The 61,262-nt window shown below is 35.1% G+C and overlaps 2 protein-coding genes across 3 annotated transcripts in view; one reads left to right on the forward strand and one right to left on the reverse strand.

The window, feature by feature from the left end:
• LOC113283307 (DNA polymerase delta catalytic subunit-like) overlaps positions 1-10,591 on the forward strand; it is an 11,624-nt gene extending 1,033 nt beyond the window's left edge. The window contains exons 4-30 of the mRNA XM_026532521.1: positions 1-34; positions 156-351; positions 458-593; positions 711-848; positions 1,965-2,042; positions 2,192-2,283; positions 2,664-2,730; positions 2,847-2,918; positions 3,165-3,251; positions 3,926-4,045; positions 4,153-4,251; positions 4,695-4,802; positions 4,900-4,995; positions 5,087-5,152; positions 5,266-5,322; positions 5,527-5,614; positions 5,702-5,781; positions 5,916-6,029; positions 6,889-7,003; positions 7,096-7,268; positions 7,398-7,469; positions 8,308-8,382; positions 8,466-8,555; positions 9,293-9,453; positions 9,883-9,956; positions 10,110-10,197; positions 10,356-10,591. The exon at positions 1-34 is cut by the window's left edge and continues 129 nt beyond it. Coding sequence (XP_026388306.1) covers positions 1-34; positions 156-351; positions 458-593; positions 711-848; positions 1,965-2,042; positions 2,192-2,283; positions 2,664-2,730; positions 2,847-2,918; positions 3,165-3,251; positions 3,926-4,045; positions 4,153-4,251; positions 4,695-4,802; positions 4,900-4,995; positions 5,087-5,152; positions 5,266-5,322; positions 5,527-5,614; positions 5,702-5,781; positions 5,916-6,029; positions 6,889-7,003; positions 7,096-7,268; positions 7,398-7,469; positions 8,308-8,382; positions 8,466-8,555; positions 9,293-9,453; positions 9,883-9,956; positions 10,110-10,197; positions 10,356-10,437 — 2,658 coding nt within the window. The 3' untranslated portion in view covers positions 10,438-10,591. The remainder of the gene's footprint in view (positions 35-155; positions 352-457; positions 594-710; positions 849-1,964; positions 2,043-2,191; positions 2,284-2,663; positions 2,731-2,846; positions 2,919-3,164; positions 3,252-3,925; positions 4,046-4,152; positions 4,252-4,694; positions 4,803-4,899; positions 4,996-5,086; positions 5,153-5,265; positions 5,323-5,526; positions 5,615-5,701; positions 5,782-5,915; positions 6,030-6,888; positions 7,004-7,095; positions 7,269-7,397; positions 7,470-8,307; positions 8,383-8,465; positions 8,556-9,292; positions 9,454-9,882; positions 9,957-10,109; positions 10,198-10,355) is intronic.
• Positions 10,592-48,161: 37,570 nt separating this feature from the next.
• On the reverse strand, positions 48,162-56,242 carry LOC113283308 (transcriptional corepressor SEUSS-like). Of its 2 annotated transcripts, XM_026532522.1 has the most exons (10): positions 55,918-56,242; positions 54,052-55,695; positions 53,839-53,958; positions 53,478-53,526; positions 53,015-53,229; positions 52,861-52,929; positions 52,427-52,524; positions 51,368-51,461; positions 50,869-50,938; positions 48,595-49,739 (listed from the first exon to the last, which is right to left on the reverse strand). In XM_026532522.1, exons 2-10 carry the CDS (start codon positions 55,243-55,245, stop codon positions 48,595-48,597), a joined length of 3,054 nt encoding a protein of 1,017 aa, XP_026388307.1. In that variant the 5' UTR covers positions 55,246-55,695; positions 55,918-56,242. The 2 variants fall into 2 exon arrangements, with proteins under 2 accessions (XP_026388308.1, XP_026388307.1); XM_026532523.1 differs by lacking the exon at positions 55,918-56,242 and having other exon boundaries at positions 48,162-49,739; positions 54,052-55,245.
• Positions 56,243-61,262: the final 5,020 nt, after the last annotated feature.

Raw genomic sequence — 61,262 nt, forward strand, 5'->3', positions numbered from 1 at the left:
CTCGCATTACCAACGATGGTTGCTGGTTGTCGAAGTAAGTTAAATTAAATGAGAAAAAAAAGTGTCTCTCCAGTTATCAATCTGTCCTTGTTGTACAATCACTAACTTGGGAATGTTACACAATAATGGTCTTCTGTTTGCTTGGTAATTGACAGGTATCCTTGAGAAGGGGATACATATAGATGGACTTGGTTCAAAAAACTTTATTACTTACGAGAGTAATGTTCTTTTTGCTCTACGTTTCATGATTGATTGCGATATCGTTGGTGGAAATTGGATTGAATTACCTGCTGGTAAATACAAGAAGACAATACGAACGATCTCTTCTTGCCAGTTGGAAATTGATTGCCTGTATCCTAAGAATCGTTAAGTTTTGAGGGTTGTCCTATCCTACAAACAAACTTCTGCAGAATCCAGATTATGTGTGCAGCTTTATTTCCTTAAATATTACTTATAGATACTCAGAATTAATCAGCCATCCCCCAGAAGGAGAATTCTCAAAAATGGCTCCATTCCGCATATTGAGTTTTGACATTGAGTGTGCTGGTCGCAAAGGGCATTTTCCCGAGGCTATCCATGATCCTGTTATTCAGGTTAGAGTTTTTGTTCCCTCTGAGGAATAACAAGTTTTAGGTTTGATGTTTTATTATTCAAGTTCAATTTTTTGCAATCATTTGATTTTGTGATGCTAAGCATAATAATATTTGCAGGTGGCAAATCTTGTTACTCTACAAGGAGAAGACCAGCCATTTGTGCGCAACATCATGGCCCTTAAGTCGTGTTCTCCAATTGTTGGTGTTGACGTGATGTCGTTTGAGACAGAACGAGAAGTACTGCTAGCTTGGAGGGTAATTGTTCTTTTATATTATGTTAATGAAAATAGTGCATGTCTGTCGATAAAGATATTTACAGTATCATAAGGTCACTCTTGAATATTTGGTGGAGCCGCAGAAGTTTCAGAACTTGCTATGATTTATTACATTTTATCTTCATCATTCCTGTTCCATCAAAGATGATGGGATTGATTTCACTCGTTAATCATTTCAGAAACACACAATGCGATATCCCTTTTCTGTTCTTCAAGTTATATTTTCTTCACATATACTCAAAGAGCCTCGTCTCTTTCTAAGCACTTCTACAGAAGTTGATTTCTCTACCATGGAAGACCACATTAGCTACTAAACAAAAGGTGCAAAAAATTATCCTTAACCCGACCCTTTCATACACATTCACATGATTATTTCTTGATTAATTAAATTTGCGACGGGATAGTATGGAAACAACTTCTGAAGTCTAGTGTGTTTATCATTGAAGGACTCATGTGGTAAGGTTTATGTTGCATTCCTGGAGAATTCAATATATTCGAAACATTTATTTGAAATTGGTCATGCTTAACATGTAAGAGCTAGGTTGTCGGGAAGGAATCTTTGACCCATCTGTATGATCTTATTCAGTTTTTTAGATCCTTGTTTTTGATTCAAAGGAATCTGGTCAATCAGTTTGTAGGTCATGTTCATTTTGGATCTTCTTTGGAGTATGGCTAGAAAATAGTTGGAAAATTGACTTCATGTGTATTTGTCTCGGTTTATCAATTGGGTCATAATAGTCTGTGAAGAAATTCATCTCCTATTTTGCTGTTGGGTTGTTTGATCATGCTGTCTCGGTATCTGGATTCGATTTTGGCTCAAGTCAAATGTCAGGCTGTTTTTAAATTTACGGCCAGTCTGATTTATTTCAAGTACAAAGCTCATCGAGTTTAAGCATATCTGACTTGTCTGACATTTTCCACTCGGTGACATCCATATAATTAGTATTATGTGCTTTAGTGGGACAAGTCAGATAATTCAGATTCAGTTGAGTCAGACTCAGATGAGTTAGATTCAGACGAGTCAGCAATTTTCAAACGCCACCTTACAAAAGCTTTTTTTCCCCTTAACGTAACAGTGGTTAATGCAATACTGCAGGATTTTATCCGTGATGTGGACCCTGACATTATAATTGGATACAACATCTGCAAATTTGATTTGCCATATCTTATTGAGGTGATTGTTACTTTCTTTTCTGTGAAAAGGCTACACGATGTTGTTTTTCATTGCTTGTCAAAATTTTCTGTCATAGAATATTGATGAGTGTTTGGGTTATTCGACTCCTATTTTGCTTGAGCTCATTTAAATAATTTTCTGATTCATAGAGGGCTGCGGCACTAAAAATAACAGAATTTCCAATATTGGGGCGCATCAGGAACAGCAGAACTCGTGTGAAGGATGCAACTTTTTCATCAAGGTCAGTTTAAATGAATTTCCTGCTTATTGCTTGTACATACTGATGCAGTTCTAATCTCAGGGTTTTTATCGATGCGTTTTCACTTCAGCTAACATAGTTGTGTATTTGCTTGTTTATCAACTTCATTGTCAAATATATCCAGCAAGTCATTGAAATTTCAGTTTGTAGACTATTTTAGCTTGTGAAAACTTCTACTATAGATATCAAAGGAGTGCAAGGCCTGAAGCCTTTCTTCCACCTTGTAATGTAGATGAGATTCTTGTTACTGATTATGGTTCTTTGTTAAGTAAATAATTATTCTGTAGTTTGAATTCCATTATTGTCAATACGAATTTGTAGTATTTTTCCTTTCTGAATGTTGATTTTTGCAATGACTATAGGCAGTATGGTATTCGGGAGAGTAAAGAAGTTACAATCGAAGGGAGAGTTCAATTTGATTTATTTCAGGTTCAATTTTCAGAAATTTTCTGCTGAGACCTTTTTAATACTAAGGCTGAATTTCATATGCACATCATCTTCGTTTTAACCATTACTAAACTCATTTTGGTACTACTTTTTTTCAGGTTATGCAAAGGGATTACAAGCTGAGTTCTTATTCATTGAACTCTGTTTCAGCGCACTTCTTGGGAGAGCAGGTGATGCTCTTTATTTTCGTTCTCATGTAGTATATCATCTCAAAAGTTTGTTTATGCGCACTAGGAAACATATATTTTTGTTCATTGATTGGTTATCTCCTTTTACAATTCTTAATTCTCAAAAGCTTGTTGTTCTGAGAAAAAAGAGAAATCTGTTATGTTGTTATTCGCATTAAAATCTCCCCCTATTTCCTTTTATCATCTCATTTTTTTCTATGCATTTTTATTTTGCTCGACGGAGTGCAGAAAGAGGATGTACATCACTCAATTATATCTGATCTTCAAAATGGCAACTCAGAGACTAGGAGGCGACTTGCTGTCTATTGCCTGAAGGTGCGTCGATCAACACTTTCTTTCACTACTTGAAATGACCAAGAAAATTTTCAGCTGTTAACTCCAGGAAGAGTTAGCTTGTTTAGCTAATAAGTTTCCATCCAGAGGAAAACAAGAAAATATTTTACTTAGTTTCAATTTGCATCGGGTTTGCTGAACGTGTGGAATTGTAATTTGCTGCTTATGGAATAGTGAGGACGAGGAAAAATTACATGGAATATGAGCATTTTATGGTGTTTAGGGTATGGTATTCATTTCTTAAAACGGTCCAGAATGTAATTGCTCCTAACTATCGAAACAACAACCAATGGATATCTAAAACATGGATATCAAATGCTAATACTTGATTGCCTTACAAATAATCCATAGTGCTGCTCAAAAGTTAATCTACTACGAGTCGATAAAAGCATGCCATAATCTATGGATGCATAAGATGCCAATCAATGCCTAAGTTGCAATCAAGTTTACCATAGTTACAGTTCTGCTATATTATTCATGTAAGCAGCTGATGAATTTCAATTGTTCCTCATCTTATTCTCCAATAAATGAGGGATTCCCTGAAATATCTTGCTCGATATGAAGATATTCTTATGTTCCAGGCTTTTAGCTGCAATGGTGCATTTTTAATTGCATGAAATGTATCAAACTTTTACCCTGTCCTATTTGATTGTCAGGATGCATATCTTCCTCAACGTCTATTAGACAAACTGATGCTTGTTTACAATTATGTGGAAATGGGTCGTGTAACGGGTGTTCCCATCTCTTTTCTTCTTTCAAGAGGGCAAAGCATTAAGGTGAACTATGTTATGATTATTAGATGAATTTTACTCTATTAAATACATTTGATGGAGAAATGAACTCACTGAGAGTTTAGAAGGCTAATTAGTGATTCTTGTTTCAGGTTCTTTCTCAACTTCTCAGGAAGTCAAGGCAGAAGGACCTTGTCCTCCCTAATGTCAGAAAGCAGGGGTCTGGAGAAGGAACATTTGAGGGTGCAACAGTAAGTCTGTGGAAAGATACACCTGCAATTCCTATGATTAATAAAGATTGGTCTTGTAAATCTATAGCCTCCATGCACATGTTAAAGAGGCATTAACTGCACATCTTATGCTTTAGAACTCTGAAATGCAATTTAGGTCACACTTCTGCGTTGGAAATATTCCATATTGGTTGTGATGATGATTGCTCTATGGGGTGATTGCTCAACAATGCCAATAAAGATAAGTACATCAGTAGTTTACCAAAAGGCTAGACGTGCAGTGTTCACCACAGCACGCCAGTAGTGTAGCTTTCTTGGTCGACAGCACTCAGCAAGACTAAGAACATTAAGAAATATTTTCTCAATAAAATTTGCTGATAACATGATAACAAACTTTTCTCTGGCAAGATGTAACTAAAACAGTTCTGTAATTTCCTGTACATATTGAATTCTTCACGATTCAGGTTCTGGAAGCAAGGACAGGGTTTTATGAAAAGCCAATTGCAACACTGGATTTCGCCTCTTTGTATCCATCAATCATGATGGCTTATAACCTATGTTACTGCACCCTGGTAATTCATTCTTCTACTTACCATCTCAAGGTAACTCCTGAAGATGTTGAGTCGATTTTCAGTATAGTATTGAATGTTTATTTGTGCCTTTGTCAAGGTAACTCCTGAAGATGTTCGCAACCTGAACCTGCCACTTGAGTGTGTCAACAAAACTCCGTCCGGGGAAACATTTGTAAAATCAAATCTACAGAAGGTTAAATTCTGTTCCGTAGTTTTAAAGATTTTAGCACAAGTCAGCTACCAAATTTTCTTTTAATATTTGTGTTAACATTGGGAATTTGCAGGGAATTCTTCCTGAAATTCTTGAAGAACTGTTGGCTGCTCGTAAAAGGGCCAAAGCAGATTTGAAGGTTGGTTTCCTATTATTGTGAATCGTGATTGTAATGTCTGTATCTTGACTCTTGTTTGCTGTCATTGGTTACAAGGTTTGGCTAATGATAAGTTTGGCTATGTTCTGCTCTAGGAAGCCAAGGATCCTCTGGAGAAGGCGGTGCTGGACGGTCGTCAGCTGGCTCTAAAGGTATAACTCAATGAGGGTATAACTGCTGTTTTAAAAACGCGACAGCTTAGTCTTATATCTTGATAATGTATCTATATTTGTCTTTAAGAAATTCAAATCCAAAATGCTAACTACTATTGAACTTTAGCATATTACATATAATATTTTCTGTGTCATTCTGTCCATATGGCTAAAAGCTGAAAACTGTCCATTCTCCGTTTTCAGATAAGTGCAAATTCTGTCTATGGGTTTACAGGAGCTACCGTTGGCCAATTACCTTGTTTAGAGATATCTTCTAGTGTGACCAGCTATGGTAATAAATTGCTGGAAACTTTTTGCTAGCACTTTATGATCTATTGAGTACCTGTTTGATCTTAAAGCTGGGTGTTTACTTGTCAAGGTCGGCAGATGATTGAGCACACAAAGAAGCGCGTGGAAGACAGATTCACTACTCTTAATGGCTATGAACACAATGCTGAGGTATATTAGCAGTTGCTTAAACTAGTATTTTTTGTTTGCATCTTCTCGTAATAGATGCTTGGTTTCTGTGGAGTCTATCGTGTGGTTTGGAGTTATTTATTAATTGATGAGATCTAATAACCCTTATGTATCAGGTTATTTATGGGGACACTGATTCGGTAATGGTACAGTTTGGTGTGTCAACTGTAGAAGCAGCAATGAACTTGGGAAGAGAAGCCGCTGGATTAATTAGTGACACTTTTACCAAGGTATGTGAAAGAATTTAGAATACAAATAAATTAGTGGATATTTTTTGCTCAGTGAAAAAGAATTATATTAAGAAACCAACAGTTACTGCTGAAAACAAATGAGGAAGCAAACAAACTTCCAACCTCCCTAGAAACAAAAAACACAAGCATATGCATCTTGTAAGAACATAGCATACCTAAAACACATTGTCGGGTTGACAGTATATGAACAGGGCACATCCAAGACACACTATCAGGTTGATAACTACATTGTCAGGTTATATACCCGAGAAACTTGAATGTTTGGAAGCTCAATAAAACACTTGGAGCTTAATGTTAGTGATAGAGAAAGTTCTCGCCTTACGCTCAAGCCATAGCCCACAATATAGCCACTAGAAATCTTTTCCAGATTTAACGTAGATAAACCTACACTTTTCCAGCCAAAAATCAATGATAGAACCGAAAGTGATAGAACTTCTACCTGCACAAGAAGTAAATATCAACCAAATTTCTTTCCATACCAAATTTGTGTCTTCGACAGGTTACATGAAGAATCTTCCCACCTGCAATGCTCTTTTGCCAAATAAATTAGTGGAATAAATAGTTATAAATCAATGTGTTGATCCTTCGATCTGTCATCCAAAACTTCATACTAGTCAACAGTTCAACATTTTATTTTTATTATCTGTATCATGTGAGTTGAAATCTTGCTTCTTGCTCTTATCTTCAGTTTTTATTTCATCTTCATACTAGTCAACAGTTAACATTTTATTTTTATTTTCCTTATCATGTGAGTGGAAATCTTGCTTCTTACTCTTATCTTCAGTTTTTATTTCATTATGTGACGGAAGAACACTTTTCATTTTTTTTCCTTGTTCAGCCCATCAAATTAGAGTTTGAGAAGGTTTATTATCCATATCTATTGATTAACAAGAAGAGATATGCTGGACTGTATTGGACAAATCCCGACAAGTTTGACAAAATGGACACCAAAGGTGAACTGCCATTTCAGATGTTCATTTGAAACGGTCCTCATTTTTAAGATTGCAAAACATGTTATTCACTTTTACTCGCCATCTGTAAATAGGCATTGAAACAGTTCGAAGAGACAACTGTTTGCTGGTGAAAAACCTTATAACAGAGTGCCTTCACAAAATACTAATTGACAGAGACATTCCTGCTGCTGTCCAATATGTCAAGAATACAATCTCGGATCTCCTTATGAACAGAATGGATTTGTCACTGTTGGTAATTACTAAGGTGAGGTAAGCAGCATTTAACCATGTCACTGTTGGCATGGTTATGTGATGCTTAACATATCACTGTCTATCGATTCAATGAATGTGGAAGCGGGTTTTGAATATTTTTATGAACTCTTAATTCGTTCAGGGTCTAACAAAAACAGGAGATGATTACGCGGTGAAGACAGCACATGTCGAACTTGCCGACCGCATGCGCAAGGTTAGCTCTGTAACTATTTGTAAAATACTATTGATTTATTTTTATCTTTTTATATGTACATCTGGCTCACTAAAAAAGAAATTAGCGTTTATGTGCCTGATTTGTTTTGTTATAGATTAGTAAGAGTTCCCAGGAGTTGACATTTTCTAGTTTTTAGGCAGTTTTTTTGTTAATAAATGATAAAGGAAAAACAAAAACCTGACCTCTCTAAGATACCACAAAGTACATCGCTCAAATCTATATGCTGGTATCCGACTTGTCATGGCCAATAAAACCACACAAAAAATATTGAACCTTAGACCACCATGTGAGTTCATCAGTAGATGCACCAAATTTTTGAGTAAATGCCAAGCAATTTTTCAATGTAACTCTTGCTGTCAAGGAACCGGAGAAGAAGATTTCATATGTACATCGATGTTTGAATCACTCTCGCTCTATATCCTTCACCAACCCACTAAGTGATACCATTCGTTCGAATCACAGCATACAATACAGCAATTATCGAAGTCTGTGTCCCTGATGGCTCATCAAAACTACCAGCAGAAGTCCCACAATAATATCAGCATCTCCAGGGTTACCAAATGAACGACCATCTGTATTAGCTTTGATTCATTCCATTAGAGGAGGAAACCAAGTAGCTCGAGTAGCCTAAAGCTCCACAAGCTCCAGGTTTCAATAAAAAAAACCGACGAGTTGACCCTGGGACTTGTTTTTTGTTGCTTGTTAAGTACATGTTTAGACTAATAAATATTATTCACCTTACTTGCCTTTTGCTCTTTATTTGGCACACTGTTTGACTATTATATACCAATTGTCTTTGTGGCTTTGTGATGAATAGAGGGATGCTGCTACTGCGCCTAATGTTGGAGATCGTGTACCATATGTAATCATTAAAGCTGCTAAAGGTGCTAAGGTAATGTCGCTGGCTTGATTATATATTTCAGTAGACGTTTGAATCTTTTTTGCAAGTGAATTTTGACACTTAGTTACTCACAGGCTTATGAAAGGTCGGAGGATCCCATTTACGTGCTGGAAAATAATATACCAATAGATTCCCAATACTACCTCGAGAATCAGATTAGCAAGGTTTGTTTCATTATTTTTCTGTTTTCCAAACTCGCCATGCTATACATACACTTCCATGTTGTTGTCCAAAGGGGCCCTCATTGTTACAGAAGCACTGCCTACTCATGTGAGAAATCCATTGTACATTTCTCGTAGGTGGTACAATACAATCTCAATCGAAACACTGGGAACCCATGCCTTTCTCGAACAATAGAATCAACAACCCATATTCACAAATACACTTAAGTACAAAACACGTTTCCAAGGTATTAAAAAAATCATTGCTTCAAATATTATTACAATAAAAACTCTATAATTCACAGGCTTAATGAAGGATGTATAAGAACTTATCCTATTGCCATTTGTTGAAGTCATGTCCTTGGGAGCAGAACTTATTTGTAGTTCTTAAACTTCTATTTTAAATTATGATGTTATTTAGAAGAGGCTTACTCAACGCTCTAAGTCAAAGGACATTGACCATTTGAGCAGATTTACATTATGAAAACATCGAAGAACAGAACTTCTTTATGTATGAAATCTCTCCTGGACCTTACAGATAGTCCCATTGACTCCACATACCAGAACCGGCACCACAAAGTCACCAGTTAGCAATAAAGCATCCCCTGATTTTACATTGTAAAATGAATTTGCGGGAGTTCGTATGACATACTTTATCTGAGGCAACTACTACTAGTTAGCCTTTTTTCGTGCTACTATTATTGTACTTGATTGTTCACCTTAATGAAGTCCCTTTGCAGCCACTTTTGAGAATATTCGAGCCCATTTTAAAGAACGCAAGCAAGGAACTTCTCCAGGGAAGTCACACAAGAGCTGTTTCCATATCAACACCTTCAAATAGTGGAATCATGAGGTTTGCTAAGAAGCAGCTCAGCTGTCTTGGCTGCAAAGCCCTCATAAGGTTTGTTTTCTTTACTCTAGGAAGATGTCTCCCACTCTATTCTACTGGTGCTAGAATGCGTCTAGTTGCAGCTCTTCAGCTAAGAAATTCCTTTAAGAAAGCTCTTATCTTGAAGTCAACTAGTTGCATAGTTTCCATGTTCATTCAAGGGATTCTCAAAACTAATTAGATTTTTCGTTTTACATGGCAAATAAATAAAATTAGTCACAGATATGTTTCATTGTTAGGGGTCACAGAAATTTATAGATCTTTCTAAAATCTCACATGATCAAATTAGTAATGTAAAATCAAAAAGATATCTTTATCTCTTGTTATGAACTGGCTGAGAGAAAATGAATAAACATTAGAGAGATGTAATGCACGCATGTGAGATGATAAGGTTTTGTTAATTGCTTACACAAGCTCTGACGTTTTGTATATGAAACCCAGTAATACAGAACAAACTCTGTGCTTGCATTGCAAGGGAAGAGAAGCTGAATTATACTGCAAAACCATAGCCAATGGTGAGTAATACAATAGACAGAACCACCATTGCATTTCTTTAATATTAGTTGATGTTAGCATTATATTAGTTCAGTAACCGTAATGGCTTAGAAACAAGGAAACACATGTACACTTGAAGAATAATTTGGTGGTATTGTTTGCAACATTATCAGTGGCAGAGTTGGAGATTCTTTTCGGAAAGTTATGGACGCAGTGCCAGGAGTGCCAGGGCTCTCTTCACCAAGACGTGCTCTGTACAAGGTTACTCTAGTGCTTATATGCGTGAATACTTGGTTGTTTTTTACTAATTTTGGTTCATGTGGTTGCTGAATCTCGTTTAGATTGGGCACTAAGTGGTTGTTTTGTTATCATGGTTCACTAAATGCACCATTGTTGTTGGGTTTTTATTTTTTTGGCAGCCGAGATTGCCCAATATTCTATCGGAGGAAGAAAGCACAAAAAGACATGGCTGAAGCTAAGGTTCAGTTGGATCGGTGGTAATATTGAAACCAATGTAGTGAATATCGGTTTATCTCGGTCGAGACCGATACACTGGTACAACTTTGTATCTGGGAGATTTCGGTTCCAAATATCGGTGATATATTGGTTTCAAATTTCATATCTATGATTATGTTTCTAGTAATTAGATGTTAGATCTAAAGTTTCAATTGCACCTGTCAATTTATATACCTATTTCTTCCCCACTCTCTCTAATCTGTTTCCCCCGTTTCCAAGTTAGATACACTCAACTATCGCCCTTGTCAAAACAAACCCTTTTGGCACCCTGCAATCATAGAGCTTCATACTAATCAATAGAACAAAGCACGACTTCTGAAAAATATGAGGGGAAAAGCTTTAGCTACTGCAAGTCTAGTGCTGCTATAAATAACAAGTTTCAATCTTTCTTTTTTCATCTCACTTAATTTTCAAGGGAAAAATATCGTTTGTTCCTTTTTTAGGTGGGTCCATGTCTGTTTAGTCCTTTGGTTCTGTGTTAAATTTTTTTTTTTTGTAGCAGTTCATTCTTCAAAATGAACTCCTGTTAATTTCTAATTACTTTTTCAGAAATCACCTAAAAAAAACAGAGTTCATTCCAGAAATGAACTCCATATAAAAACCTAAAAAAACAGAGTTCATTCCAGAAATGAACTCCATATAGAAACCTAAAAAAAAGCAGAGTTCATTGCAGAAATGAACTCCATATAGAAACCTAAAAAAAGCAGAGTTCATTTATAGAATGAACTGCAACATCATCATCTTCGTCGTCTTCAACAACAAAGCACGAGTTCATCTTCACCAACAACATCTTCATCACAAATCTTCGTCGTCTTCATTATCTTCATCGTCTCCACCATCCTCAACAACACTAGTAGCAAGAAAATCAAGAAAAAAAACTCGTTTTCATCATCGTCTTTATCAAACAGATGCAGCAACAGATTAAAATCAAGAAAAAAAAAACTCGTTTTCATCATCGTCGTCTTCATCAACTCGTGTTGTTTCTTTATTAAACAGATCTGTTTCATCGTCGTCTTCATCAACTCGTGTTGTTTCTTTATCAAACAGATCTATTTCATCGTCGTCTTTATCAAAACGGATGCAACAACTGATTAAAATCAAGAAAAAACTAGTTTACATCTTCAGCAGCAGCAGCGACGAAGAAGAACTTCAACAGTAGCAGCATCACAAACCAGAGTTCATTCCTGAAAATGAACTCCGTCATCTTCATCTTCTTCATCAGCAGCAACAACTCATCTTCATCCTCTCCATCATCAGCAGCAACAATAGACAAAAAAACATCAAAATCTTCATCACAAACCAGAGTTCATTCCAGCAATGAACTCCGTCATATTCATCTTCTTTTATAGATTCGAAACTTACCCAAGCATGTGAATATGATAAAGGTTCATCATCATCATAAATAGCAGCAGAATCTTCAACCTCACCGTCTTCATCATCAAAACAGATCAAAACAACAAAAAGAAAAAAAACGCAAAACCTTCATCGTATTCATCATCATCATCATCATCTTCATATTCATCACTAGCAGAGAAAAAAATAGAGAGAATAAAGAATCGTTCATCATCATCTTCATCTTCTTCATCACTAGCAGGAAGCAAATAAAAAAAGAAAAAAAGAAAAAAAGAGAGAGAAATTCTAGATCTGAAAATATAGGAGAGAGAAAGTAAATCTGAGAATGATTTCTTCTCTCTTACTTTTTGACTATATATACGGTCCTTATCCAAAAGGGTATTTCTGCCACTACAAGATGACATTTACATCATCCATGACATCACCCTAGGACCAAACTATAATTTTTAGGACCAAACTATAATTTATATTACCAAATAGGACCAAACAGACAATTGACTAGGTCAATTGGACTAGACTCTCTCTAATATATTATTTGTAGGACCAATTGGTATTTCCTTGAATTTTCAATTCCTGTTTTCGGGGTTCTTAGATTTTTCTGTTCCTTCTTTAATCAAAGGTTGTAGTGGCTAATGATTTTTCTGTTCTTTAAAAGCGAGCTCAATCAAGAAAGATATCAAAGAGCTTTATCTCTATTTCTCAATATAATCAGCAAATCGAACATATAAAAACCTATAAGCCTGATTGATATAATAAATAACTTGGACGGTACCAAAGACCAATGCCCAAGTGTCAATCAAGTTATATCCAACAAGGTCGGAGTTATCAACTGTGATTGAACAATGTACAAGCTGTGATATTTCAATTATATAAACAAATATAATGCGAAAAAATAATAACACAAACACCATAAATATTGTTAACGAGGAAACCACAAATGCAGAAAAACCCCAGGACCCTGTCCAGATTGAACACCACATTGTATTAAGCCGCTACAGACACCAGCCTACTAAAAGATAACTTCGGACTGGAATGTAGTTGAGCCCTAACCAAGTCTCACACCGATTAAGGTACAATCGTGTTGCTTACGCCTCCATAACCACGCCGGATTCTGCGCACTTGATTCCCTTAGCTGATCTCACCCACAACTAAGAGTTGCTACTACCCAAAGTTGAAGACTTGTAAACAAATCTGTCTCCCACAAATATGTCTATTCTTGGTTTTGTTTATTCTGTCTTTTGATATGCGAAGAACTGTTGTGATTACTTTTTATATCTTACCCATCGGAGATAAATCTCGAGTAAATCTTAGAGAGGATAAAACTCAATGCGATAGAAAAAGTAAGATCAGAATACGCAACTACAAAGAAAATAGTTGGATCTGACTTCACGAATCCCAATTGAAGTCTTCAAGTCGTTAACATATAATGGTTTTGGAAAAACCTATGTTAAAGGAGAATCGACTCTAGTTTGCAACTAGGACACATAGAAGTGCCGGGATTAGGTTTCCCATATGCTAGAGTTCTCCCTTATATAGCCTTTCAAATCAGGGTTGCTTACAATCAAAGTTAGGTTTAGCTTAATAACAAAGCAATTAATATTCACCGTTAGATGAACTCCTGATTTAAGATTCAAGCTAAGTCTGCTTAGAAACTAAGCAATAAACTTCCACTGTTAGATGATATTATCTTGATACACACAAATGAAATATACCTATATTTAGATATGGGTAACCGTACCTGAACGTGTATACTTTGTTGGTTCAACAATAATCAACCAAAGTTAGCCATATGAACACTTATAGGTTAGCCACATTCATCTAACCCTGTAGACCAAATATGATGATCAATCAATCAGGATAGATAATCAAATGAATCTAAATGTGTTTCATAAGAGTTGTTCAAATGTTCACCATCTCATAGAAATATATATGAACCATTTGAAACTATATCGTTTTGATTAATGATTGTACAAAGTACTACAAGAACCGATTCATGAATATTCAGCCATGGTTTGCAAAGTTAATTTGCATTCCTTGTTTCATAAATGTTTTGGTTCATGAGTATGAGAATCATACATTACCGATTTTAGAACTTCACCACTGTGTTCGCAAACTGGGTAAGCGAACATCATATCCGGACCTTGGTCTTGTCCAGCCGTTCGCAAACCAGGTTCGCAAACAATTTCCCCTGGCCCAACTCGGGTAAACCCGTCCGCATACTAGGTACACAAACAAGAGTTCCGGACCTTCTCAAGTAAATCTGTTCGCATACTAGGTACGCAAACAAGAGTTCCGGACCTGAATTATTACAATACAGTTAGCATATTGAGTACGCGTACCATGTTGTATCCAGACACAGGTAATTGTTCTAAACTCTTGTTTTGATCATTGAAACATCCTTAGAAGACGAAAATGCTAATATTACACATACCACTAGATTCAAGTAACTCTCATGTGATTAAATGATCAATATGAAACTTTCCGAGTTAACATAAAATGACTGTCTCACACAAACCATATAAGATGTTCAAGGCAATTTTCACAATATCATCGTTTGACTTAATATTTAGTTTCCAACAAGTAAATTGTTTCCAACTAAACTCGTCAAGAATGCGATGAACTTAGCAAAAGCTAGAAGCTTACAACAAGTATTCAGAGAAATAAATATACGAGATAAACTCGGGTCGAAATATCAAATGTGTATAATGTAAAAGTCTATATAGCTATACGACTTATCTCATTAGAAGATAAAATTGAATAGACTTCTGAGTGATGGATAAGTTTTAGTCTCCACATACCTTTTGTTGATGAAGTTCCTCCAAGATCTTCAGTAGATCTTCTTCCTCAATTAATGAACGCCGTGAAGTCTAAAGCTCAACTACACATTCTATCCTAATCCGAGACATAGCTATAAGTAGACAGAAATCAAGAATATAGTTTTTATCAACTAAACTTGACAAACAAGCTTGAGATAGCAACAATTACGAGTTCGACCGAGCAATGCTCTAACATTAACATTTACATTGATTTCTAGCATTACACATTGAAGAGGGGAGGTTACCAAGTATACCATCAACTTTTTCGTTATAAAACTTATAGACAATTCCTCGCGTGAACTTTAGTCAGGAGTAAAACAAATAAGAAACTCAGATAATCTTAGTGAAATATTTTTGAATCATGAGGATTGATTAACGTACAACTTGTTTGTACTTTTTATTATAAAGGTAAAATTAATATAATATGAAAGGTAAAAATAATGCAAAGCCCACACCAAAGATTTTTGTAACCAGAAAAATGACAAAGCAAAAAAAAAAAAAAAAAAAAATACGGGACCTCATCCAGTTTGAAGATATAATGTATTATAAGATCTTCATTCTAGAATGTTGTTGAGAAAAAATAAACCATCCAATCTACTTTGTTGTAGTTATGCCGAAGTATCTCTTGATTCTCGCAAGAACCTGCGCACTTGATTCCCCTAACTGATTTCCTTTACATACCTAAGAATTTCTCCATAGTTCTTCCTGAAGACCAGCGCTTCCCTTCTTCCAACATGATGCCTGATTATTTCCTTTATGATGCTAGATCAAACAGACATAAATCTATTCCCTGATTTGGACGAATCTAATCACCATAACCAGGGTTATTCTCTTCAAAAGTTATAAGGATACTAATGAACTATTTACACAAGAATATAAATCTTGATCAAAGTCCAAGATGAATTATTGTGGAAAACTTATAGAAATGATTTCAATATATAAATTTATACTCAATCGTCTTTTAATTTATCTATCAAATATGATTTTGATCAGTAATTCTTGAAAGGCCATATATTATAAGAGAAGGGCATTAGAATAAAGAAGAATCACAAACAAAATGAATACAAATACACGTTAAACTACCTATCTTTTGAAGATAGGTTGTATACCTGTATCTTCCAAAGTCGAACCTTAGATGACGAACATACTAGGTATTTCAAGGAAAAAAATTTCAACAAGATATGCAAGCGTGCATGGATTGTTCAAATGACGAGGGTACCCAAGTATACCATAGTATTTTCGTTTAAACCTATAAGTCTGATACCAAATGTGATAATCTATGGAAAAAGTCGAGACAATACGACAACAAAGTATACACTTGATAATAGTTACGGTTCGAAACTGATTTAATACAGGATTACAATCAATTGTATTGCGTTTAACGTAGTGTTATTTACTTTATGATAATAAAATAATTATAATGCGGAAGTAAAGTAAATGACACAACAATATTTTATTAACAAGGAAACCGTAAATGCAGACAAACCCTAGGACCTAGTTCAATTTCGAATACTCTCAGAATTAAGCCGATATACAAAGAACAAAGCCAATTTCGTATAGTTGAGACCAACTAATCTACCTCTATTTACTTAGGTCCATTAGTATTCCTACGCCTACAACCGCTGTCCAATGCACATGAATCCCAAGACAGATATCACTATCTTGAGTTGCTTTACCGATGTAAAGCCTTAAGCACTCAACTCTTTTTGATCGTCTTCCAAACAGTAAAGGAACAAAGCTGTTTGCTAATTACTCCAATAATATTTTAAGAAAAGATATGTTGAGTTTTGATAAAGTCTCTTCCATTTAAGAAGTAAACTCCTTTGTCGGGTAAGATCAATCCAAATCTGAAATAATCATATCTATACTCATAATTATCAGATTCGGATACTGTAGAATACCACCAAATGATAGTTGCTGATCTATACAACTACTATATCAAATCTACCAGAGATAAATTAGATCCTATTCGGATCCCAACCGATCAAGATGTGTGCACAAATATGACGAGATGCGAAAACCAATCAGAAAAATCTTCTTGTCTTCATAAATTTAATTTCCTTCATTTGTACCTGCACAACACAAACTTGATTCCACTTATGATCGATCAGACATAAAACAAAGTCTGTTAACAATGGAAGATCACAAGTTGTCTTCAGACAGTTCTGAAGATCCTGCCAATACTTTGATCTAGTTTGAGTGACCATATGTCAGAAGAGAAGGCTCTCAAGAATAATCATACTAGGTGCAATCAAAGTTGCAACAACCGTTAGTCAATCAAATCAATAATCAAAAACTAAAACAAAAATTCAAATATCTAGTTTCCCACCAACGGTACTCATAGAGCTTCTTGATCCCACAGAATTCTTTAAACGAGCGGACGTAAGAGATTTCACATAATTAGGGTACTTTCCTCTCGGATAGTCGGCTTCACCAGAAACAACACGAATGAAGTTTGCATGGGTCTTTGGATGGTTTTCATGAAATGCAAACTCAACTATTTATAGATCAAGTTTGTTTGGACAACAAGGAAATTCCAAAACCGAAAGATTCTCAAGATATGCAATATGTACCTAATTTCAGTTTTCATATTTCCAACTAATATCCAACCTGTAATTCCGAAATATCTTTTTATGAATATCTAATATTAGTTTAGCACTTGACTAATATAATTTTTCAAGATATATGTTTTGATTGCTGCAAATCAAAAACATATAATTCAAAAATATTAATTAAAAGATTATCAATCAGAAATATGACGAGATGCGAAAACCAATTAGAAAAATCTTCTTGTCTTCATATATTTAATTTTCTTCATTTGTACCTGCACAACACAAACTTGATTCCACTTATGATCGATCAGACACATAACAGAGTCTGTTAATAATGGATGATCACAAGTGGTCTTCAGATCTAAAAACAGTTCTGAAGATCCCGCCAATACTTTGATCTAGTTTGAGTGATCTTATGTCAGAAGAGAAGGCTCTCAATAATAATCAAACTAGGTGCAATCAAAGTTGCAACAACCGTTATTCAATCAAATCAATAATCAAAAACTAAAATAATAATGCAATTATCTATTTTGCCACCAACGGTACTCGTAGAGATTCTTGATCTCACAGAAGTCTTTAAACGAGGGGACGTAAGAGATTTCGCATAATTAGGGTACTTTCTTCTCCGGATAGTCGGCTTCACCAGAAACAATACGAATGAAGTTTTCCCGGGTCTTTGGATAGTTTTCATGAAATGCAAACTCAACTATTTATAGATCAAGGTTGTTTGGACAACAAGGAAATTCCAAAACCGAAAGATTCTCAAGATATGCAATATGTACCTAATTTCAGTTTTCATATTTCCAACTAATATCCAACCTGTATTTCCGAAATCTCTTTTTATGAGTATTTAATATTAGTTTAACACTTAAGTAATATAATTTTTCAAGAGATATGTTTTGATTGCTGCAAATCAAAAACATATAATTCGAAAATATCAATTAAAATATTATCAATATTTCGGTTTGGGATCACCTTGAGTATCAAGGAATATCTTTGTACAATTAGAGATAAGAATTATGCACATGTTCAAATTATGTCGACATCTAGAACTTTCCTATTTGGCAAACCCAAATTCCAAAGTCACACAATACCGTAAAGTAATATTTGAATATTGAAAATCGGTTTTGCTCTTGGGATCGGTTCTACCATGACTCCCAACATAGGTAGGGATCGGTTATACCAAGTCTTCCAATATAGGTATGGACCGGTTCTACCAGGTCCCCCAATAATAGCTAGGATTGTTTCTATCAAGACTCCCAATATAGGTAAGGATCGGTTCTACCAAGTCTCCCACCAATAGCTAGGATCGGTTCTACCATGTATCATAAAGTTGGTAGGGACCGTTTCTACCTTGAATCTCAATATAAAGTAAGATCGATTCTACCTGAATTTCCATCTTAGGTTCAATTGGTCATCCAATAGATCTTCATAGAAAACCAGACCAACACCCCTATTTATTGTTTTCTATTACGAAACAAGTTCGTATATATACTTTCTTTAAACATATGTAATGAAACATAGTTTCCTAAGATGAAATTACACCTATATCCAATACATAATCAAGTAAAAAGTTATATAGATTATGTCGATGTCGCATTTACGAAGTTCAAAATATAAACGTTATACTTCGTAATTCAATATTCTTCCTTGACACTTTGATCATAATAAAATGACCAAGTCTAATACTAGAGTATTAAATATAACCTCGCATGTTATGTTTTCAATTTTAGATGACTTGAAACTAACGATAGGAATGGAAACAAGTCATGTCAGTATCACTAACCTCAAGTGGAAGGATGACGTCTTCGTTATAGCCGTTTTCATATTCTTCAGGTCTTCAAGGTAATACTTGTATGTCTCAACATTCCTAGACTTTCTAGTCAAACCTAAATGAAGTTGACTTTAGTAATCTTAATCAAGCGACTCTAATTGAGTTTGGATACTAAAATATGACAACAAAACTTGACATACCAACGCTTGGTGAGTTCAACCGAGCAATGCTCTGAAAGTTATGTTTTTAGTATTGTATAATAATTAATCAAGGATGGGTTGATTAAGGTGTAAACAATAAATTTCTGACAACCAGAGTTAACTCTCGATTGCTGAACCTAAGTTGTTTCCTTGGATATAAAAATTTATTACTTTGGTAAGAGTTAGACTTTCAATGAGGTTCTTTCCATAGTTTGAAGCTGTAGAAAATTGTTAGCTCAAGTAAATTATATGAAAAAACTACTACCGAAGATAGCTCCGAACTACTAAGAATAGATAATGTGTACAAAGCGTCAACAATGTAAAAATATCTAAAAGTTTGAATCTCGAGCTAGATAGATTCTTATATTAAAACTTTCCGTAGAAAAAATTAGCTAAGAAAAAGCAATTCGTAAGCGTGTACAAAAGTTCTCCTATTAAAGTAAAGAAGAATGAATGAGTCCAAATCCAATAGTGTATTAGGTTCACACATTAATATTTTAGGTCTGTGAACTCAAGCAATGAGTTACTGAACTCATAAGAAAGTAAATACAATTCAAAATCTTTGTAGGTTCTTGAACTCAAATGTAAACAAAGTTACAGGAAATACTCAAGCCTTTAAGTTTGCAAACTCAAATATTCAAGAAGCCACAAGAGAATTTTCTTGTACTAGGTTCAAGAACTCGCTCTTTTAGGTTTGCAAACTCAAATAAAATTAAGTCTCAGGAGAAACTTTATTCATTAGGTTCACAAACTCAACCTTTTAGGCTCCCAAATTCAAATGTCAAAAAGTTATCAGAAGAAATTCTCTACAATAGGTTCGCGAACTCACCTATTTAGGTTTGCGAACACACCTATTTATGTTTAAGAACACAACTGACTTATTGACTTTATTTTTTTGAATTCTACAAGCAATAGATTCACAAACTCAAACTTTTGAGTTTGTGAACTTAGGTGAGTGAATAACATTAGTTGTAAACTACGAAAACAAAACTTTAAAAACTCAAGAATGAATTTGCAAGTCATGATATTTTCATGTGCTTTCTATCTTAATCTTAGTTTCGAGTTCTCGACAACAAAGAGCTAGAAAAGTTGAAACATCACTAGACTTAACAAAAGCTAATCCGTGATATGATATTCTTCGAATATGATCATTTACTAGAGTCCTCAACTTTTGCTACGACAGATAGATAAAAAAAAATAGAAAAGAGTCGGAAAGAAAAGACCAATCTTAATTACTTACCTCGACAAAGTTTCTTCAAATTGATGTATTCGTGTGATCTTCAATTTTTTCATTCTTCCTGAGGAAAATCCTAAGACTTTGTTACCTAATCTATTCCAAGCCGAAGCTAACTATAGTAGGCAAAACTAAGAAATAATTTTGGAATCTAAATTTGAAAATATACTTGACATACCAAGGTTTATAGGTCCAGTTGAGCATTCACTCTAAGACACCTTCTTGAGCGAGATTATAAATATATGTTAATATTTACGCTCGAGTCGATAAATTTAGATATTATTTTATCACCTATTACCAGATGTGTTTGTCTTACGCGTACACTTAAAAAAATGGAGGTAATGTTTACTCATACTACATAATGTAAATTCATTTTTACACGTTATTTTTTTTATTAACATTTACCAACACTGTCATAAACCTAAAGAGATTTCCAATTTGGGATTTGCAAAAGAAAATTTAGTTAATATACATGTTTATATATATAGATTACGCCAATTTTAAATTGTTGAAGAAAAGTATATTTTTAAATTGTTTATATATAAGACGGCCCTGGGGAGTTGCTCTGCTGGGGTGTTCGTTTCTAGCTTGGGTGTGGAAAATCGTCGGCTGACCCTGGTCACGAAAAACACTCTTAATAGCTCTTTTATGATATGTAATCTGTAGAATTATTGACCATTCAAATAGTATGGACGCAATAGAGTGTTGTCCTTTTGAATCTAGGATTAGTTAGGTGATCAAGTGATTGTACTAGTAGTCGTAGATAATGAATGGTAGGCAGAAGTAGAGTCGTCTTATGGACCAGGCCTGCTAGGCTATTGCTTACAGCCTCGAATCGTTGGGTTCCAAAATTTTATGTTAGTGGTCTTATATAGTGGTTGATAGTTATACACTTATACTATCTGCTTGTAATTGAAGAACGATTTTTCGGGGACCATAATTTTTGGGGAACCATGATGTACTTAGTCCACCTTCCCCATATTTACAAGGGTTGTCCAAAAGTTAGGAAATTACTATCTTATTCTTTACTTTAGTTTAAATTATGACTAACTAAATAAACTCTCTCATAATCCTACTAACTTAATCAAAATTCTAATCAATAAACATAATATTTTTTTACTAACCAAATTTCATTTTAAACTTTTATCTTATCCTCTTGTTTTATTTTCTATTTCATAATCGTTTTAAATCCGTATTTTATAAATTTGTATATTAGAGGTACTTCCCGACTAACCCATGTCTTCTTTATATATTTGTAATTGATAAATTGAGTGAGTACTAATCATAAAAATTGAAGTTGTAGAGAGAAGTTCGGTTAGGAATTTTGTGAAAAGACTTTGTCGAACTAGCTGAACTTGAAGGAAATGAAGAACAGTTCGACTGTTTAGCAAAAAACAAAAATGCTAGCCGAACTTTCTGATTTCCTTGCCGAATTTTTTAGATAAAAGTTCGGTCATGTCGTAATTTTTTTCCTCCCAACTGAACTTTTTTCTAAAAGCAAAAACTCCATTAAAACTAAGTTCATCTACTTGTGCATTCATAAAAATTAGCCGAACTACATTTGCAGATAAGTTCGGCTACATGTTCTTTAGATCTTGTAGCCAAATATGTTTGACTTAGCCCAAATCAAGCTATAAAAATTTATCATTTTCAGAAATTTTTGGCCAATTCAAGCAACAAAAAACTAAATTTGAAGTATGTCTGGGTAGTTTGATGGTTCAGATTTAATTTTTTTTTTGAGTTTTTCCAGAACTCGTATATTCTCCTTCTCATCCTCTCTCAATAACTTACTTTATAAAGAAACAAATAATTTATTGATTTAATCTTACATTGGTTATTGATTAGCTTAACATAATCATTGCACAAACATAATTAGGAAGGTTAATTTTGGTATTAACATAAATATTTGGATAAGAGGTAGCTCCAATTTAAATCTATGAAGTATGTCGTTCGTTATGCAAGTATAGCGTGCAACTTTCATTCTCATTTAGTCATATACTTTTATACACTTTATAGCATTAGAATTCACTGTGTTAAACGATTCTAAGTATCCCCTCTTCTAGTAAGTTCATCAAAATTAGATGAATATTACTATGTCACTAGAAGATCTTTGTTGACTTCTGCCTGCCGCCTGATTTGCTAGTGTATTCGTCGACTGGTTGGCCTCTCCATAAATATGGTGGTTTGTATGATGTATAATAGATCGTAGTAGGGATATGATTTTGTTGATCATATCTAACAAGTATGATGGTGTCTTGATCCGAATTGTGGTTACAAGAATGAGTTTTTGTGAATTTGACTCTAAGCAAACTTTTGTCCATTGTCGTTTGTTGTTGTTTTGATCGCCATAAACATGGCCCATGTTTCCGCCACTAAAACTTTGGTTATTCCTAGTGGTCGTGCCATTGATACGATCGTGATAATTGAGGAATTCTTGCAGAAAATCCCATTAAAAGTTTGATGTTACAACTAATGAAAAAGTATACTACAACAAAATCATCAAACTGGAAAAGACCAAAATACCAAGAATTAACTCCTTCAAATCAAGGTACATGTCAGAGCATCGCTTGGTTGAACCACTAGTATTGGTATGTCAAGCTTATCGTCAATGTTTGATGACTAAAACTGTATCTTGATTTATAGCTTACTAAAGTCAGTCTCAGATTAGGATTAGAGCATGGTAGTTAAGTATTAGAAATCACCGAATACCCTCGAAGATTGAAGACTAAAGAATAAGGACATAAGCTATAAATTCTTCGACAATGATATGTGAAGACTGACTATTTTATTTACTCACTAATTCCACCATTTTATCTTCTAAGACAGTGTAATATGGCTTTAGTATACGGTGAATCATAAAGAAGAAGTTTTGAGTTCAAGCTTGTACTTGGAAAATCTTGAGACATGAACTCAAGCATTGTATGTTCATAGGTCCTGTTGAGAATATTTTTTATCGCCAAAAAATTTATGTCTATGAACTATAAGCCTAAAATCGTCAAATTGTATTTTTGTTCTAGTTTGCAAACTACGCAATTTATTGATGATGCTGAACTCCAAGGTGCACAGTTTGTGAACTATGGAATTTCAAGGTGTTCCTCGATACTTTTTGAAATTTGCATATTCACGAATTATGCACTTTGACTATGTTTTTGGACACTTCAAACGTACGAATCACTTTTCTTAGTTCACGAACTGGTCTGTTTTTAGGTGTTACTGAACTCCAACTTTGCTTAATGGTTCACGAACAATACTTAGTTATTCGCAAGCTAAATTTTATGCACGGTTCCGTAATCAACTAACACACAAGTGGACATTCTTTTTTGTATTACAAGGCAAACTTATCACGTGCTTACATGGTTTTCATTCTTACGAATTAATCTATGTTGAGGACTTTAGTTTTCTTGGGGTCAAAGTAATTCTTTAGTTTTCTTGGGGTCAAAGTAATTCTTAAACATAGAAACTTGTTACAAACATGCTTTGGTCACAAGTAAATTTGCTTGAACCTTAAGCAATCTAGCATGTTTCATCATTATAAATGGAGGATTCTCTGCAACGTTGAATCTCGATCCCTACATGATGTATACTAGCAGCGGCTAGAGTCATCCTCTAAATATCTAGGTTTCTTCGTGAAACATAACTAGTTACGACTTTGATGACATCACTAGGCCTTTGTAATAACCAATCAGACTATCTTTTACATGATAGATCTTTAATATCTGAAATCTTACAAGGTTTTGAGATATTAATATGATAAACTAGATGATTGTTTCCGTGGTGGTGGTGGTGGTGGTGGTGTGGGGAACCAGAAGCATTAGGACATTGATGTAACTATCTTACAGATAAATATTCTATTATTATAACAAGTTAAGATACTATGAATGCGCTTTTTTAACTTTTGATAAGTAACACTAAAAAATTCATATGGATTTTTCCAAATTCTCGTCTATGTTCATTTCTCATCAGATCATCCCATGTGTTTGTAATTCTCATATATACTTATTGCCGAATTCTGAATACCTTGACAAACTTTTAAGTCTAGATAACTTCTCCCCTTCTGTTGACATTATGCCCGACAATCCTAGTATACTGTCAAAAAACTCCAAACTATAAACACAATTTTTTTTTGAAAGTCAAACAACTACATAATGTCACTGAAGTAATCCATCAACATTCATAAATAAATTTAGTGTATCCTTGGTTTCATTATAACTACTAATGTTGTGTTAATGTTTACATTAATTGCTAGCATTATACATTGAAAAGGGGAGCTTACCAAGTATACCATTAACTTTTTCGTTATAGAACTTATAGACAATTCCTTGTGTGAACTTTAGTCAGGAGTTAATCAAACAAGAAACTCGGATAATCTTAACGAAATATTCTTGAATCATTGGGATTGATTAACAAACAACTTGGTTATACTTATTATTATAAAGATAAAATCAATATAATATGAAATCTAAAAGTAACGCAAAGCACACACCAAAAAATTTTGTAACGAGGAAAACGACAAAGCGAAAAAAAAAACGGGACCTCATCCAGTTTGAACCATCCAATCTACTTTGTTATAGTTATACCCCATACTTCTCTTGATTCTCGCAAGAACCTGTGCATTTGATTCCTCTAACTGATGTCCTTTACATACCTAAGAATTTCTCCGTAGTTCATCGTGAAGACCAGCGCTTCCCTTCTTCCAGCATGATGCCTGATTATTTCCTTTATGATGCTAGATCAAACGGACATAAATCTATTCCCTGATTTGGATGAATCTAAATCTCCAAGACCAGGGTTGTTCTCTTCAAAAGTTATAAAGATACCTAATCAACTATTTACACAAGAATATAAATCTTGATCAAAGTCCAAGATGAATTATTGTGGAAAACTTACAAAAATGATTTCAATAGATAAATTTATACTCAATCATGTTTTATTTTATCTATCAAATATGGTTTTGATCAGTAATTCTTGAAAGGCCATATATCATAAGAAGGACCTTAAAATAAAGAAGAATTACAAAAAAAAATGAATACAAATACACGTTAAACTAACTATCTTTTGAAGATAGGTTGTACCTGTATCTTCCAAAGTAGAACCTTAGATGACGAACATCCTGGGTATTTCGAGTACAAAATTTTCAACAAGATATGCAATCGTGCAAGGATTGTTGAAATGACGAGGGTACCCAAGTACACCACAATCTTTTCGTCTCAACCTATAAGTCCGAAACCAAGTGTGATCGTCTATGGACAAAGTCGAGACAGTACGAAAACAAGGTATACACTTGATAATAGTTATGGTTCGAAACCGATTTACTATATAGGATCACAATCAATTGTGTTGGGTTTAAAGTAGAAGCGTTATTTACTTTATTATAATAAAACAATTATAATGTGGAAATAAAGGTAATGACACCTCAAGATTTTGTTAACGAGGAAACCGCAAATGCACAAAAACCTCGGGACCTGGTTTAACTTTGAATACTCTCGGAATTAAGCCGCTATACAAAGAACAAAGCCAACTTTGTATAGTTGAGACCAAGTAATCTACCCCTATTTTACTTAGTTCCCTCAGTATTCCGGCGCCTACAACCATCTGGCCAACACATGTGAATCCCAAGACAGGAGTCACTATCTTGAGTTGATTTACCGATGTAAAGTCTTAAGCACCCAACTTCTTTTGATCGTCTTCCAAACAGTAAAGGAACAAAGCTATTTGCTAACTACTCTAATAATCTTTTAAGAAAAAATATGTTGATTTTTGATAAAGGCTCTTCCGTTCAATCAAGTAAACTCCTTTGTCAGGTAAGATCAATCCAAATCCGAAATAATCAGATCTAGATTCACAACTATCAGATTCGGATACTGAAGAATACCACCAAATGATAGTTGCCGATCTATACAACTAGTTGATCAAATCTACAGAAGATAAATCAGATCTTAGTCGGACCCCGGTCGATCAAGAGGTGTACAAAAATATGACGAGATGTGAAAACCAATCAGAAAAATCTTCTTGTCTTCAGATATTCAATTTCCTTCAATTGTACCTACACAACACAAACTTGATTCCACTTATGATCGATTAGACACAGAACGAAATCTGTTAACACTAGATGATGTATTTAGATCTAAAAATAGTTCTGAAGATCCCACCAATACCTTGATCTAGTCTGAGTGACCTTATATCAGAGGAGAAAGTTCTCAAGAATAAACAAACTAGGTGCAGTCATAGTTTCAACAATCATTAGTCAATCAAATAAATAATAGAAAACTAAAATAACAGTGCAATTATCTAGTTTCCCAACAACGGTACTCGTAGAACTTCTTGATCCCACGGAAGTCTTTAAACGAGCAGAAGTAAGAGATTTTGCCTAATTAGGGTACTTTCCTCTCCGGATAGACAGCTCCACCAGAAATAACACGAATGAAGTTTGCCTGGGTCTTTGGATAGTTTGCAATAAAAATAAACTCAAGTGTTTATAGACCAAAGTTGTTTGGACAGCAAGGAAATTCCAAAACCGAAAGATTATCAAGATATGCATTAAAGTACCTAAATTCGGTTTTCCTACTCCCAATTAATATTAACCAATATTTCCGAAATCTCTCATAGAAAAAATTATATTATTAGTCTAGCAGATTAACTAATAATATTTTCCAAAGGATATGATGAAAATCATATTTAAATGCTTTGCACTTTTTCGGACCAGGGATCAACTTGAGTATCAAGGAATATCTTTGAACAAAAATTTATAGGAGTTATGTACATGTACAAATATGTCAACATCTTGGAAACTTCTCAATTTGACAAACCCAAAACCCTAATTCATACACACCATGAAGAAATATGTGAACCATGGTTATTGGTTTTGTACATGGAACCGATTAAACCAAATCCAAATCCAAAGCCTTTTCCAGTAGCAAGTACCGGGTAGGCTAGAGAATATATATCCTAAGAATCGAACATAGGTTTTACGCCGGCCTGTCCAAGCCTTGCACAACTTGCACTACGACAAGCAACTTGCATGATTCCCAAAACAGGCCGTAACCGGATACACCTTGCTCACAAAGTAGCTTGTGATCGATTACACCTTGCTTCCCGAGTTAGCTTGTGATCAGTTACAACTTGCTTCCCAAAGGTAGCTTGTGATCTATTACACTAACTTCCCAATTCATCTTGTGACCAGTTATACCTTGGTTCCCAAAGTATCTTATGGCCGGTTACAACTTGCATTCCAATATAGCTTGTGATCGGTTACAATTAGATTTACAATGAAGTTCATGACCGAGTACAACAAACTATATTATATAGGCTATGACCGGTTATACCATAAATCTCAACAAGTTAAGATAGGTTCTACAAAATTCGTCTTCCATTGGTCATCCAAAATATATTCAAAGAATACCAAGACCAATCATGACTTCACTTTCGATTATCAAAATGGGTTCATACATCTACTTACTTAAACTAATGTAAAGATACATAGTTTTCTAGGATAAAATCATACATATATAATGCACATATAACCAAATAAATATATACAGTAGATTATGTCGATGTCGTATTTACAAAGTTCAAAAGATAAGCGTTTATACTTCGTAATATGTTTTTCCTTGACACTTCGATAATACTATTATGACCAAGTCTTACCATTAGAGTATTATATACAATATATACAGCTTCGCATGTTATGTTTTCAGTATAGCACGACTTTAAAGATACATAAGGAATGAAAACAAGATCAAGTCAATATTACTAACCTCAAGTGGAAGGATGATGTCGTCATTGTAGTCGCTACTTCTTCTCATTCTTCAAGTCTTCGGAGTAATAATTGTATGTCTCAACAATCCTAGACTTTCTAGTCTAACCTAAACGAAGTTGACTCTAGTATTTAATCAAGCGACTGTAGATAAGTTTTGACACTAAAATATGACAACCAAACTTGACATACAAACGCTTGGTGGTTTGAACCGAGCTATGCTCTAAAAATCTCCCCCTTTGCCAATTTTAGTGATAAAACTCTTATTACATATGGAGCTAAACGAATTACAAAATAACTCATTCTTCATACGCTTGATTCCAAGTTTCAACAACACAATAACCTGCATATATTCAATAAATAAATGCCGAGGTTGACATTTGAATAACAAAAGATTTTACTCCCCCTAAAGGCAGGCTAGGTAAATGTTCCATCCGAACATCTTTTTTATTCCCCTTTGGTAGTCAGAAATACTACACAACATTATGATATGTTTCTCCTCCTTAGTCTATGCTTTACTCTTCCGTTAGATATAACGTTTAAGCACTTTCATAGTGATTAAAAATCATGTGTTTACTCCATATATTTATCCCCCCTTTTTTCACAAAATGACAAAGGTTCGAGCAAATAAAGGTCAAACCGAAAGGATCTTACAAATCTATAATACTTGTACAACTTATAAAAGTTAAGCACGAAGGTTTCACATACCATTTTAGATAAACGATATTAAAATCGAAACTGCAAAAGTAATTTAGTTTCAATATGTTATCAAGGAAACAATTGATCGAAGCAATTTCCCCTATAGTCCAACAAATCGACTAAGATACTTAATTCTATTTTTGAATCGATTGCATATGTACAATCGCTTGTTTCAATAAGACCAAAATAAAGATCAGAGTTAACTCTATTTTTCTCATCAGGCTCTAATTATTTCAGAAAATAACTTAGACCTTTTCTTTCAGACAAGAAAAACACTAGGTTAGTTAACTAGTTTTTCTTGTAAAGGCATTTGATTAGACTTGTATAACCGAATTCTCCATTTGATGAGTCTAACTAAGTTCAGAATTAACTTAGTTTCTCTTATCCGAAATCAAATGGACTAAACAAATGACCCCGTAATTTTGTTAAGCCAAAAATAATAGATACAAACCAAAATAAATTGACTTGCAATTATTTTTCTTAACCGGAAGCAATTGAAACAAACATAAACATTACAGCATCGCAATTGCACCGAATTTCGTTAAGCAAAAACACTTGATACCCAACAATAAAGAAGATACCAAATTATAAGTGTTAGAGCATTTCTCGGTCGAACTTGCAAGAGTTGCTATCTCAAGCTTGTTTGTCAAGTTTAGTGATCAAAACTATAAGTCTTGATTTCTAGTCTACTTATAACTATGTTTCGGACTAGGATAGATTGTGTAGTTGAGGTTTAGACTTCACGACGTTCATCAATTGAAGACGAAGAACTACTAAGGAGAGCTTGTGGAACTTCATCAACAAAAGGTATGTGGAGACTGAAACTCATATATCACTTGGAAAGTCTATTTCTACTCTATCTCCTATTTGAGATAAAAGTCGTATAGCTATATAGTATTTGATTTATACACATTTGATATTTATAGCTGAGTTTAAATCGCTTACATATTTCTCGAAGTATGTGTTTGTAAGTTTTCGTTTTAACCAAGTTCATTTTATATTCTTAACAAAAGTCAAAAGATGATCATGTGAAAATCGCCTGGTAACATCTTATATGATTTATGTGACACAGTCATTTGACGTAGACTCGAAATGTTTCGTATTGATCATTCGATCACTTGAAAATTTCTTTCAAGCTAATAGTTTGTGTGAGACAACTATTGTCGTTTTCTAAGAATGTTTCAATGATTGAAATGAAATTTATAACACTTAACCATAATTGGACTATAAACATAGTGCGTACTGGCATATGTGTTGATCCAAGACCAGTGAACTATGCATACCCGTAAGCATACTGGAGAGGTCAGGTGAAGTCCGGGAGCCTTGGTATGCGTACCCGTACGCGTACTGGCAAACTCAGTTGAATTCCGAGAACTTTGGTATGTGTACCCATACGCGTACTGATTTCAACTGATGTTTGGATGTGTGACAGGTAGCGTACCCATTTGCGTAGTGTCGAACACAGTCCAAGTCCGTCTACTTAGGTATGTGTACCCTCTTGCATACTTGAGTGAGGTATGTTCTAAAATCGTTTATGTGATGAACCAATACATTAATGTAATAAGAAATGCAATCTTTTGCAAACCGTGGCTATAATGTTCATGAATCAATTCAAGAAAATCAAACCAATTTTGCTTCAACTGTGTATTGTATACTTCTATGAGAATATAAACAATTGAACAACTCTTGAACAAGTTTCATTTGAGTCATTTGAACTAGTTGTGGTTAAGATGAAAAAGATTGATATGAAAGTGTTCATATGGCTAACTTCGGTTAACTATTATGGAGCCAACCTAGTATACACGTTTAGGTACGATTACCTATATCTAAATGAAGGTACATTTCATTTGTGTGTAACAAGATAAGTTCGATCTAACGGTTGAAATATATTAACTTGAGTCTAATCAGGTTTTCATCTAACGGTGAATATTGAATGCTTTGTTACCAAGGTAACATTGATTGCAAACCTTGATTTGAAGACTATATAAGGGAGAACTCTAGTAACTGGGAAACCTAATCCTTACACCTCCTGTGTGATACTAGTTGCGAATAGATTCGATTCTCCTTTAACCGTAGGTTTATTTCAAAACCCTGTAGGTTAACGACTTGAAGACTTCATAGGGATTGTGAAGCCAGACCCAACTATTTTCTCTGTAGTTGCGTGTTCTGATCTTACTTTATACTATCATGTTGAGTACTATCTTCTCTAATATTTGCTCGAGATTTATCTCCGATATGTAAGATTAAAAGAAGTCACAAACATCTTCGTCTCATCGTTTGTGATTCCACAATATCTTGTTTCGCTTCCATACGATTAAGATTATTGTGAGGTGATTGATAATACTAGGTTCTTCGGGAATATAAGTTCGGTTTATCAATTGGTTCCTATGTACCTTAATTTATCAAAAGACGGAACAAAAATCATAGGTTTTCTGTGGGAGACAGATATATCTATCTCAATAGACTTTTCTGTGTGAGATAGATTTGTTTATCAAGTCTTCGACTTTGGGTCGTAGCAACTCTTAATTGTGGGTGAGATCAGCTAAGGGAATCAAGTACGTAGAATCCTGCCGGGGTTCAGAGACGTAAGGAGCGTAACTGTACCTTGATCAGTGTGAGATTGGTTAGGGCTCAACTACATTCCAGTCTGAAGCTCATTGGTAGTAGGCTAGTGTATGTAGAAGCATGATACAGTATGGTGTTCAAAGCTGGACTAGGTTCGGGGTTTTTCTGCATTTGCGGTTTCCTCGATAACAAAAATTCTGGTGTCTGTGTTATTTCTTTTCCGCATTATATTTGTTTATATAGTTGAAGTATCACAGGTTGAGCGTTAAGTTCAATCAGTTCTTGAATCCGGCCTTTGGGTTGTTGATTGAATTGATTGACACTTGGATATTGATTTGTGATACCGTCCAAGTTATTTCTCATATTAAATCGGGTTCACAAATTCCTATTTATTTGATTGCATATTGAATTGAGAATATAAAATCTTTGATATACTTTTATAAATATTGAGTCTGACTGTCTAGTTGATTCTCTTGAAAGTATATTAGAGTTTGTCCATACAGATTGATAAGCAAAATATTGGGTGTGGTTGTTAGACCCCCGTTTTTTCAATTGGTATCAGAGCAGGCAAACACTATAAACCTAATAAGTTTGTGTTTGACTGATCCTTAAAGTTTGTCCTTATGGGAAATTACTTTGGGAAACTTGTTCTGGGCATCTGTAGCGCACGCCAGAAGTCCTTAAAGATTGTTCAGATCTTATTATCTACAAGACCTCTGTTCCCTCAAGATAATCTCTCTTCATACAAGATATTGGAAATCTTAGATGATGAAAAACAGTCTAAAGGAAAAAATGAAAGTCCTTCTAAGAAAAATCGCTCGAGGAAACGAGGTCAAAGCTCAAAGGTATGTAATCTCACTAGATTGCCTCTTAATCTGTTTGAGGAATACTATCATGATGGATCTATTGACAAAGATCTATTTAAAGCTTTTTAAGGAGTTTTCGAATTCTTAGAAAGGCTCAATTTGATTGAGGAAAAGAGTCGTTCTGGAAAAAGTTATGTACCTGTCAATCATGTAATCCTGATGTACGAACTAAACATGCTGCCAACTCATGTGAATCCAATAAAAGGGGTTCTTGTGAGTTTGGTGCAGGTTCAAAATATCAGAAAACCTTTTTTCCTGGTCATAAGAAAAATGAGTTATAAAACTCTGTAAACCCTGATTATCATCATTACTATGATTATATCACTGGTACTGTCCACAAATATCAACCGGAAACGGTACATGAGGTTCACCCTAAACATCCTGCCTCTTTAACAAGCTTGGCTCTACCCCATTTGTATATAACTTGAGATGGGGCAAGTAACGGTTTGATTTGTTTTGTTTTGTGTTTGGGTTAATTTGTTTTAATCTTTCTTTTCAGAAAAACTCCTTGACAGATTTATTTTTTATCTGTCCACCAGAGGATAAAGTGATGTAGTCTTTCTACTATCTTTTTTTTTCGCACTATGTTGTGTTTTCACAGTGTGCGAACCTTTGGTGTTGAACGTTTTAAGAAATCCTACATTCTCTTTGTGGCTCGGGGTTCATAAACGGGTCCAATCCCATCAAATGGTTTATAAGAGTAGTGGTACGTGTACCCTTCTTGTTCCCTTCATGGTCCGCGTACGTGAACTTTTCTAGGGTTCATGGATTATCTCCATTAAATCATCTTTGGAGGTCCAAAAGTGACAAAAGGGTGTTCATCATCTTCAAGGGGCATATAAGTAAGTTTTTCCTTCTCCTGGTTTTCTCAATTTCTAAGAACTCATGGGAAATTTTAAGGTTTCAAAGAAGTTTTCAAAAAACTTAGATTCATCTTCTTCTTCTTGCATAAACTTACCTAAAGATCAAGATTCTATTAGAAATAGATTTTTCAATGATTCTAGTAGTAATTAAGACCTTTGAAAGGATTTCTTCTAGTGGATTTATTCTAGAAAAGAAATTAGATATGGTAAGTGGTCATAAAAAATATTTGATATGCTTTGAGAAATACAATCTTGGTGAAGGTTTTGACACTCTTACAAGAATCTTCTATGGTAACATCCATGATGTTGATCCCGAGGACATGGAATTCAAGACCATGATAAATAGAGAAAAGATTCTTGTTAATAGAGAGTTGATTTTAAGGATTATTAAAATCCCGGTGGGAAATTTTCTCCTTCCGAGACCAAATATAGAAAGACCATCCTATGAAACCATTTCTAGTTGTCTTTGTGGAAAGAGTGTTGATTGGATTGAAGGAAATATCCTATTAATTATCTTTGTCTTTCCTTGATGTCTTTTGGAAAGCTTGGTATATCTAATCTTTGTCCCTCCATAATTGAGAATACTCGATGGAGCTGTGAGTTTGCGGAGTTGGTGTATTTCCTTGAATTTGGTTCTCCAAGTCTCGACATTTGTGGATTCATAATTCTTCAAATGGTTTTGATGACATCTTCCAACAAGAATTTAGGCTATCCATGTTTAATTGAGAAAATTTACCGCACATTTTCTATTGCTCCCACTGGCAACTCTATTGGAACTCCCAAACTTGATCGTCCTTTTACTTTCAAATGTATGAAGGATAATGCTTGCAATAGACAAAGATGTGATTCCCTTGATGGTTCTTGTGATCCTACCACCTTGAGTCTTCTTAATCAAATTCAGAAGGGTGTGTGTAAGATTAATTCCAAGGTAAAATGTGTGCAAGAACAACTTTGTGTGATTGCTACCAAGTTTCCCGAAATCAAGAAAGATATGGATAAGATTCAAGCCACTTTGATGATCTCCAATGATGAAGATGATGATTAATTTATCTTGTCTTATCTATTTTGTCTAGGAAGCTTCTTATGAGATTTATTCTTGTGTTTTAAGAAGGATAATTAGGGTTTGGAATATTAATTATTGTGATTACACATAGCTATTGCCAACGGTTTTCATCTTGCAATGTTTTTAGATTTATTTATTTAAATTCTCAGTTATTTGGAAGATGATTTTGCAATATTAATATTTATTGGTTTTATATATTGCAAAAATTGGTACAGGATATGTGTGTTTACATCCGTGAACTATGATTGTCCCATATATGCTCAAAAGTTAAGTCTATCATATGTCTTTATGCAAATATTGATGAAAGATAGAATGAACTTTTGACACCAAAGATTAAGTCTATTATATGTCATTGTGCAAATAGTGATGAAAAATAGAATGAATCTTTGATTATTCCGCAGTATTGGTATTTCCCTGATCCACATCTTTGTGAAAGTACTGTGTTGCTCCATAAGTTTTCTTATGTTGAGCATGGCCAACTATATTAATCATTTCCTTTGTGGTTAATTCAATTGATATTTTTGGATACAAATTCAAGTTTCATGTGATTTGATTATGTCCAAAGAAATCCTTCTTTTCTTGCAAAAGTACGATCGCTCTTGTTGTTCTTTCGGGAATGCCATTTTATAGGGGAGAGTTCTTAATTGAACTTGTGCTTAATTGCCAAATCTTTGTGGGGAGTACGGCTGTAGAATATTTTAGGAGTTTTCTTATATCTTTATTTATAAACCCCTTGATGAATACACTAAGTTTTGACTATGTGAAATCATCGAAACAAAGTTGATATGTTCTCTTTTAGTCATGAAGTATCTATATGAGAATTTCATTATGATCCCACTATTTTTCGTACCTTTGCCAATTTATATTGACAAAAAGGGGGAGAATTAATGTGTAGTTCACACTACAAATACATATGGTTTACGGATCATTGTGTAAGGGGGAGTGGTTTTCATTGTGGAGATGAAGTATTGACTAAGGGGTAGTGATACATATCACCATAGTATTGCTGTCAAAGTTGTGATATATTGAACTTTGATGCTGTGTAATGATGCTATGACACTGTATAACGATGATTGAGAGCAATTGTTTTCTCATTGTTATGGCTATGGAACTTCAACAACTATGATGCTGAGTTGAACACGTTCAGAATCACTTGAGTACTTGGAAGTGACGAATATTTCGAGTAATGTTGAAGAACCAAGGAGATGATCAAGCATTTGGATGAGAAGATACAAAGTTTTATTTATTTTGCAATCCATATATATTGATAGTTTTGTCACTAAAATTAACAAAGGGGGAGATTGTTAGAGCACTGCTCGGTCGAAATCGCAAGTGTTGCTATCTCAAGCTTGTTTGTCAAGTTTAGTGATCAAAACTATAAGTCTTGATTTGTAGTCTACTTAATATTTATGTCTCGGACTAGGATATATTGTGTAGTTGAGGTTTAGACTTCATTGCGTTCATCAATTGAAGAGGAAGAACTACTAAGGAGAGCTTGTGGAACTTCATCAACAAAATGTATATGGAGACTGAAACTCATCTATCACTCGGAGAGTCTATTTCTCTTCTATCTCCTATTTGAGACAAAAGTCGCATAGCTATATAGTATTCGATTAATACTTGATATTTCGAGATGAGTTTAACTCACTTACATATTTATCGAAGTATGTGTTCGTAAGCTTTCGCTTTAACCAAGTTCATCTTATACTCTTGACGAAATTCAAAAGATGATCATGTGAAAATCTCCTGGTAACATCTTATATGATTTGTGTGAGACAGTCATTTGATGTAGACTCAGAATGTTTCGTATTGATCATTCGATCACTTGAAAATTGCTTTGAAGCTAATAGTTTGTGTGAGACAGCTATTGTCGTCTTCTAAGAAAGTTTCAATGATTGAAACGGAATTTAGAACAATTAACCATAATTGGATTATAAACATAGTATGCGTACTGGCATATGTGTTGAACCAAGACCAACAAAGTATACGTACCCGTACGCGTACTGGCGAGGTCAGGTGAAGTCCGGGAGCCTTGGTATGCGTACCCTTATGCGTACTGGCGAACTTAATTGAAGTACGGGAACTTTGGTGTACGCGTACTGATTTCAACTGATGTTTGGATGTGTGACAGTATGCGTACCCATTCGCGTACTGTCGAACACAGTCCAAGTCCGGCTACTTAGGTATGTGTACCCGTTTTTGCATACTTGAGTGAGCTATGTTCTAAAATCGGTTATGTGATGAAACAATACATTAATGTAATAAGGAATGCAATATTTTGCAAACCGTGGCTATAATGTTCATGAATCGATTCGAGCGAATCAAACCTATTTTGCTTCAATTGTGTCTTGTATACTTCTATGAGAAAATAAACAATTGAACAACTCTAGAACTAGTTTCATTTGCGTCATTTGAACTAGTTGTTGTTAAGATGCATAAGGTTGATATGAAAGTGTTCATATGGATAACTTCGGTTAACTATTGTGGAGCCAACCTAGTGTACATGTTTAGGTACGGTTAACCATATCTAAATAAAGGTACATTTCAGTTGTGTGTAACAAGCTAAGTTCGATCTAACGGTTGAAAGATATTATCCTGAGTCTAATTAGGTTTTCATCTAATGGTGAATATTGAATTCTTTGTTACCAAAGTAACATTGATTGCAAACCCTGAGTTGAAGACTATATAAGGGAGAACTCTAGCAATTGGGAAACCTAATCCCCACACCTCCTGCGTGATACTAATTGTGACTAGCGTAGATTCTCCTTTGACCTTAGGTTTATTCCAAAAACCTGTAGGTTAACGACTTGAAGACTTCATTGGGATTGTGAAGCCAGACCCAACTATTTTCTTTGTAGTTGTGTGTTCTGATCTTACTTTATATTATCGTGTTGAATACTATCTTCTATAAGGTTTGCTCGAGATTTATCAACGATTGGTAAGATTAAAAGAAGTCACAAACATCTTTGTCTCATCGTTTGTGATTCCACAATATCTTGTTTCGCTCCATACGATTAAGATTATTGTGAGGTGATTGATAATACTAGGCTGTTCTTCGGGAATATAAGTTCGGTTTATCAATTGGTTGTTGTGCACGTTGATTTATCAAAAGACGGAACAAAACTCATAGGTATTTATATGGGAGACAAATTTATCTATGTCAATAGACTTTTCTATGTGAGATAGCTTTGTTTATCAAGTCTTCGACTTTGGGTCGTATCTGAAAATGCGGGGGTCTAACAACCACACCCAACAATTCGTTTGGCAATCTGAGAGGACTTACTGCAATACACTTTCTAGAGAATCAACTAGACATTCAAACTCAATCTAGAGAAAAGTATATCAAAGAGTTTATATCTTTATCTCTATATTCAATCTGCAATCAGCAAATAGAAATCTTCGAGCCCGATTGAATATTAGAAAATTAACTTGAACGGTACCAAAGACCAATGTTCAAGGATCAATCAATTTCAATCAACAATCAAAGGTTGGATTTACCAATTGATCGATTCAACGCACAACCTATGATATTTCAATTATATAACAAAATATAATGCGGAAAAGAAATAACACAGACACCGGAAGTTTTGTTAACGAGGAAACCACAAATGCAGAAAACCCCCGTGACCTAGTCCAGTTTTGAACTCCACACTGTATTAAGCTGCTACAGACACTAGCCTACTACCAATGAACTTCGAACTGGACTGTAGTTGAACCCTAATCAATCTCACACTGATTCAAAGTACAGTTGCGCTCCTTACGTCTCTGATCCCAGCACGATACTACACACTTGATTGCCTTAGCTGATCTCACCCACAACTAAGAGTTGCTACGACCCTACGTCGAAGACTTGATAAACAAATCTGTCTCACACAGAAAATTCTATTGAAATAGATAAATCTGTCTCCCACAGAAATACCTATGAGTTTTTGTTCCGATTTTTGATAAATCAAGGTGAAGAGGAACCAATTGGTAAACCAGACTTATATTCCCGAAGAACAACCTAGTATTATCAATCACCTGACAATAATCTAAATCGTATGATGGCGAAACTAGATATTGTGGAATCACAAACGATGAGACGAAGGTGTTTGTGATTTCTTTTTACCTTGCCTATCGGAGATTAAATCTCGAGCAAATCTTAGAGAAGATAGTACTCAAACGATAGAATCGGGCAAGATCAGTACAAACAACTACAAAGAAAATAGTTGGGTCTGGCTTCACAATCCCAATGAAGTCTTTCAAGTCGCTAACCTACAGGGTCTCGATAGAAGCCTAAGGTTAAAGGAGAATCGACTCTAGTTGATACAACTAGTAAAACACATGAGGTGTGGGGATTAGGTTTCTCAGTTGCTAGAGTTCTCCCTTATATAGTTTTCAAATCAGGGTTTGCAATCCAAGTTACCTTGGTAACAAAGTATTCAATAATCACCGTTAGATAAACCTGATTCAACCAAGCTAATATCTTTCAACCGTTAGATCGAACTTAGCTTGTTACACACAAATGAAATGTACCCTCATTTAGGTTTATGTAACCGTACCCAAACGTACACACCATGTTGACTCAATAATAGTTAACCGAGGTTAGCCATATGATCACTCTCATATCAACCTTATTCATCTTAACCATAACTAGTTCAAATGACTCAAATGAAACTAGTTAAAGAGTCGTTGAATTGCTATATTCTCATAGAAGTATACAAGAACACAATTGAAGTAAACGGGTATGCATACTTAAGTAGCCGGACCGAGTTTGGTTACGCCAGTACGCTTACGGGTGCACATACCAATGCACGCTTCTAAACTCCAGCAGAAATTCACGGACGTGAGACTTCCGCCAGTATGCGTACAGGTACGTATACTTTCCCAGACATCCAACAGCCGCCAGTACGCGTACGGGTGCGCATACTTCGGGTTCCTGGTTTTGGACTTACACACAAATGTGAGAACACACTATGTTTATATACAAACATGGTTACTTGATTCTAAACTCTTTATTTCAATCACTGAAACTTTTTTAGAGGATGACAATAGCCGTTTTCACACACTATTAGTATCAAAGCAATTTTCAAGATATTGAACTAATCATTACGAAACATTCCAAGTCTACACCAAATGATTGTATCACACAAACCATGTAAGATGTTTACTCGACAATTTTCATGTGATCATATTATGACTTTCGTTAATAATATAGGATGAACTTGGTCGAAGCGAAAGCTTGTCAATACATATTTCGAGAAATATGTAAGCGAGTTAAACTCAGCTCGAAATCTCAAATGTGTATAATAGAAAACTATATCGTAGTACGACTTATGTATCAATATAGGAGATAGAGTAGAAATAGACTTTCCAAGTGATAGATGAGTTTCAGTCTCCACATACCTTTTGTTAATAAAATTCCACAAGCTCCCCTTAGTAGTTCTTCGTCTTCAAATGATGAACGCCGTGAAGTATGATGCTCAATTACAAAATATATGTCCTAGTACGAGACATCTATAAATAAGATAGAAATCAAGACTTATAGTTTTGATCACTAACATTGACAAACATGCTTGAGATAGCAACACATGCGAGTTCGACCGAGTAGTGCTCTAATAGTAGCAACTCTTAGTTGTGGGTGAGATCAGCTAAGAGAATCAAGTGCGTAGAATCATGTTGGGGTTCAGAGACGTAAAGAGCGCAACTGTACCTTGATCAATGTGAGATTGGTTAGGGCTCAACTACATTCCAGTCTGAAGTTCATTGGTAGTATGCTAGTGTCTGTAGCGGCTTAATACAGTGTGGTGTTCAAAGCTGGAGTATGTCCCCGGGGTTTTCTGCATTTGCGGTTTCCTCGTTAACAAAATTTCCGGTGTTTGTGTTATTTCTTTTCCGCATTATATTTATTTATATAATTGAAATATCATAGGTTGTGCATTAAGTTCAATCATTTCTTGAATCCGGCCTTCAGGTTGTTGATTGAATTGATTGACACTTGGATATTGGTTTGTGATACTGTCCAAGTTATTTCTCTTATTCAATCGGGCTAGCAAATTCCTATTTGTTTGATTACAGATTGAATTGAGAAATTGATATATAAACTCTTTGATATACTTTTCTAAAGATTGAATCTGACTGTCTAGTTGATTCTCTTGAAAGTATATTGGAGTTTGTCCATACAGATTGCTAAGAGAAATATTGGTTGTGGTTGTTAGACCCCCGTTTTTTCAATAAGCCAATAAATTGACACAATTTTTCTTAACCGTAAACAATTGAATCATATACAAGAATCCATACACAATAATGGAACATATCAATTGTACCAAAATTTTGTTAAGCAAAAGCAAAATATATGCAATATAAACAAGCTTTTCTTAAATAGGAAAAACGATTAACTAACAAATAAAATCGTTACCTCAATTTCCGCAGCCACTTCTCCCCAGAAAGATATATCATTAAGTGCAAGTTAAAATAAGAACTCTCCCCCACTGTGTTGTCATCCTCTCGCAAGAACAAAATAACAACAACAAAATTAACCTTTACCAGAGAAAGGTTGAATTGGATTTAACTAATGCGTGCCAATAGTAAAAGTTTAAACCCGAAACACATATGTTATGCTAAACAAAATTTATGTAAACATAAATTGATTATCAACAAATTGTGACTTTTCACATATGAGTTTCAGTCGGAACACCTTATGATCCTTTGATAAAGCCTATCAACATCTGCTAGAACTTAATCCCGCTAAATCAAAACGCCACAATCATAAGGGCTTCACCATATGGGATCGAATATTAAGGTTAATAAAAACCGAAATCAGACATCTCATAAATCTGAAATCATATAGAAAAAATATAAACATTCATACACAGGTATGTAATCAGAAAGTATCACACGAAACAAAAAATTATAAAATATTAATTTTATTCATAAATAATATTGATAGTTTTATTCAACTTAGACCTTACACGAAATATCGAAATAAATAAACACACTGATATCTATTTTCTTTAAATAAGAATCCAATCTTATTTTTATTTTATGAGAAACTTAATCATTCATATCACTAGAGGAAGGTAGGATATTATTATTCTAAATCTTGATCTTGTGTATTTCTTCAAGAAGATGACCTTGTTGCTTGATCAAAATTTCTTGCAGATGAGAAGTTTTGGTGAAGGACTCTGCAAGAGCATGTAATTTTGTCTTGGATTGAACACAGAATTGTGTCAATATCTCACTACACTGATCTTTCTTCAGTATATTCTCTCTTTCCTTCTTGCTAAGCAAAACTATCTTTTTGATCTTTCTCTTTGGTTTCTTAGCATCAAAAGATGGTGCAGACTTATTCTTAAAGAACTCTTTTAGATCAAGCACATTTGCAAGAGAAGACATCGGATCCTGACTCATGGTTCGGACAAGGAATGACCAGAGAATAAGGAAAATCCTTTATAAATATTGAAAGATATTTTTTATACTAACTAAAATATAATATTCCTATAAATACGAATATTTAAAATATATTTTCAATTACTAGATTTTGTACCCATAATCTACACATAAGTGCCTTAATTATATGCTTCCTCACACACATTCGACAAACAAAGCGAGGATGCAATGTGATACCGATTAGGTAATAGTAGTATTAGATTTTCTCTTATCATGGGATTTAGAACACACAAGATGTTCTCGATCTAGTGAAGTGTGATTTAAATAGCTTCTCTTGTTACCTTGATTTATCGAACTTTCTGGAGATTGGTTGGAATTGCATATGCACATCTTAGCAATTCTTGTTTTTGAGACAGTTTTGCACTTTATCTTATTTTTCCTTGTATTATTAGATGATTTTCCAACATCGGAAGGCATGACCATTTTTAAAATGGTTAAATCACTAATAGAATACGAGGGAATTAAATTAACAACTAGTACAATATTAGTCGTTTCCTCTTCCTCAGAGTTGTATGAATCAGAAGTCTCATCTAGAGTTACATATAATCCCTTGCTTCCAGTGTATTTCCTTAGATTAGGAAATTCCTTAGCTAAATAACCAAAACCTTTACACTTGAAGCATTGAGGTTGATATTCAATATTTTCTTCTTGATCTTTTCTGTTCTTGATTGGAACACGATCATGAGGGCAAGAAGTCTGATGATTATCTTTCACAAATCTCTTATTTTTTTCTTAAGAGATCTCGAAACTATCTCGTAATTAGTGACAATGTTAGTTCAACATCATCATCAGAATCTTCTGCAATCAATTTATCATAATCACTTATCAATCTATTTTTTTCCATATGAGCTTTTGGAAATTTCTCAGCTTTAAAGCGATTCCTTTAGCTTGAATAGGTTGTGATTCATGATCAGGTGTGCTTCGAACAAGTGTACTTTCACATTACAATCTATTTTGACAATGTTAGGTCTTTAACTTTCCAACAAGTGTGCTTCGAGAGAGATTTGAAAGATCATTTGCTTCCACGATTGCATGTTTCTTAGATTCGTATCTGGATGTCAACGATCTGAGAATTTTGCACACTATATCCTTTTCAGAAATAGTCTTTCCAAGAGAGAAGGAAGTATTAACTATCTCAGAGAGATTAACATGTAACTCTTTAAAAGTATCGTTGTCATCCATTCGAAGGTTTTCCCAATCAGAAGTGAGAATTTGGAGTCTAGCTTTCTATTCTGATGTGTCACCTTCAAATATGATCTAAAGATTATTCCAAGCTTCATGTTAAGTTTGGCATGTGGATACATGATGTTGTAGGTCACGGATTACAACATGTATAATAGCATTCAAGCCATCTGAATTATGCTTTACAAATGCCTTTTCTTCACCCGTATAATCTACTAAGTGAAAACATTGGTGTATCAAAATACACCACCAATATTTTTTGTAGGCAATCTATATGGACGAACTCAACACAACTCCGAGAGTAAAAATTAAATTAAGTTAAGTGTCTAGAGTTATATATCTCTCTCTCTCTTGTTGTTAGAACATTTACAGAATTGAATCTGTGAACCTAACTACAAAGAGAGTTCTTGGACGACACCAAAGACCAATATCCAAGGATCAATCAAGTCTTTTCCGACTAACAAGGTTGTACCTAGCTACTGTAATTGATCAACACACAACCTGTGATATTTCAATTATAAAGATAAACAATATAATGCAGAAAAATAAATGACACAGACACCAGAAATTTTGTTAACGAGGAAACCGCAAATGCATAAAAACCCAGGACCTAGTCCAGATTGAACACAAAACTGTATTAAACCGCTACAAACACTATCCTACTACCAATTAACTTCGGTCTGGAATGTAGTTTATACCTAAAAAGAAATCCACCGATTAAGGTACAGTCACACTCCTTATGCCTCTTGAGTCTCGCAAGACTCTGCTTAATTGATTTCCTTAGATTATCTCACCCAAAGCTAAGAGTTGCTTCAACCTCAATTTAAGACTTTAAACCAAATCTGCCTCCCACTTATTAATCCTATAATTGATTTCCTTATTTACGATCTAAACAGATGATCAGATCAAACGAATGACCCAGATGATGGTAATCAATAGCAACTTGACAAAAGCCTGTCTATCCTCAAAATTTAGACTTATGAAACCCGAAGTGCAGCTTAGATTATTACTCACTCACAAGTATAAAACTTGTGGAATCAATAAAGTATGAGACTAAGAGACTTTGTTGATTACTATTTGTCTTGATTGATGGAGCAAGGCTCAACAAACAATCAATATCAGGATACTCAAGTTATCAAGATAAAAGATAATTGGACCTAGCTTCACGAATCCCAATGAAGTCTTTATAGTCTCTAAACCCTAACAGGGTTCCTGGAGAGCAAGACTCTAGATACAACTAGGACACACCAAAAAGTAGCGTCAGTATTCAAAGATCTCAGTTGCCAAGAGTTCCACTTATATAGACTTCAAAGCCTAGGTTGCTTTATGTTTAAGCTAAGATAGCTTTGGAACCAAGCAATCAATATTCACCTTAAACGCCGGGGTACCAAAATACACCACCACTTTTTTCTTAGACAATCTGTATGGACAAACTCAATACAACTCCGAGAGTAAAACTCACTCAAGGAATATTATTAAGAATGATATCTCTATCTCTTGTGCTTAGTACGTTTATAGAACCGAATACGTACGTGAACCTAATCACAAAGAGATAACTTGGACGGTACCAAAGACCAATGTCCAAGAATCAATCAAGTCATATCCATCAAACTAGGTCGGACGTCTCTACTTTGATTGATCAACGCAGAACCTGTGATATTTCAATTATAAAGATAAACAATATAATGCGGAAAAAGAAATAGCACAGACCAGAAGTTTTGTTAATGAGGAAACCGCAAATGCATAAAAACCACGGGACCTAGTCCAGATTGAATACCAAACTGTATTAAGCCGCTACAGACACTAGCCTACTACCAATTAAATTCGGTCTGTATTGTAATTGAGCCTTAAAAGGTATTCCACCGATTAAGGTACAGTCGCGCTCCTTACGCCTCTTGAATCCCGACAGAACTCCGCGCAAATGATTCCCTTAGATGACGTCACACCAACTAAGAATTGCTTCAACGCAATTGAAGACTTTAAACCAAATCTGCCTCCCACAGATCAAGGTGATGGATGTCGATAGCAATTTGACAGAAGTCTAGCTATCCTCAAAATCCGGACTTATGCAACCCGAAGTACAGCCTAGATTATTATTCACCTCACAAGTATAAAACTTGTGGAATCAACAAAGTCTTAGACGAAGAGAAATTTGATGATCACTATCTATCTTAATCGTTGGAGAAATCTCCACAAACAATCAAGATCAGGATACTCGAGTTATCAAGGAAAGATTACTGGAGCTGGCTTCAGGAATCCCAGTGAAGTCTTTATAGTCGCGAAACCTTAAAAAGGGTTTCTGGAGAGGACGACTCTAGATACAACTAGGAAACACCAAAAAGTAGTGTCAGGATTCAAAGATCCCAGTTTTTTGGAGTTCCCCTTTTATAGACATTCAAAGCATAAGTTGCTTTAGGTTTAAGCTAAGATAACTTTGGAACCAAGCAAACAATATCCACCGTTAAGTGAACCCTTTGAATATGATTTACATAAACAAGATATACACTCTGGTTAGGTTAGACCGTAAGCGAGCCGTGTACAAAGACTATGTTCAACATGGTTAGCCGAAACTAGCCGGTTTGAACTTAAAAGCTTTATCTTCATTTTCATGAACACATAAGACATTAACTCTGAGTCACAAACATGTGATCAATTAAGTCTAGTATTTATAGAGAATTAATCAAATATTAATTATACCGAAGAAATTATTTAAACACACTTGAAAGTATAATCGGCATGATTAGTAGATGTAAGAATACAAATACATAGTAGTTCGTGAGTCGGTTCAGTCACAGTTCGCAAACCGGTTTGGAAACTTTATACCAAAATCGAGTTCCGGAATTCACAAATTTTTTTAGGTTTGCCTACCAGTTTGCAAACTTTCCACCAAACCTAAGTTCCGAAGTTCACATAACTTTTAAGGTTTGCATAATGGTTTGGAAACTCAAAGACTATCGCTGGTTCCGAAGTTTACAGAATTGAATCGGTTTGCGTACCGGTTTGGAAACGCTATAGAGTTCTAGAACATTGAACTTTTTAAGCTTGCTTACTGATTTGGATACTCACCTCCGGTTCGCAACCACGAGTATGCACACCCATCTGGTTCACAGTCACACATATTTTCAATATGATATACATATGAATATGTTTACCACTAATATGTAAGTCGATATGCATATAGATACTCCGCTACTTGTACGAATACATATAATACGAGTTCTGACTTATAACACAGTTTTCCCAGTAAAACTGATACCACTGTCTTATATTTGAATCAATAGCAGTTTTATATTTCTTGAAATCAATTCGAAACATTCCTGAATAACATCAATGACACATATTACTATTTCAGGCTATTTACGAATGATAAACTTGAATCACGATTTTGATTCCGAACAATAAACTGTCCTAAACCGAAATTCATCAAGTATGAACAAATGTTCATTAAGCTCAGCCATTATATTTCGAGAAATTATCAAGATAAACTTGACTCGATATTCTTGTCTATGCATACTAGTCTAATTAGTTATGCGATATCGTCTCAAAATGATAGAAAGTGAATATAACTTGAGATATGGGTGGTTTAGTTTTCACTTACCTTTTGTTGATGAAGTTCTCCAAAAGCTTCGGGTGATATTCGCAAACGGTAGAATGCAATGATGATTGCTGTTATCCTCTGTTTGTCAAATACATTTTTATCCTAGTCCGAGACTTAACTAACTGTAGACTAGAAATCAAGATATAGTTTTGACAACAAGCTTGAGATAGCAACACTTGTGAGTTCGACCGATCAATGCTCTAACAATCTCCCCCTTTGTTAATTTTAGTGAAAAAAACTATTAATGTATATAGATAAAAAATAAAGCTTCAACAGCTTCTTCAATCCAACATGTCTTGACTTTCTTGGCATCTTCAACTCCTTGAACTCTTCGTAATTCCAAGTTGCAATGATTATGAATGTGTTCAACTAAACATCGTTGTTCTTGAAGAACCGATTCCATAGTGATAACAACTTTAGAAAACAAATGTTCTCAATCGTCGTTATACAGAAACATAATACTATTCCTTTCTCCAAAGTTCAATTATCTCAACTCTGAAGTAATACTACGGTGATATGTTTCTCCTCTTAATCAATACTTACATCTTCTGCATAATAGGTAGAACCTATAGATTATTGATCCACTCCCCCTTACATAATGATCTGTAAACCATATGTATGTAGTATGAAACTACTAAATAATTCTCCCACTTTTTGTCAGTAAAATTAATAAAGGTACGAAAATTGCGGGATCGTAATGAAAACAATCAAAAGATACGTCAAGTCTTAAGGAAGTTTTAAGATTCCACATTATAACAAAGTTAAAATGCAACTCCTCGTATCAACTTTTTTAGATATCACATAGTAATAAATACTTAACGTCATCTAGGAGATTAAAAACATACAAGCATCCCCTCTCAAATTCCACAGCCACACTCCCCACAAAGATATAGCAATTAAGCACAAGTTCATTTAAGAACTCTCCCCCATTTGATGTCATTCTCAAGAGAACAACATGAGTGACTTTACTTTATAAAAAGAATGATTTTGTTGGACATTAACAAATCACATTGGTTTGTATCCGAAAATCAAATTAAAATAATCTCTATGCCAGTTACGGACAAAAAGATAATATTTGATCGATATGACTCAACATAAGAAAATTTTACGGAGTGTGTCAAGCAATAACAAACACAAAAGTGTGATCAAAAGTAGATCAATACTGCGAGAAAATGTATTATTCCCCGTTTATAAATAAACATACTAGATTTAACTTCCGAGCATATATGAAATATTAGTTGTTTCACGAAATCGCAAAGCCACAAATATTTCATAAGACTTTTGCTATAATTAAACTATTAACGATTACATACTGCAAGTTCATCTTCCAACAACTCTAAATTTTAAATAAATAAATCTAAAAACATACAAGATGAAAATTGTTAGAAATAGCTACGTGTATTCACAATTTTTTCTATACCAAATCCTAATTATCCTTCAAAATAAGAATAAATTCTTATAGGAAGTTTCCTAGATAAAAAAGAAGCAAAAGATTTATTCATGTTCTTCATCATCGGATTCATGTTGGTATCATAACCATCTAAGTGATAGGAAGAACCCCAAAAAAGAACAAAACATAATTGACATAGTTTGCAATGGTGGGAAGGAGATACACAAGAGAGACATCACTCTTCTTCATGCCCTTCACTTATAACTGAGATGGATGCCAGCCAAATACACCAAAAAAACAGAGATGAATCAAGGTATCATTTGTTTGTTCTTTTTTTCTTTTCATTTTCTTTTCCAGACAGATTAAGTACAACTTCACTGGTAAATAGAGGTCATTTTTCATTTCATTCATTCAATGTTCTATTTCTGCCAAAATGCTGCTTCCACTTCAAATACAGTCCTTTCCTGTTTCATTTTCTTAATCTAAACAGAGAACTGAATTACCATCTTGATCTGTTAAAGCTGTAAAGACACATCGGACTGCTGAAACAGGGTCAAATGCATTTTCATTCAGTGGTAAAAGCTAAGGCTATCTGATATTTTCTTCTGCAAATTAGTACAAGTGGTTGTGTGCAAAGCCCTCTCAAACTCTCAAAAACCAGGGATAAGGTAACAACAAGACTTTCAAAATAACAGCAGCATGATTGCCCATTTCACCCAATGCTTCCATCCAACTTCTCAAGCAGGCTTATATTGCGCCTACGAACAACAATATGGACCATCAGCAAAATCAGCATCACTTGTTTACTACGGTGATGGTTTCCAATCAAATTGGAGGTTATTGAAGTTGTTATTGTTGCTGTTGTTCATTCCCCCAAGGCCACTCATAAATCGGTTCCTCAATTCCTGTTGTTGATGCTGACTTATACTGTTCCGGTAGTCTTGGTTTATCATTGAAGCCATACCTCTCCCATTCGAAGTCAGAGAATTATTATGACCCATAGCTGCTGCTGCTGCTCTGATTCCACTAGCCGTTGTAGATATTCCAACTCCACTACCAATACCACCAACACCCATAACAGAACTGTTGATTGGTGATATCCCATTACCGTTTCCAACTAAGCAGTTCACACCATTAATAGCAGCACTACCTGATATTCCATTTATGCTTTTTAATTCGTTTCCAATGGAGCCTACACCAACCATGCTATTCCCTCCATTTAGTTGGGATGACATAATCATTTCTTGAATGATTTGCTGAACAGAGCTCTGGGGCTCCTTAGGCTCAACCCCGGGAACAGTTGACTGCTGCATGGGAACACTTGTAGAAGGAGCAGCAGCAGCTGGTGAATTGGCAGAATTATTTTGCAGAGCACCGGTACCAGCCACAGATGCTGCTGCCGTTGTTGATGCTGGTAAAGAGCCATTCGAAGATGTTTGTTGTGGCGGGGCATTGTTAGATGCAGGTGGGGATGTTGACAGGAAAGGAGAAGAAGGGTTCGATTGATGAGGCTGAGATAATGGACTTGATAAAGAAGCAGCAGGTGGAACCTGAGCTGCATTATTTCCACTACCCCCACCAAAAGGACTATTAGGATTATTAGGATTGTTCACCAGATTTTCTTGCCTGGAATTCATAGAGTTTTGGTGAAGCAGACCGATTTTGGTGCCGGCAGAGGTCGTGCTGGATGATGGTGCCTTGTTGCTGGTGTTTGTGTTGGAGTTGGAGTTCGCGATGGGACTAGGTATTGGGCTGGTAATTGTGTTTGTGCTTTGGGAGTTATTTACAGTGGTAACACCATTGCAGGCAGGAGGATGCATATTAGCCTGGACTGAAGTCTCATTGTTAGCATTTTGAGCGACATTTTGCTGCTGCTCCTCGGGCAGTGGACTTTGACTACCATAGTTTCCAGTTGGAGCGAGGTTCCTCCTAGGAAAGTTGATCAAGCTCGCTGAAAATAAAAAGGAAAACAACAACTCAAGCTTCATCTACTAACAAATTTTCCGAAAACTACAAACAGAACATTCATCTGTAACTGCAACGCAGTCGTAACAAAGATACGGAATGCCGTTATTGGGTCCACAGACATAGCAAAAGCACACGCAGAAAGACAGTGAGGTTTCAGAATAACAAGTGAAATGCTACCAATAACTAAACTCATCTTCCATGATTTAATGGTTGTTTCGAATGACTTATAAGACCCATACTTGAAGGGAACAGCATTTGAGATTCACATAAAAATCCAAATTATCAAGCAAACCCGCAAAAGACGGCGAGAATCATGTACGAGAAGGATAACTAGCATCATCACAATGATCAGACAAAAATGAAGCACAAATAACAAACAATAATCAAGTGTGATCATAATGTAAGGCAATTAACACCATTCGAATTCATCAACTACCCCGCTAAATTATCCATCTTCTCCACTAACTTATCATTTTTTCAAATTATGCTACAGCCAACAAGAGTAGATAGTGAAGAGATTTAAAAACAAGGCCATGACTCTGATCAATGTTGACACACCATACCCTGAAGGGCCTCAACACTCAACAGCACACGGCTAATAAAACCTACCGTGGGCGAATCTCAAGCTATTTGCAAACAGGCTATCGCAAGACAGCAAAAATGGACCATGCCTGTAGTTACTTCCCAAAATGAGCAGTTTGATAGTTTCATGTTTGTGTCAATGTGCAACTACCTTCAACTTAAAATTGTCCTGCTCAGGGATAACCAACTTAATGAAGAAAGATAGTGTGGCATCCCTGCACCAGCGTTTCAACTTAGAAACAAATAAGTTTAAACTCGGTCTCTACAGATTTTGCCGAAAGCACCCACTCCAGAATTCATGCCAAAACTAAGGCAATTTTTTTATATTATCCATTCAAGACATAAGTATAATCATCACAGATACAAGTATGAATCCAAAAGCAGTGGTAACCATCCCTCGAGCAATTTCAAAATGAATCAAAAATACTTCCAAGTATAACCATCATGGTTTCTGGAAACTGAGTTGATATATGTATGACAAAATGAATCAAAAATAGTTCAAGAAACTAACAACATATGGAGGAGCTTACCCATGGGTCCGTTCCCTGTTTCTCGGCTATAATCAATCAGATCTTTCATGCTATTAACAACCTCTGATATCTGCAAGTTACCCACAAAACCATCAGATGGATGAAGCAACAGTAGCTTGAAGTAAACTCTCACTAAATAAATACACATATTAATGCAATTTGAGATTATCCCAACCATGGATGAGCATGTTTTTCCGATATTGGGTGTGACCACATAAAGAGCAGGAAACAACAATTCTTGTAGACAGACAGCAGAGTAGCAGAAATAAGAAATTAAGGGAATGCAATCTGTCTCAAAGATCAGCCTATGATCAGCTGAAGGCTGATCCCCGATTCTGGGCATTTCCCTGGCTAGTAACTCGGCGAGTTTGGCCAACTTCTCTGACATCAAATAACATAGTAACTTTGCAACTGTTGAATCCAAAACAATCACTGGATTCAGGCCTTAAAAAATTCAAATTGCATTTGTCCATAGATTAAAATTTTAAAAGTAGTCAACCTGAAGGCACCGCACATATCTCTTCGTATAACCAAGATCATTCACTAATGGCACCTCCAAAGCCTTTGCCAATTGACGAGCTGATGCAACAAACCTGTTAAAGAATAATGCACATTTTCATCAAAGAAGCGTAAAACCTAGGAAAACAAAATCTTGAGAAGAGTCGAACAAATCCGAGAACCTCACATAAAATATGTATTTTTTCTGGAAAAATCTAAACTGAAAATGCTGGAACCACAACTGTATTTGGTTGTGAAATACCTCCGAAACCTTCCGTATTCGTAGTGGCAAACAAACTATTTCATGACAATGAAACTGTATCCTTGTTTCTTGTTTCACGTTTGGTAGAAAGCCAGATGTCTCCTTATTCTGTTCTCAGTTCTTTACACTACTACTCCTCTTATAACAATCTATTTATTACATTTTTCGTTTTTCTAAAAAAAATTCTTTCAAGGTCTAATCTTGTCAGTATAACTGGTTGTCACTTAACTCGGTTTCATTTATTTATGTACACCATCTTTAAGCCTGTTTTTAACATAAGGCTTCATGTGGGGTCATGGTAACCTCAAACTTGTCCACGGGTCAAAACTATTTTTATTCTCACTTAACCCAGAGCTGAGTCATGCATCGAGCTGCATCATCTACTTTGGGGCATTTTAGCCGTATCAACTTAATGAACATTGGGTAAATCAACACAAGTGTGCTAAACAATGGATGACTCTGGACCTACACTGTGGAAGAGGTAGAGAGATGAATGACCAAAATGAAACATCAAAGACTATGTGGAAATGGAATGGTCTCCATATCATAATTTTTTCTGGACTAAGACTTGTACAAAAGAAAGAATTAACAACTCGCAAAGTACTAGACAAAGACTTGCTCACACGGACTATTTTTATTACGTAAGCTACTTTTGTGTCACTAGCGTCAATAGATATAATCATCTTGCAGATAAAAATGAAGCAAAGTGCTTAAAGCCCAGCATCGAGGTAGTGGAAGTGAAGACATAACAAGAAAGCGCTAATATGAAACAACCTAAAATAAAAGAAGAGGCCTTACATATTACAATTGTTTTGCAACTCCTGTGCAGTTAAATTTGATGATGCGTTCTGATTAGCAGTCTGGTACTTTTGAGCTGCTGCACCCAGCTGACTAACCTGCAAATTCAAAAATGATCTTAAGAATGTCAAATGTCCATTTTATACTCAAAACTGTGGGAACTACACCTTCAAAAATCACTTTACAGAAAGCAGAAATGTACAGAAAATGAAACCAAAACATATTTTCTTCAACTGCAGGAAAAAAAAGAACTACTGAAGATAATTCAAAAATATCTGAGCATTGGCGCGGAGTGCGATCCTCTACTTTAATTCAGATTCCTAAGTTCCCCAAACTCGCAACTTTTGGTAATTATGTTTCACATGTATACTCAACTACTGCAGACATAACGAAGAAACCTAAACCTTGTTGACTACACCAGGAACCATTATTACCTGAGGTGTTATCAATCTTCTAGGGATAAGCTCTTCATGTTGTCGAGCACAAAACTCCCAGGAACAGATCTAACAAAACAGAGAGTGATACCGTTATTCGTGCTTCCAGAAATAGATAAGTATGTTGATTACGAGTGTCAATAAGATATCTAACCTTAAGATCTGTAGAGAAGACAATTCGAAGTTGACCATCCCGAACTACACGTAAGTGCTCAAAAACACTTTCCTGGATCGCTTTTGAATAATCCAGGACAATTTGACCTGATGCATTTTGATATTCACGAGGCATATCTACGTACAGAAGTTCTTCTATTGTTCCACTATCATACTTGATTTTACAAAGTCGTGGGAGAACTTCAACGGTAGTCTCTGAACCAACAATTAGAAGAAAGTTGAATCAGATGAAGGAAGTAAAACAACTGAATTGAAGGCAAAAGGAAGATATAATGCGTGTAAGCAATAAAGTAGGGCCAGTCCGACTCACGAAATTGAATAAAATAGAAAAACTAAGATGCAACCAAGAAACTGGATGACAAAGCCCAGACAATCCAAAGATGGAAGTTCACGTTAAGACATAAAGCAACAAACTACTCAAAAAATGCAGAAAGAAAGCTTACCAAAACCACGGCCAGGCTTGCGGTTGCATATCTCGCAGTGCCATACATCCTTCAAACATAAAAAATTAACTTTTATTGACACTTCAGACTTCAAAGCAAAAATCTAATGCAAACATTCAATGTGTGGTGTGCCATAACTCATACAGGACTATCAGTTGTGGTACTCTACAAAAATACAAGCATCCACTACAGAGGCTCAATGTCACCAAACTAAGCATTAGATATGATGTTCAAGTTTCTCACACCAATCTTGGAAGAAAAAAACGTGGTCAAGCATGATATCAATTAGTCACAAACAAATGATGTTTGTTTAAGTGAGAGGAAAATAAAAACAAAAATTGTGAAGCTTTCAACAACTTACCTGGGGAAAGACACCTGTTGTTTGCCGCCCACTTCCATACTGGGAAACACACCATCTCTTCTTGGCATGGGGAGCAAAGTACTCCGCCACAAATTTTCTCCAGAACTCAATATTGTTATCCTGGAAAAGTATGTGCATACAAACTCAAGCCGACGTAAATAAATGTTCAGCAAATTTTAGGAACATACAAGGCCTATATTAAGAACAACTTACTTGTGGCCTGTGTTGTTGGTGATACATGTAGTGTGTCAAACGCCGAGCACACATCCCTGGTTCATAAGCTGGTTTTACAGAGGCTCTGACAGGCAAATTTTGCTGCTGAAACTGCGGTTGCAATTGAGATCGCTGCTGAGGAAGCGACTTTAAGAGCTGTTGCTGTTGCTGCTGCTGCTGTTGTTGCATCTGCAAGAGCCGCTGCTGTTGCAGAATATTGATCTGCGCAGCGGCGGCCTGGGAAGACTGTCGGGACATGTGTAGGAATTGCTGTTGCTGCTGTTGTTGCTGCTGCTGATGTTGTTGTTGCTGCTGCTGGTGTTGCTGCTGTTGCTGTTGTTGTTGTTGTTGCTGCTGTTGCTGTTGCTGCTGATGTTGCTGCTGCTGTTGTTGCTGCTGCTGTTGAAGATACAACGATGGATCTGAATGCTGGGGCTCCATTTTCACTGATGTCAAGTTTCTTAATGACTGAATTGGTGGTGGCTCTAGTTTCACCGGACCCAAGCTACGCAGAGACTGCAGCTGTTGATGTTGCCCATTTCGATCATTGCTCATCTGGGGTTCCAATTTAACAGGGCCAGGAGTGCCTAACCCAGCTCGAATTGGCTGATAATGTTGTTGCTGCTGTTGTTGTTGCTGTTGCTGCTGCTGAGAGTGGGGTACAGTAAACTGTTGCATAGCCTGCTGGACCTGCTGGAAATTCTGAGGCTCTAACTGAGAAGCTTGCTGCTGATCTTGCGCAAGCTGGTTGCCAGAGGGACTAGGAAAGCGCTGGCCTTGAGATTGACCAGAAGTACTAGGGTTTGGCATGTTTGGGGAAGGAAATGACACAGATGGAGTATTATAAACCCCCATGCCATTACCTATATTCGGAAGTGGATCACACTCGACCCCGTTATCGAGGATTGTTCCACGTTGAAGACTACCAGAACCAGAAAGGCCTGAATTGGACCCACCATTTGCAAATGACTGATTGAGGAGGGAAGAAACATTTGGCATGTTTCCAAGCATGTTGATATCGTTATACATTCCCCTAGGAGAGACAAGTGAAGGAAATGAAGAGGACTGAGAAGAAACTAAACCCCCATGCCCTTGTGGAGTTGATCCCAAAACAATGTTAGAGTTTGATCTCAAAAGAGAAGGCTGCATCGACTGGGCACCACCAACTGGCATCGGAGGTCCCGAAGGAACCATCTTTCAGATTATCCACAAATACACAAACCCAAGAAGGAGGATATACAAATTCAGGGAAAAGTGAATGCTTTTCCAGCAAAAATGAAATAGAAAAAGGAGATATCTTTAAGATAATTAGATGAGAAAATTGAAGAAACCCTCCATCTGAATCAATATTGAATCAACGAATTGAAGATAGGACTATGAAATTCCAGAGTTTGAAATTTAGGCCTCATTATGAAGTGATGAAGCCTTGTATCTAACCATAAGCTTAGATTTTGATGACCTAATAAAGCTGGAACAACAATACAACCCAGTAGTAATTGAACAAGTTCCTCCTCCTTTACGAGCATATTCTATAAATTATGGAACAATCTCTACACCAGCAATTACAGGTGAGTCTCTATGAATCCCTAGATCGGTCCAAGAAGAACCTAACATTCTACAAAATGTAGTCCAAACCCACACTCTCTGTTCAAACCAAAAACAACAAAAAAAGCTGATGAGCAGAAAAAAGGACTAACCTTTAAGAACAAAAACCCAATCTTTTCTTTTTGTCACCCAGAGTAAAAGATCATTTGAGAATAATGAAGAAAGTGAATACAACAGCAGGAGGAGCAGCTACAGGGTGTATGAGTGTGAGGTTATTTATGGTATAAAACTGTAGAAAGAATGGATAATTCAAGGACTTACCAGATTGAAGAAAACCCTAAAAAAAATAATCAAATCTCTTCTTTCTTGTCTTCTTATTCTGGGTGGATTAGATATGTTTTTCAAATGCTCAAACGAATTGTGAGGGTGTTCAACTTGGTAATCTTAGTTATTACTATAATTGATTTAGATTTTTTTTTCAGTTATTCTTTCTTTTCTTTCTATAATATATATTTCTACTAGTAGTGTTCTTCCTTTTTCTTCTTTGTTTCTTCTCTGTTGGTAGAGAAAGACTCGGCAGAGAGACAGAGGAGGAGAGAGGGAGTATGTCCTGGCGGACGTCAAAACAAGTTTCAATCGGATTCAATTCTTGCTTCATTCTTTCACCTTTTTGTCCAGAGGTAAGTCAAATCTCATTCTATTGCCCATCCATCCATCATCATCCATTTAACTACTGCCACTTGACACCCCTTTGAGATATTTTTCTTTCTGCTTTCGAGTTTGGAGACTTCCCACCCACAACATTTTCTTCTTATAGCCACCCCGTTTGACCTGTCAACCACTGCTGACTAAGTCAATCCATGATCCAAACAAACACCCAACAGTTGAGAGTATATGCTCGTCTTCCGATACTTTCAATTTTGTTGCAGAATCCCTTAAAAAAAAAAAAAAAAAAGTTTGCCCAATCTTTTGAACTAAAAAAGTTTTCATTTAGGTAGTTAACCCTGGGTTACAATACAATCTTACCTCCCTATATGCAATTCCCAAAAGTAAATTAAAAGACGAAGTTGAATTGTTAACATGTTAGGAGAATTGCATAAAATCAGACTCTTCGTATTGTCCATTAGATTCTAGTTAAATATGTGTTTAGTCGGACCTTCAATTTCCCGTAGGATGTTTGGATATCAGAAGCGTAGGTTAAATATTATAAGTTTGAAGTAATTTTTTTTCTTTTGAAGTGTGTTTGGTAATCTCGTAAGCGTATTTGTCAATTGAAAGCAGAAGTAGTTTTTGGAAATTATAAGCAAAAACATATTGCTTCGCTAAGAGCAAGTTTGAATACCAGAAGTAAAAAATATTTTTTGTTTTTCTAAAAGCAGAAGTCGATCCCAGAAATCAGAGGTAGAACAATTTTGCTTCACAAAAAATTTATTTTTTTTTGTTTTCGGAAGCCATTCTGAAATCGTCCAGAAACATAAGTCATAAGCAAAAATACTTTGCTTTACAAAAAGTTGACATTTTGTTTCTAGAATTCATTATGAAATTTTATACCCAAACTGACTTCTTGAAGCCGAAAAGTTATTTATGGATATGTTTTTTTTCTATCAAAAGCTTTTGAATATGTATCTAATAGACTAAGGAAAAAGAAAATACTTTCTGTAGTTATTTTGAAATTGTAACGCCAACTCGACTTATAATTTATTCTCAAATTTGGTTCCAAGTTACTTCCAATTTTCAACTTAATCAAATATGAGAGTGTATTTTTTTCTTAAAATATATACAACTAACTCCTCCTATAAATTTAACATGGGCTAACCTTTTTACTATTAAAGGTCGTTAGAACTTATTTATGACTTTTCAACTTAATTAGGTTAAAAAGTGTCCAAACACCCTAGTAGTGTTTTTGGGTTCAGTTTCTTCATCAAGCTTCGAATATCCTAATTGTTGCATGATTTTCCCCTCTATACTCATCAATTTTTTGTATAGCCTTTTTTCTTTTGCTTTTTTGAAGCAAATTTTTTATATAGATGTTTATTCTATCTGTATACTCCCTATGTTCCTATTATAACAGCGGAGAAGTAAATAATTGTAGTCCCTATATAGGCGGATATTTATTTTTAATGTGATTTCTTCCCTATATACCCATATTAAAGAGTATGATATTCACAAACTTAGTTAATACCTTTAGTAATTACCAAGAACAATTACATTTTTTCTTAATATTATAGTGGGATTAAAAAATTTAATATATTCTTATTTTCCATATTTCCAAGGTAAATTTATTGGAATTGATCAGGGTAAATCAGGTACAATTAGGAAAATTTATAAAAACCAATTGTTCTAAGAGAATTCCACTTTTCCGCCTATATAGTACATGTGCCATCCATTTAACAGTTTTTTTGGGTTTTGTTATATTGTGCATCCATGCACAAGATAAGAGTCAATCATTAGCATTGGAAATGATAAACAACAATAAATAAAAAAATATGAGAGATAATATGCTTTGCATTGAAGAAGATAATGTTTGCAATTATATTGAGAAAAATTCAAAAAATCCATGAATATTTGTTTTCTTCAACGCAAAACATATCATCTCTCTTCTTTTTTTAATTATTGTTTATCATTTCCAATATCAATGATTAGCTCTTATCTTGTGCGTGAATGCACCAATATCAATGTTTGTATCACAGTTCATTCATCTTAATTCATATTAATTTGGCTTAAGGGTGTTTTAGGAAAATATTTAATTTATTCACACTTTTGCTGGGAAAAATACCCAAATTGGATAAAAGAAAGTATCTTTTTAATCTGCGGGTATATCAATAGTATCAAATGTTACTCGTTTTTTACATCCAGAAAAAAAGTTTTTAAGGGTTATTCAATTAATTTTATGAAAAATCAATTTGTACATTTTTATTGCTTGATCCGGTCTTTATCATCATTTTTATCCTTCTTGTGTGTCAGGGTGGGTGTGAAGTATTGCTTGTTGGCGTTGGCGTTTTTTTTTTTAAATTGCATAAGGGGTGATTGAGATTGCAGTACTGCTTTAAATCGCAACAAGTGGGTTTGCATTGCGGTGTACAAGGCATTCGCTGGTATGTATTGGGGCTCTGAACAAAGTAACACACACATGAATTAAGAACTTAACTATGAAACAACAGCTTTAGAAAAGTACCTTTGGGAGGGACTTCCGATAATGCTTAAAATCATACGTATCTTTGTCATCCAGGTGCCTTCTGACACCGCAAACACGACAAGTTTGAGTTGACACCTAAGTTTTCAGACTTGCACAACTCAGCACTCTGGTTTAGTAAATCTCTCAAACTGGTAAGGTAAGTACCATCCCAGTCTATTCTAAGCTTCTCAAGGATAGAATTATACTGGAAGAAGAAAAACATAAACTAATTAATGAAAGAAACACAAAATAATAAGGAAAGAAATCAAATAACAAAACCAATAACAAACCATCCACCGCTGATTTTAAATTCTTCGAGTTCTGTTCAAGCTGGCCAATCCTCTTAGACTTCTCTACTATAACACCTGAAAGATCCAACGGTACCAAATTAAAACCCTAAACAAAATCAAAATCACAATATAAAACCCTAGAATTGAAAAATCCAGTCGTACCAAATGAAAACCATAGAACATAGATCAAAACCATATAATGCACCAATGTCAATGTTTGTATAGTCATATATCTTAGTTCATATTAATTTGGTTTAAGGGTGTTTTAGGAAAAAGAGTTTAGTTTATTCACACTGTGGGTATTTTAATAATATCAAATGTTACTCGTCTTTTACACCCAGAAAAAAGTTTTTAAGGGTTATTCAACCAATTTTATGAAAGAAATCAATTTGTACATTTTTATTGCTTGATCCGGTCTTCATGTTCTTTTTTATCCTTCTTGTGTGTCAGTTTGCGTGTGAAGGTATTGCTTGTTGGCGTTAGCCTTTTTTTATTCTTTTTTTTCCCGTAAAGGGTGACTAAGATTGCAGTATTGTTTTAAATCGCAAAAAATGGGTTTGCCTTGCGGTGTACAAGGCGCTCGCTGGTATGTATTGGGGCACTGATTAATCTACTATTTTCAGTGGTGCTTCCTCTTCAAAAGGTTGTACCTTTCAGCGCCCATTGCTATGATCTAGGGGTCTAAGGAGTAATAAGAATTCAGTGGCTAACGGTTTTTTATTTCTTTTTGACAGTATGTGGTTGGGTGAGGTATGTTTATCTTTAGTTAACCTTTTTATGTTGGATCCACGCCTTCTTTATTCTTTGTTCGAAAGGTTTGATGCAGCCGTTTAGTTGGTTTTTCAACAAGGTATACCAAAAGTAAAAACCTACACTCTTGATGTAGTACATCTTTCCTATACTTTTCTTATTTTGGTTTCTTTATTTTATTAAACTCTAGATTGGGTATTTCTTGTCTTTCAAGTCTTTGCTTTCCTAGTATAGGTAGATTTTCTTTTCTTTTACTTAGTCGGTTCATGTAAACCTATAAGGCTAAGTCTTCTTGTTTAGATAACACATTTTATTATTATCAATCACAACTTATTATCTTGATTTATTCAATCAGATTATATCAACTTTCTAATGAAACTTAAACGCTCTTCATATCTCTAGCAACTCGTGTGCTTTCAAAACTATCTTACTACATTTGTTGGTATCAGAGCCAACGATTTAACTACTCTCTTGGTATCTCATCATATTGCCCATCCAACCATCCATACATCATCATCCATTTAACTACTGCCACTTGACACCCCTTTGAGATATTTTCTCATTCTACTTTGGAGTTTGGAGAATGTACACCCACAACATTTTCTTCTTATAGCTACCACGTTTGACCTATCAACCACTGCTGACTAAGTCAACTCATGATCCAAATATCCAATAGGTGAGAATTTTGCTTGTGTTTGAATTCAATTTTTAATTTTTAATTTTGTTGAACATTCTTTTAAACAGTGTTAACTAAACATTTTCATTTGATTGATTAAGTTTTTTTTTTTATTGATATCATGTAACCTTTTATTTCATGGAAAAGTAGAGGTTACATGGATGTTTACAAGATAATCAAGAACATCATAAAACAATAAAATTAAAATCCAAATACAAATACAAATTGAAAAGGCGGGGGTCTAACAACCTCACCCAATATATAGCTTAGCAATCTGTATGGACTAACTCCAATATACTTTCAGGAGAATCAACTAGACAGTCAGACTCAATCTTAAGAAAAAGTATATCAAAGAGTTATATCTCAATTTCTCAATTTAATCCGCAATCAAACAATTAGGAATTTGCGAGCCTGATTGAATATAAGAGAAATAACTTAAACGTTACCAAAAAACCAATGTTCAAGGATCAATCAATTACAATCAACAACCAAAGGTTGGATTTACCAATTGATCGATTCAACTCACAATCTGTGATATTTCAACTATATAAAAAAATATAATGCGGAAAAGAAATAACACAGACACCAGAAGTTTTATTAACGAGGAAACCGCAAATGCAGAAAACCCCCGGGACCTAGTCCATATTTGAACACCACACTGTATTAAGCCGCTACAGACACTAGCCTACTCCAAGTTAACTTCGGACTGGAATGTAGTTGAGCCCTAATCAATCTCACACTGATCAAGGTACAGTTGCGTTCCTTATGCCTCAAG

This window comes from Papaver somniferum, chromosome 5, assembly GCF_003573695.1.
Source record: "Papaver somniferum cultivar HN1 chromosome 5, ASM357369v1, whole genome shotgun sequence".
Taxonomy (NCBI): domain Eukaryota; kingdom Viridiplantae; phylum Streptophyta; class Magnoliopsida; order Ranunculales; family Papaveraceae; genus Papaver; species Papaver somniferum.

What these genes read in the sequence shown, in the direction of transcription:
- LOC113283308 (XM_026532523.1), bottom strand. Translation starts at nt 55,245, where the DNA reads ATGGTTCCTTCGGGACCTCCGATGCCAGTTGGTGGTGCCCAGTCGATG. An exon ending in ACCAACAACACAGGCCACAA is followed by an intron (nt 53,959 to 54,051) that starts GTAAGTTGTTCT and finishes ATACTTTTCCAG; the next exon opens with GATAACAATATTGAGTTCTG. An exon ending in GAAGATTGATAACACCTCAG is followed by an intron (nt 52,525 to 52,860) that starts GTAATAATGGTT and finishes TTGAATTTGCAG; the next exon opens with GTTAGTCAGCTGGGTGCAGC.